Source organism: Musa acuminata, chromosome BXJ1-4 (genome assembly GCF_036884655.1).
Source record: "Musa acuminata AAA Group cultivar baxijiao chromosome BXJ1-4, Cavendish_Baxijiao_AAA, whole genome shotgun sequence".
Classification (NCBI taxonomy): Eukaryota; Viridiplantae; Streptophyta; class Magnoliopsida; order Zingiberales; family Musaceae; genus Musa; species Musa acuminata.
The window spans coordinates 25452959-25524185 of NC_088330.1; the positions used below are offsets into that span (position 1 = coordinate 25452959).

A 71227-nucleotide genomic window follows, 5' to 3' on the forward strand; every position below is an offset into this window, starting at 1 on the left:
GAAGAAAGTGAACCTAAAATGCCGCGTGGGCCGTTCCTTCCTGGGAAAGGAGGACTCCGTGGTACCATCCATCCATCATCATGCGGATTACCAAAACACGCGACAGAACACTTAATCGCCAAGGAATCCTCAGTTTGTGTCGAAACACACATATCTTATCGCCCGTGTCTCGTAGTTTCCGCAGAACGGATTATGTGAAATCATCCAGAATGAGATCCTACGATCGATGCAAGTCAAATGGCATGGCGATAAGAAGTTTGGGGGGATGGGTAGGTCCACACGGCGACAAGAAGAAGAAGAAGAAGAAGAAGAAGAAGAAGCCTGTTTTCTCGTATGTGCATGCGAAAATAAACGGTTGCTTTCCTGTGCCAAACAACGAGCCGCCTCTTCACCTACATTTTGACGAAACCCTGTGCGTTTAGGTCGGCAGTCACTTCCCTCTGACAGGGACTAGGAAACGCCTCAGCCCTCCGCCGTCGCAAAACCATATGCTTTATTTATTAATGCAAATAGAGCTCGATGCTTATTGTTCTAACAAACAAATTTTAATTAATCAAAGCATTCTTCCCTCCCTTTCTATGACCGGTGACATATTAATGTCAAAACTAGTAGGTACATCAGCTGACTCCTTGGCACCAGAAATGTCTAACCCAATCAGCAGGGGATTCTTCCAGCATTAAGAGGATGAGTAGAAATTGCATGGGTCAATTAGTAACCATATTTTAAAGATCGATACACTCACTCCATCTGAAAACTTCAGAAAAGAAAATATTTTCCATGTGGGAGGCCACTAAATTAAGGTCAGCTTTCTCACTAAATTACTTGGATTAGCCTGTCTTCTCGTTTCCCTCCCTGTCCTTTATATGTTCTCACTGGTTCATGACGCTCTCACCATTCTCTTTCTCTTATCCATGGACGCGAGTAACACCTTCTGCCGTTCGACTTCCTCTCCTTTCCCTTCTACCTCCCCTCTGCCCAAACCGCCGATCCATCATCCCGTCGTCCACAGCCCTTGTGCAGCTTGCAAGATCCTCCGCCGGCGATGCTCCGGTGGCTGCGTGCTCGCGCCTTATTTTCCTCCCACCGAACCTCTCGAGTTCACCACCGCACATCGAGTGTTCGGCGCCAGCAACATCATCAAATTCTTGCAAGTAATTAATCCTCTTCGTTAGCTTTTCGTGCATTCCGCCTCTTGAGCTAGATAGCATGTCCAACTCTAGCCGTACACGCCCATTCCAATCCGGTTAATGATTCGATCGATTGTATCATGACACTACAGGAGCTTCCGGAGATCCAGAGAGCAGATGCTGCGAGCAGCCTGGTGTACGAGGCCAACGCGCGCGCCAGGGATCCCGTGTACGGGAGCGCTGGAATCATCTACCAGCTCCAGAGACAAGCGGAGGGGCTGCAGTCCCAACTGGCACGGGTGCGGGCCGAGCTGGCGGCCATGCAGGCACAGCATGAAAACCTCATATCCATCCTCTCCGTGAAACCGTGGCCATTTCCCGCTGGCTTCGAGGAACACTACAGTCCTTACATGTATCGTGGTGGTTTTTCTTCCTTAGACGAGTACAGCCAGGCCTCCATGTGGGAGGAATCCCTGTGGGCATGAAGGGCGGGGGAGGCCTTGTGATTTCCTTGCTGCTTCTGCGTAGACTTTGGTGTGATTCCTTTCTCCAAGGAAGAAGAATTCCGTCCTTTCTCGAAAGACGACTCTGGTGTCTCATCTTGGTCTTTGACTTTCTTCTGTACCTTTCATGCCGGCAAGGGGATGATAAAATTCATCTCGTCTCTTCTTCTCGAAAAGAGTACGCGGTGATTGTGTGAATTAATCACGGTTGGATCTCTAAAACATTTTGTGAAAAATGCAGATGACGAGACCAACTTCGGTTCATTGCTACCCACTCCATTGAAAATTTAAAAGTATGCATGTCCGACAAACTCCATACTATCTTACTATTCGTATCCAACGAATCTTCGCTGATGGTTAGGATAATCTTTATCTTAGTATTCTTGAAAAATAAATTTAGTGTATAAGATGAGGAAAGTAATTTTAAGATGATAATTTTATAAATATTTCAACTCTTCCTACAAATTTATTTATAGTAATATCATACTATTCTTAGATTATTTCATAAATATTATTATTAAACGCTTTGAGAATTTTCCTTGATGATGGGGATCTAAACCGGTTAACAAGACATTGAGAGCCTACGCTACCTCTCTCCCATGGTCGTCGATTGGAGCGTGATCCTGAAAAGGTCACGTGAGTCAATCATCGATACACGACAACTATGCTCCTTCTCCTGATTTTCCCTTCGATTGGATCGTCTATCGTTAGCGACCCATCGCTCTCAACCATGATTTCGGAAAGACTTGCATGCTTGATCGCAAGAAACATTAATCATAGACGATGTGGCCCAGCTTTCCTCTTTGGGCGCCTAACACCAAGTCTCATCGACATAAATAAGCCCCCTGATGATGTGGGGGGTTCCGGGGGGACGAGTGATCGATCATCCTCCATCGATCGATTAAGTATATAAGGCAAGGTCATTACTGTGACCATTACTTTACTAATTTTACCATCGGAAGGGTTGGGTCGGAAATATCCCTTAACGCTGATCGCTTGTGCAAGGACTTTGGTGGGAGCATAGATGTACCTTGCAGCAACACTTATCCTGCTCCAAGTGAACAAGAAGCATCTTGGGTCAATGCTAACTAAATCCTCTTCCTACTCTTCCACCATCCCCACATACCCTCTCGAAGACCTCCGGGACGATTTTATGTCTTTGGGATTAGACCAAATCGGAATATCCCCATCGATCGACGACATCCGCACATTAACACTTTTCTTATCTTTTATGATAAAAAAAGATAATCACAAATTTTCTTCTTGTTATTTATGATAAAAAAAGAATCGTAGATTTCATTCTCATCATTTATAACGAGAAAACAATCGCAAACTTCATTCGTACTATTTTACCTTTTAACATATAGAAAGACGGAAAGAACTTCTTTTGACTATTCGCATCTACACTTTTATACCTTGAATTATGAAAGGATAAAGTTAAAATTATTTTTTCGATCTCCATCTTTATACAGGTAACACATAAGAAACTCAATGTTTTCAGCTTAAATAGTCCTACGTTTATAACGTTGGATTGATTAAAACGTTAATAATATTTTTTTCTCTGACTTCAAACCTCGTGAGAAATGGCAAAGAGCCTTCTCTCGATTTTTAGTGTTTAAGAAATGGCAAACGCGGTGGAATAGCACGTAAAGAGCTGCTATTCCAACCCACGACCGTGACTTCAATAACAGACCCCGAGGGATTCTGACCATTGCTTGAGATATTGACGGCTGCGATCGTCTGCCCCCCAGACCCCGTAGAAAACCAGCTGTGGTCAACGCCAAACCTCCATTTCTAGTGTAATTTATCCTCAAATATCTCCCCTTTATACCGCCCCTGCAGCGTTTGTTTTGTTCACCGACAGACCCACAAACCATCATCACGGATCCGACGTCTGTTTCTTTCTCTAAATTGTTCCTCTGTCACAACATACCTCACAAAGACCCCTCAACTCCGTCTTCCACCTCGCCCAGAGACTCCCACCACCACCATCTTGACCACCCGCGCCGGAGCCATCGTTCACCATCCCCTGATCCGTCGCCGCCTCCTCCTCCATCGTCCGCGCGATCGACAGCCGTCGACTCCCCGTCGGAACGTATAATTTTTGTTGCCATGGCCGGATCCCTCCGTCTTCCTTTTTTCCGGTTCCACTTCCTCCTCCTCCTCCTTGCTTTGATCTATCCTTCCAAGGCGGAGATCAAGACCCTAGATATTTCCAGCGACTCCCGCCAGATCATCCTCTTCGAGAAGTTCGGGTTCAACCAGCGCGGCACCGTCTCAATTTCTCTCTCGGGCGTCTCCTCTTCCTCATCCTCCGCGGCCGCCCCTACAGTCGACCCTTCCCTCCTTGGATTCTTCCTCATCTCCGATGAGAGCCTCATCCAGGCCGCCTACTACTCGCAGCAGAACCCTAACCCTAGCTCGTACCCCGACTGTGTCCTCATGAGCCCATACGTCCACGTCCTCTTCAACTTCAGAGATCTCTCCCCTCCGCTGCCCGCCGGCGCTTATAACCACTCTTTCAATGTCACCCAGCCAGATGAGTACAGCCTCTACTTCGCAAATTGCGCCTCTGATGCCGCCGCAGTCTCCATGTCGGTCCGCACCGAGATGTACAACGCCCGCTCTGACGGCTCGCCCGACTACCTTTCCGTGGGCCAGTCCCCCGTGCCCTCTCTCTACACCTTTTTCGCGGTCGCCTATGCCGTCTTCCTCGGCCTGTGGATCTACCTCACCCTGTTCCAGGACCGGCTCTCCGCACACCGGATCCACCATCTGATGTCCGGGCTTCTGCTCACCAAGGCCCTCTACCTCGTCTTCGCCGCCGAAGACCAGCACTACATCCGGAAGACCGGCACCCCGCACGGGTGGGACGTCCCCTTCTACCTCTTCCAGTTCCTGAAAGGCGTTCTCCTGTTCACTGTTATCGTCCTCATTGGCACCGGGTGGTCCTTCCTCAAGCCCTTCCTCCAAGAGCGTGAGAAGAAGGTGCTGATGATCGTGATCCCGCTCCAGATAATAGCTAACATTGCTTCCGTCGTGATCGGCGAGACTGGGCCATTCATTAAGGACTGGGTCACATGGAATCAGGTGTTCCTCCTCATCGACATCATCTGCTGCTGCGCCGTCCTGTTTCCGATCATCTGGTCCATCAGATCTCTGCGGGAGACATCGAAGACCGATGGGAAGGCTGCGAGGAACCTCAAGAAGCTCACACTTTTCCGACAGTTTTACATCATTGTGATTGGATATCTGTACTTCACGAGGATTGTTGTGTATGCATTGAAGACGATAGCATCGTACAAGTACCGCTGGGTGAGTGTGGCAGCTGAGGAGACTGTGAGCCTTTTGTTCTATATATTCATGTTCAATATGTTTCGGCCGGCAGAGAGGAACCAGTACTTTGTGCTCGATGAAGAAGAAGAAGAAGCTGCAGAATTGGCACTCCGTGAGGAAGAGTTTGAGCTTTGATGGACATTGAGAAGGAGGTGAACTTATGTGGGAACTTCCTGGTGCGATCTTCACAGTGATTTCATATTCTTGCTATAGGATTAAAAAAAGGTTATAATGTATTGTACTCTATTTTGGTTTGATTGGCACTTTGATAATCTCTGAACGCTCTCTTTTGCTTTGACTTGATCTGTCATGGAGCTTAAGTATAAAGTCTTCTATGTTTGAGGCTTTATAGTATGCATTGCATGGACAAATCAAGAATATTTAGATGGAATTTTAAATTTCTAATCGCATGTGTGTTCTTTTCTATCATATAGTTATTTCTTTAAATAGAAATATTTAGAGGAACAATATAAAATAACTCTTGTTTTTTAAGATAGTCTATATTGTAGTGCTTGGTTAATTTACTTGACGAGGGCTATGGGATAGATTGATTAAGGTAAGTGAACTGTAAGAATATAGAGTTTGTTGATGCAGAGGGTAGGAGTTCTTATGACACATCTTAGTCTTTGGACAATTTAGATCACTTTAAAATATTCAGATTCCTAATTTAGATATCTTTTCTATTGAATCTAAGGTGCAAGGATCCATCTTGGTCTTCTGACATGGGGCTTAGTTGCTCCCTCTCTTTTGAATATTATACACATGATTATGTTTTGATGCTTTGGAATAAAAGTGGTTGTTAAAGATTTGTTGAAGCCCACAATATCTCTTTCAATGGTTACTCTTTTCTTATGCATCATGGATAATCTGTTTAGTACTGATGGGGATTGTGGTGAAGGAGGATGGTAAAATCCTTACAGGAGAATTGATGGGTGAAAATTTGAGCTCAAACAATGATATGACTAGAATAAGATTATTGAAACTCTTCTGTGTACTTGCTTTTCCATTTATTAATGCCTTTCATACTGAAGTTCAATTGACGTTTTTTTCTGTTGATTCATTGGCATAATGGTTTGTTGATTTTGCAATCTTTTTTCTTTATATCCTAAATATATATGTAGTGATCCTTATTGTCCACAGGGCATGTATATATAACCGAACAAGAAAATTTTTGTTCTTTAACCTTTGTTACGAGGGAACTTTTAAAATTCTTTACTAGAGGGAAATTTCCAAGCTAAAGGACCAAGATTAGCCAAACTTTTTGTTGAGCAAGTGATTGTCAAAAAAAAAAGGAAATGAGATTGTGGAACGCAATTTATTTATTTATTTGTTGGTCTCTTCTGATGCATAGAAGTTTTGGTATGATTTTCCTTCTCTTTGTTGTGAATCTGTTGATAAATTTTCATTTTTTATCGTAAACAACTCTCTTCAAAGCTTAGCAGAATGTCCTCGGAGAAAAAAAAATGCAAAGGTTATGAACTAACTAGTAGACACTGAGAGAAGAAGGCATAAAAGTCCATGAATTGTATGTGCACTTGATAGTAATGTCATCCTTCTAATTTCATATTCTTCTTCTTTTTCGGTACTAAATGTTGCGGAACCAAGCAGAAGACATTAACAAAGCAGAGTAGGATAACAATTACTGTTGGTCAACAAAGTTGTACTTCATTTAAATTTATCGAAGATGAGTCCGATGATCTTCGTTCGATACTAATCTATTGGTTCGCTCAGATTCTAAGTATGCTTTTTCCGGCATTCTTAGGTGTGTTTTTTATTTTCTAATTTTTTGTTGAAGAATTGATTTAAAAATTCTTAGAAGTTAGGCCTTTCAATCTACCAGCTAGCTTGACACATTTCGTGGGGAAAACCCTTTTTGCCTTAATCTTCTTATTTTCTCACCAGAAATTTGGGTACTTTATATTAGAGAGTTGTGTTGGACACAGATTCAAATATGAAACTTTTATGGTACTCTCTTGATGTAGTCTGTAGTCTTGTATTTTGTGTTGTTACCTATATCAATGGGGCAAAGTGTCAGCAGACTCTTAAATTATTTCCTTCTATTAAAGTCGACATTAGCTCCTTGTGCTTAATGGATGTGCAGACACTTTATATTTCAGCGGATAAGGTAACCTATTCTGAACTTGGTGATTGGTCTTATTATTGGCTTGTTTTAACTCTGCAATCTTTTCGTATAATGATAATAAGATAATCTTTAGGATCAGTCGCATGCTGTTGTATCCAGAAACAGTTTGGGTGTCACACCGGTTGCCTGCGATATCATCCACCGGTTTCATAGGATTTCTGTTGGTTTAAATTTTGACAGGTTGCCTACCCACTTCTTTCATTAGCAAGTCATTGAAATTAGTGTAGTGTTCCGATCAAGTGTAATATGCCTGTGCATCAAAGTAGTTCTATTTCACTCAAATATGTCAGAATGTATTTGTTGCTATAGTTCTTTTCTTTGTTGATCCTATGATCCACATTTCTTTGTTTGGTTTGTTCTTTTAATAGTAGTTTGATCTATCCTAGCACCGATTGCTTTCCGTTGCATTTGAATCCTTTTTTATTCATTTTTCTTAATCAAATCTGGAACTAACTCATGGCTTTCAGAATGGATGCATGATATATACACCTAGCCTTGATATGTATGCATCTCATCTGGTTCGCAGACTTGTGTATTCATATGATATGTCGATGCCTTGGCAGCACGGTCTATAAATGTTGTTCTTTGAGATACTCGGACGGGGGGAAGAGAGATTGCCGACACAAGTTGAAATATCTTGCACATGGTGTTTTTGTGGCTATTTTCTGGTTCTGTGAATTAAAATGTTCTGGCAGATGATGCAAAGGTGCACCTTACCTTGGGTCTAATAGCCAAAGCTTTTATTGACTCAACCTTAAATTTTGGTCTTAATAGCCATTCGAAGTCATCAAGTCAGGGATTGAACAGCCCAGATATCGTTAACATTAGATAGATAGATCTCTCTTTTTGTCTTTTGCGTCGCTTCCATTTGCTTTTAAATATTCTCGTTATATTTCTCTTTGTTCCTTGTTTTTTTTTTTTTTTTGTATTAATCTGTCTATACCCGTAACACCAATTTTTAATTCGTAAGGCTGTGTGCACACACGGAGAAACGCCTGCATCTAAAGGAGTTTGCGACTGCTCCAGGTGATCCGCTATTATGGACCCCCGACATGCGACATCCATCCGGATGTGTATTTATTTCAATGTACAAGTAGATGAGTGGGCGTGCAACGACATGTACTCTGATCTACCCCAGCGAAAATTGGCCTCGGTCCAGCTCCCACTGCCGCGTGGTCAACCTTTTGTGCACGTCATTCTTGATCCTGGTTCATCGGGCCCCACACCACCGAGCCTTCGTCCTCCCAAAATCACGATAAAGCCCGGCCCTCGGACACCCCGAGATGCACCCCCCGCCAAGCCATGTTTCATTCCTCCTCCTCCTCCTCCTCTGCCTCCTTCGTGGACCTCGACCTTTTGCCTCAGAGCTGCTGCCCCGCCGCGTCGCATGCCAGCGACGCCGCCACCACCCGTGGCCACTTCGACGGGAATTCCCCCACCCACCCTCCTCTCCTCTCCCCATCTCCTCCCTACTCCTCCTCCGCCCCGTCTAATTACTGTCTCTCCAGAAGTAGCAGCTCTCGCTCGCTTCCTCTCCACCACCACCACGGCTTCGTTCACTCCCACCCGCTGCCCTTCCTCTCTTCTCTCCAGAATCACCACCGGCAGCAGCAGCCACCTTTGACGCTGCTCACCTCGTCGTCCCCGCCCCCCACCTCACGCAACTTCATCGACTCGGATGCAGGTCCAGTGAGGCACGTCTTGAGCACCGGGAACATCCAGGTGAGCGAACAAAATCTGTGCGTTACTCGAACAAAACACGAACTTTGATCCTCCTTCGCGAGTTTGATCAAAACAGGGGATGGGCGGTGTCCTGGCTTCAGGGGAGAAGTACAACCAGGAAGGACGCGAAATTGTCGGGAGAGTGGGGCGGTACAGCGGCCAGGAGAGGAAGGAGAGGATCGAAAGGTACCGGAGCAAGCGAAACCAGAGGAATTTCCACAAGAAGATCACCGTGAGCACCGTTCCGTTCCATTTCTTCGTTATATATTATTTTTCACGTTACTCGATTACGACAACGTAATTTGTGAGGAAAATCGAATTTGTGACACTCACTTGTTTCCTTGCAGTACGCATGCAGGAAGACGTTTGCCGACAGCCGGCCGCGAGTCAAGGGTAGGTTCGCGAGGAACGGCGATCGGGAAGCGGAGACGGAACCAGAGGCCTCGCAGAGCAGCTATGTGGGCAATGACAGTTGCGAGCAGGCCCAGGGCTGCAGCGGAGTGGGCGATGACAGTGACTGGTCGAGGGAAATGCAGGCGGAGCTGGCGGCGGACGAGGAGGCCAAGTTCTTCACTGACGAGGACCTGTGGGCCGTCTTTTCGGTGAATCTTCTCGAGTGAGGGACAGAGAAAGACAGAAATAGAAGACAATTGATGGTGGGGTTTGATCGCCACATAGTGGGAGCCGCAAGTACAAGTAATATATGTTGTAGGTGTGTGTTGCGTCCGGGTGCGGCAGCAGCTCACGGTTTGAATCATAGTGTCGTTTCTGACCTTCCTTTCTCTCCTTCTCGGTTACTTCCTCGGAGTTCATGGCCTTCCCAACCAAGTCGACGTTATTTTAATGGACGTCTTTCCGTCGCAATGGGTTTTGTTGGATTTAATATTCACAGCCAAAAGAGAAGGAAGAATAGCGCAGGCAACAGAGGATTTGCTACGAAAAGGTCTGCTTTGCTTGCTTCATTGATGATGATAAAACCTTGCATTATAGATCGTATTAACAACAAACTGAAACATGCAAACTTCATTCCTTCTTTGCTTTGACCATTTGTAAGAAAATCGAATGAAAGATGAAGTATTTGTCTATCTAAGTTATATAGATAACAAAAAACAAATTACAGATAGCCTATCTTACCAAATGGCTCAAATTAAATTGGCTACAAAATATATTTGCAAGAAAAAAAAAGGAATTAGGTTGCAATTCTAGACCCAATTTCATCGTATTAACATAATTCAATCCACTGGAAGCGTGAGGAGTTTTGATCGATCGACGATAAAAACAAATATTTCCGGTTCTCTTTATCTCATTACGAGAAAATACGATGGAGCAAAAGGTAAAACTTTTCATCAATTCAAAATGATACGAGCGTGTCGAAAGAGAAGTGTTGTTTGTTTTTTGTTTTTGTTTGTAGGTACCGTTGTTCATCTTTAATGAAAGATCGAAGAAGAACAAAGTTGATAGGGGATTTATCGAACTATTAATAATGTCTAGCGCTGATGAGGAACTTTTTTTTTTGTTGTTAAATAGAAAGTCACTTAAAATTCCGTAATAGCTTGCTTATCACATCATCTTATTATAATTTTATTCTCATATGAGTGGATACTTAGGCATCTTCCTCAGCCACCTTGGACACCATATTATCAACTGCATGTTCCAATTAATTAAGTAAAAAATTATGATAAAAATCCCTCGATAAAGTTTATATTAGATCCAAATAAAAATCATCGAGGAACAATGTGTACGAAATAAAAATTTAAGAAAAAAAGGTGGAAGGGCACATTGACCAAAGACTAAATAATTATAGGCTGTCTAATAAAATAATAATAATAATAATCATAATTATGAGAAGTGAGTCTATGTAATCATCGAAAATATGTAAGTCGAAATATTACCCGAGGTCAAGGTGAAGATGACGAGATGACGAGCATACGAAGAAAGGAGACGATAGAGATTTTCATCATTTTCAAAGTCGATAATTATAATAAAAATATTAAGACAAAGGAATTCTTGACTACATCGAGGATCCCCATATGCTCATCATATTGATGACTTTGCAATGAAGGTATCTATCTGTATATTTTGTTAATCATAAGAGTAATATTTTTAATAAATTTTAAATATTAAAAATATGATGAATAAACAAATTGAGAGATATGTTTGGGTATTTGGTACCGACAATATCATACACTTTTACAACGATGAATTTAATAATTATTGTGCAAAGAAATGACATGAATAACTTCACACTCCACAACAGAATAGGGTAACATAGAGAATGAATCGTACCATGGGACGTTGCATGATCTCAAACATTGAACTTCTAAAGTCATTTTGGGCCAAGGCAACATCATCTGCATGCTACTTAACAAATAGATCGTCATCATCTGCTATTGAGTTTAAGACCCTAGATGAAAAGTGGAGTGGATCCCCTACCTCTTATTCACATTTAAGATTTTTTTAATTATAAAGTATATATAAGGGTAAATGATGGTAAAGTAGAACCTAGGTAAAAAATGATGCATTTTTTTAGATTATCCATTAGGAGTAAAAAGTTTTAAAATATGATGCTTATTTTTTATGAATATGTGCTTTTGTGAAAGGATAAGTAAGAGGTTGTAAAAGATATAGATTCGATTGTATACTGAGTTTTGATTCTAAAATCATCAATTATCCTTGAAGAACTTGCCACCACTCATACATCTTTGGAAAATAAAAAAGAGGAAGAACCATAATAAGATGAGGAGGAGAAACCCTATAGCATTGCTCTGGAGCAACCACACAACATCTAAATCCAAAGTACACGAATGTCATCATCTAAGCACTCGCTATTGCTAAGGAGTCGCAAAGTGTAAAAAACTAACTTTTTCGTAGTCTAGACTCAAAGAAGTGGTATTAAGTAATGATAGAGTAGTTTCAATCGATATTGAAAAAATATACTTGGGAATTGGCGAAGCCTCTATAGGAAAATCTAGGGGCGACATCACAAACATAGTAGAAGAATATAAAATAAAAATTTCAGATTTACACAAAAAGATTCATCATAGTGCGAAGATTGGTATGCAAAAACCTATACGCATATAAGAAAAATGTGTTACCTAGGAAGATCGTATATCCTTGAAAACCTATAGATTTATGGGAGAGAACGAATGAGGTCAATTGTCCTCCTCTTTAGTAGTAATCCCGAATCTCCACACTAATTAGCTAAGGAGGAGAAGGGGAGAGGAGAATAGGAAGAGACAACTAAGAAGACCCAACTTATGGCTCTTTGGTTCCCTCCTATTTATAGATGTCCCCTATCAACTTAACATAATAGATCTTGCTCTATCGGATATTGGATCTCTATCCAACTACCCAAGCCTTTTAGATTAGTGGGTCTTTACCCAATAATCACTCATTGGCTCTTATTGGATCTCGTCCATATGATCCAATAATTCATGGGCTTATTGAATATCTAATAATATAGGGGCTTTAACAGATATCTCATATTCGAACCTCGTCGCAACACCTACCATATGTGTGTGACCATCTAGGCCCAATATCGAGCTGGCTGTGAGTCATATATGTTAGAACTCGTTTTGGCTCAATGAACTATTACTTCAATAATAATTCACTCAACTCATTGACTTACGAACATATTATGTCACTATGCTGCAGTCTCCAAACGATACAGGAGAATCTAATTTATTGGACCTGTTTATCCTTAATTACCATGTACATATAGTCCCTCATTCATCCAATATCCTAGATACTATATACCGGGTATGATGCTATTCGGCCAATACGGTTTTTGCTCGAGTCTCTTTCTCTCTCAATCCAAATGATCTTGGCCAAAGATTTGTCTGAGTAAAAACACATAGATATTCCTTTCATGATACCGAGATTAGATGATCCTTCATCGATACTTAAATAGTCCTCATAAGGTTGGCTATCACTCTTAATGACTGATTGTGCTAGATCTAAAACTTCCAGACCTATAAGTTTGATATCAAAGAGTGGAGTACTCATACAAGACATCCTTGGTGTCTAAGTCTAAGGACCAGATATACTATTATGACAACGGAATCGTTGCCTAATAATAAGATATCATTAGTTATCTAGCATTCTGTGAGCGAATTAATCAGTAAACTCATTCTATAATGAGTAACTATGAGATTAGTCAGCTCCATCGTATAGATGAGTGTACAATACACAAATTTATCCGATTATCTCGATATCGAAAATATACTAATAATAAAAAATAAAAATACGTACTATGTCATACATGTTATTATTAACGTGATTGACTTTTATGGCACCTATAAACTTTCCCAAGTTGATTGAGTGCAAGTAAATCTTGAAGATAAAAGGAAAGGAGCAACTATTATACTAGCTTGTTGACCATAGTCAAAGGTGATAAGAGAAGATGAGAGGAGAAAGCTATGAAGCGAGGAAGTCGTGAAAGAGAGAACTCACACTTCTCTGGCCTAAATCTGACCAATAACTGCTTCCTCCTCGTCTCCGACGTCCGGTCGTCGATCTCCGTCGTCGGTCGGCCAGTGTGATCGTGGCAGCTACCGTAGAGAAGAGGTAGTTGAGTGGTCAACCCTGGTAAACTCGGATCAATAGGTCAACTTTGATCGGTAGGCGTGATTCTGTAATTTCACGTATTGTTATTTTTAGGTAAATTTATAGATTTTTTCTGGGGCAGTGGTCGTCACGACTTTTAAGAGTCCAATTTTTTCTGGTCAACTCCCATCTCACTGTATGATTCAAATTTTTTAATAAGATTTTTTTTATCATTCGATTTTTTGACGACTCGATCTATATCATTCCACGTGCATGGCAGGTGTGGCAAATATATAATCGGCAGGCGGCTGGGCGGGATTGATCCGAAGGGCGACGACTGTAGTTTCTCTGGCGCAAACCATGGCGGCCCAGGGTTTCGTCTCAACCATCGAGCACAAGGCGTACGCCCGCATCGGACTCCTGGGGAACCCTAGCGATGTCTACTACGGTCGCACTATCTCCCTCTCGATCGGCAATTTCTGCGCCAACGTCCGCCTCGAGCCGTCCGCCGACCTCGTCATCCGCCCGCACCTCACTCATGATCTCGTTTCCTTTTCCTCGATCCACCATCTTGTACTCCTTCTCTTCCTCATCTCGTGTTTTCGGTCTTATTATATCTATAGATCTGTATTCGCGTCCTCTTTGTTTGCCAATCATTAAGATCCTCTTTCTTCAACTATGCGGTCAGTATTGGCGAATCTTTTTCACCAATAACCAAATTTGTCAACGAAAACGGAAAATGGAAGTATGGATTATTAACGAACCTTTTTTTTTTCATTCGCTCAAACTTAAAAAGTATAGATAAATTCAATGAACTTTTTTTTGACTGTTGTGGCATCTGACTTCTATAACCTTTACATGTTATATTTCATAGCACGTGCAATGTCTCTGGAGGATTCGGTTGCTCGGAGCCTCTGTGATGATGTTGGAAGTTGTAGAGGATGCTTCGGGTGCTTTTTTTCCTTGTGTTTCTTGGAATCGCTTGCCACAAGATTCTTACCGGGGGCTTTTTGTCCTTTTCATGCAAGATTCTTTCTATAGTTAAATCTTGGTTTATGTCAATTTCCAGAGACCAGCCTTTTCTAGGCCATGTATAAAGATTTGGATAATGGGGATGATGAGGATCGTTACCATCAATCAAGTTTCTTAATTCTTGGTTTACGCCACTGCTAATTGAATTTAACAAAGGATAATTTTTTGTTAAAATAAACTGTATTTTTTCTCAAGTTTGTCGAGTAAGAACTCTCCTTTTGCATCATATCATTGTGAAGATATTGTTTCTAATTTTCACCTGGATACAGACTCGTGATGGTATGTTCATTTCAGGTATGTCGTTTACAAAGTGAAGGTTACTATGGAGGGATGAGATTGCTGATGGCTATCTGTAAGGTTTTCTACAACTATTGCTCTGACAATAAAATTGAGCTAAAAGGAGGAAACTTCACTCTGTCTTATGAAACAAACATCCCTCGTCAGGTGAAGTTTTGGGGCCAATTTACATTTTGTAGGCCGTTCATACATATGGAATTGCTTAGTTTATATGGCTTTGTATTTTGGTAATCTATTGAACTTTTCAAGGAATTGGAGCATCTAACACTTTTTCTTCTTACACTTGAATGTAGAATTTTTAATATACATGTTGATCATCTCGTATCCTGCATCATCCCAGTTATTGGCAAAACTCTCCATCAATAGAACAATCAATGCGATGGGGTGTATGCTTAATTCTTAAGGACTGACCAATGCAACTCTTGTGTACAAGAATTGTTGTTTCGGGTACCGGACTCGTTTTGGAGATCTGTTGGACCGGTATGTACCGGTGTACCGACATATGGTATGCTAGTACATACTAGTGTTTCAGAGTGGAAGAAAAAATGGAGAAAAGGAAGGGGCGATGGGGGAAGAAGGAAGAAAGAAGAAGAGGAAGCGGTAGAGGAGGAAGAAGAAGAAGCGATGGACAAGGAGAAAGAAGAAGGAAGAAGAGGAAGAGGAGAAGAGGTGGGAGCGTACTTAGGAAGAAGAAGGAATGCAGTGGCAATGTCGAGTTAACAGCGGTGAAGCAGTCACGAAGCAGCGGCAGCAGCAAAGAACGTGAGAAGAGGGCTCATGTTTGCAAGCCCTAATTTCTATTTTAAGTTATTTTCTTATTTTAATGTCGAGTTGGATGGGCCCCGTTGCTTTTTTTATTTTTTAATTACTTTCACCGAACTAGATCGGGCTGCCCAAAACAGGGGTGATACATGTACCGACCCATGCCTGTACCAGTACATACCACCCATTTTGTACCGTTTTGAGATGTACAACAATCATTGCTTAGGTATACATACAACCAAGGTTTGAAATACTGTATCGACGTTTCGACATTCGTTCGGTACGATACGATATAGTATACCGAGCGGTATACTGTTCGGTATATCGCTCAGTATATATATATATATATATATATATATATATATATATATATATATATACATAAATAAATAAATAAATAAATATATATATATACATACATATATATGTAGTTTTGAATAATACCGCCCGTATCGGGCGGTACGTATCGGTCCGTCAGTTGACTAGTACATGGACGGTCCGTTACCGGATGGTGTATATATATATATATATATATATACACACACACATGGTTCATCTTACCGGTCCATATCGGTGTACCAATTAATTGTTGGTACGGTACATATCGAGCTGTACCGAGTCATACCGAGTGTACCGATACATAGTACATGGAGATGTACTGATGTATCGCCCATACTGGTCCCTTGTCGGATCAGTACATACCGTCGTACTGAGCGGTATGCTGTGGTATGACGAACCTTGATTTTACATTATATATTTGATATTCTGTGAACTAGTATACTTTCAGGCATTATCAGCTCATGATTATTAAACTCCTGGTTCATAAGCAACCTACAAGGTTTGGCATTGTTCCTATCAATGATCAAAATTCTAGTCATACTGATATATGGTCCGGCTCGTTTTTACTGGTCCAACCTCTAGGCAGTAAGCTGCATTACTGCCTACAGTGGTACCAGGTTTTATTGATTTGACTGGTTTTATCATTGGGTGGTTAGTGGAATCAGCTATACTGCCTGGTTTGTTATATACCTGCTGAATAAGCGGTTTTGGTTCAAAAACATAATTTACCTCTTGATTTCAGAAAAACCGCCCAGAAATCAGGTGATATTCTGACCTCTTGTATGATTCAGCTTTGAAACAGCTTAACCCAATCAGTTAACATCAAAAAGCAAGCATGATAGCAAGTTGCAGCCTGCCTGATATCTACAATTGTTGTGTTCATTGATCATTGAGCAACATGATGTTTTGAAAGGAAGACAAAAAGAAGATAAGAAGATGAGAAAGAGTAGGATCAAGAAAAAGTAGCTGATAGCAATCTGTAGTATGTTACATTATTTCTTCTTCATTTAAATTATATTGTTTTTTAACCAACCAGTAGAGGATGGTGTACTGGTTGGTACCACATGACCATGGTCTTGGTTCATATCACCTAATAAATTCATTTTTTTATGCAACAAAATAAACTTAGAATGAACCAAGATTAAAAATTAGGATTCTTTGAGTGCAAGACTGCCTTGTATAAACTAGTTCCAGATGGCTATGGCCTGACAATTATATGATGGTTTCCACCAGATTCATTTCCTGACATGTGTTATGTTTGATTCATGTTTGGAACCTAGGTGGTTTAATACATGATTTAGATTACTAGCTCGGTAGAAATTGGTATTATAAATTATAATATTCACCTATTGGCTTAGGTGAAGATCAATGTTATGTTTGCCACTCTTCACAAAAGTTGAACCAATGTCTTTAGCACCGGACCCTAATTTTCTCCTTTAACTTTATTGTGGCTTGAATGAATTGTTGGAAGCAAGGTTCGCAATACCGTACCGTATCGGTATTTCGACCTGGGCTCAGTACCGATATGGTACGGTATACCGAGCGGTACACCCAGGTGTGCCGAGTACTGTAGCACTGCTACAGTGCACCCGGACCAGTAACAGGCAGTCCGCGTACCGACAACCTATCGGACCGGTACATACCGCCCGTACCGGGCGGTATGGTTCGGTACAGCAGACCCTGGTTGGAAGTCTGAAAAAGGTAAACTTTGAACAACTATTAAAAATTAGTAAGGAGTTTGCACAAACTAGATGAGTAAACATGTCCTACTCAATTTAGATTCAATGTTAAAGGGCAAAATACCTCGTGCTATGACCTGGGAAAATGTTAAAACCACTATGACTTTTGAAAGTTGAAAACCTTGTAGGAAGAATTGCCAGTTCTTTCTGGGAGCTTCTTGTTCTCAAGTCACTTATCTGATAGAGGATATGCACTTTAGTTTCTTATGATGACTATTTGGAATTTATGGTAATAAGGATCAAACTCTGCAGTCTGGATCTTAAAATTATAGTCTGGATCACAGTGCAAACTGATCCATCCTACATATGATGTGCTGTATACTCTTACTGGAAGGTAGACCTTGGTGAAAGAATTTGAACTAAGAATTCTTTTGAAGATTGTTTCAGTATTGCTACTTAGAATATGGAAAGGGGTGATTTTATTCACTTGAAGACATTATGCAAATAGAAAAATGTCTGACTTGCAGCTTTAGTTGGATATATTATTAGTAAGCCTTATAGCACCCTACTTCCATAAAAAAATGCACTATTATCTTTCTAGTAGTAACAGAATTAATGATCATCAGCTGACAAAAAAAATTTAACCGTCAGCTAGATTTTATGCTTTGATGTTTTTTCGGACTGGGTTCTAATCTTAAGTTTTGTTTTCTTTACAGACTGGGCTTTCTGGTTCAAGTGCAATAGTTTGTGCTGCCCTTAACTGCCTCCTTGACTTCTTCAAAGTTAGACATCTTGTAAAAGTTGACATCAGACCTGAGTTGATTCTTAGTGCGGAAAAGGAACTTGGAATAGTTGCTGGTCTTCAAGATCGGGTTGTGCAGGTCTATGGAGGCCTTGTCTACATGGTATAGTAAATTTATGAACTTTTGTTAGATAAAAATCGTTTAAAAATTTAATGTATGTAAAGAATGGTTCCCTATTATCATGTACACATATTGTGACACCAATTTCTCTATACTTTTTGCCTATCTGCCCTAATATGTGCACTTTTTTGGATCTCTGCTTGTCTTTGCGTATTCGATTGACAAATGAACTTTATTCTCACAATTAAATTGGCAGGACTTCAACAAGGAACATATGGATAAACTGGGACATGGTTTGTACGTTCCCATGGATATTGGTCTTCTTCCTCCTCTCCATGTAATATATGCTGAGAATCCAAGTGACTCTGGGAAGGTTTGTTCAGTATAATATGTTTTGAATCCCACACTAAGCTAATTGTAGTTTATCTTGATATCTGCTGCTAGTAGATCTTAAGTGAGTGGAGCAGCTCTCCGTTAGATGAGATCTTTACAAAAATAAAAGTAAAAAATGCATAATTAATTTCAGTTTTTGACTTGTTACCTTATCCATTATATGCATATACTGAAGGAGCCATCATATTTTGCAATTTTGCATCTCTATCAAAATAAGATGATATAGATGTATAGTGGAATTTTTTGTTTAGTGTGTTATGATATTTAAATCTATGATTAATGAACAGAAAATTATTGGCCCCAGTAGAACAAATAAAATTCATAATTTTGTTCTTTGTCACCATCTTTACCTTGTCAGTCTTTCTTTTTTCATATAACTAAAATGACCTCAAATAATTTCAACTCAGAAGTGAACTTGTCAACTTTGCCTTGTCGAAAAGTTGAACACAAGGCAGAAGAAACATCACACTCAAAGTAAACCACTTTAGGTGAGAGAACCCTCCAAATGAGAAGCCATAGAAGTTTAAAAATGAAAGAATGTTGTCTACAGTAAATAATTGTTCCTTTTATAGCATGATGTGGTATTTTGGCGGTACAACTGCAATGCTAAATGTTGCTGAATGTACATTCAGCAACATTATAACAAGATTAGTGAATATGCCAGTTATACACAGCTGAATTTCACTTCCAAATCTCTATTATACCAATCAATACTTCGGTTTCTATCAGTTCAACGATTTGTTGTTATGCAGATCAGATAATTTTGTCCAGTCTGATCCAAAACCAAGCTAATTATCTCGTAATCTCATCACATCAGATTTATCAAGTAGTAACTTGATTGGTACCCAACTATATAGAGCAATAAGCCTATTACCCACTACTGCTACCTCCATACCCCTTTCATTCTTTTTCTTCTCTTTTTTTTTACTGTTCTTCAACCACTCCATTTTGCCTTCTCCTTCGCTGTTGGGCCACCATCTTCTTTGCTTTGCTGCTTCTCCTCCTTCAATACTCATTCCTTCACTATGTCGCTATCTCTCCCCTGGTACACATTATTGCTCCACCTCTGCTACACATTTGCATTGCCATGTCACCATTTCTTTTGCCGCATGGCGCAACTCCTGCCTCCTTTTCCTCCTCTTCTTACTTTTCTCTCTCCCTCTCTCTGCTAATCCAATTAGTTTCAACCAGTACCGACACTTTCTAAACTATACAGCAGTACCAAATCAATCCAGCCAAATGTCATAAGAAGTTTAGTTTGGTGGAATGACTTGCTTGATTACAATATGTATGTCAGTTTGATTTTCTGGTACCAAAATTTTGTTGGTTGCATTTTTTTCTATTATTGGCTAGTCTTGGATCTTCAGCATGTTTTTTGCTATATTATTCTTACATTCGCTGTCTTTTCTGCCTTCTTTTAGGTAATATTATTTTAAAACTGTGATATTACAATCTCCTCATCTGAGCCTTATATGAAGTAGCGTTCAAGAGTTTTCAAGTTGCAGCTGCCATATCATGTTAAATAAGCTAACAACTAGCAATTTAATTTTTTATTTGTTGCAACGTAATCATGGAACTGTAATTATAATTGGTGATATAGGTGCATAGCACTGTTCGCCAAAAGTGGCTAGATGGTGACAAGTTCATAAGATCTTCAATGGAAGAAGTAGGAGAGCTAGCCCTAGAGGGTCGTGAAGTTTTACTCCAAAAGAATTTCAAAGAACTTGCAATGTTGATGAATCGCAACTTTGATCTTCGAAGGTATGTGACTATGATAAGGACTTTATTATTGGTTTGTTTGCTTAATGGATCTATATTGTCTTGCAAATCTTTCCTCTAAATTTTCTGACTGGCAACTATGTACTGAGTGCACATTGTATGCCTAAGAATGTAAGGGACAAAATTTCCTCAAAACGAACAAAATTGTAAGAAACAATGAATGGTAAAAATGATCAATTATCCCTAAACTAAATAGGAACAACTGAAAGTTCTCATTCAAGTCAAATTTACTACTTAAGGTAGCAACCAATATATATTTTCTAGGATTAAAGCTCCTAACTTTGCTACTTTAATATATGGGGAAATAGAATCATCCACACAATATATATCGTAGTACTAAGCTACTAACCTGATATAGGGATTATAACACATGGACGGTTGTCAACATTTCATCTTCATCTGGTCAGCACCTAGTCACCTTCATGCAGCTAACATGTCTCTACCATCTGGCCCACATCCCGACCCAATTCAACCAACAAGTCATATAAGGCCAAAGACACCTTTGCATTATCGAGGGGTTCGACTCAACTTCACACAATTGGCCACACAACACCTACGGAAAGCTGACTCAGTAAGTCATTACCCCGCATTCCTCAGGTTTGACGAATTACTTCATGATCCCATTCATGACTGGATGATGCGCTTACCCATTCTTGGCATTAATCATGATCTCAGACTCAATAATTGTATTCCACACTATAAAAAAGCCTCCCCCCAAGTGTATCATCGGTCATCTGAGAGATTATGATACAAATTATGCCTTATTGATTCGGTATTTAATTGAATCCAAACTAACATAAGCATCGGAGGGTTTTTGTTGGACACGTCCCCCACCATAGTTTTGCAAGTTTCAACCCGAACATTCTCATCCAAAATCATCGCAACAAGACAGTCTCAGAAGTGGACTTCTATTGGCATCAAATCTCCATCCACATCGGACAATCAAAATCTGACTTAAAACTAATTTAATTACATAAATTAGAGAAAATGAACAAGGATGCCTTCAGGGCTGACCATGTTATAGATATGTTATTAACACCTCCAGTACTACTAAAACACTCTTTTGCTTGTTTGTTATAATAATTATGAGAATGAATCCAAACTTTCCCGGTTAAATAACTGGTCATTCCATCATCGTTAGGATCAATTGTTGTGTCACTCATCATTATTAGTGTTATACCTCTTAGGTACTACCTAGAATAATCTATCAATTTGTGTGAAGAAAATTAAATAGAAAACCCATTTGAGCTAATGGTATTTTTGTTAAACACTGTTCCAAGTTTTCTTTCAGTCTTAGTTGAACTTAACTCCTTAACGGAGCTCTGGGGTTGGATACCCTAATAAGTGGAAGGGTGGCTGCTTCAGCATTGTCAGTCTTAATCAAACATAGACTGTGGCTACGTTGTGCTTAAATGGCAATTGTCAACTCTCCTGTCTTTGGCTTTTTGTGCTCTCGAAGGATTTCAAGGTTGATCGCACTTTTGTTTCTTTACAAATTGGACATTGGTTGCTGGATCTCTTCTACGAACATCCCTAAGATCTGCTAGACTTATCCTACATTCAGGGGAATTCTCATTTTGAGTCCTCATATATTTCCTTCCAATCTTCATCAATTTTTCAAACATGCATCTCAAGCCTTGAAATAGCCTTCTTTGGCAGTACACTTGGCTATGCACTCCATAACAGGTCTCGCTCACTTCAGATCCCATTTGGTTCCAAATTATCGTGTCAATTTTGTAGTTGTAAGCTTGAGACAAGCTGGGAAGGTTATTTTTCATGGTTTGAGTAGGCTGCTCCAATTGGACCTTCACTAGTCCATCATTCTTCTCACCGTTAATGAGCATGACTTTAATGTTTCAGAGTTTCTTTGTAAACCACTTCTAACTTAGGACAAAATCAATACAATGACATCAATGCAGTAGAGGGTGAGAGAGATGGTCCTCACAGGAACTAATGAAAATGTTGATACATCTTGTAGCATACTCAATTACCATAAATATATTAAACCTGTTTAAGTAATGGGCATTCTTAAAATTGATTTTTCTTGAAAGTTTTTTATTTTGTTGCATATTTCCGGGACAGCTATTATTGTCTAGTCATCCCTGCATCACACTCTCTCACTTCATGTATCGGCCTGTTGAACTCTGGATGCTTACTTGCAGACATGTACTATTATACTTTGCAGTGATTCACCTTTACTGTTCCATAAGGAGTTATCCAGAGGGGAATATAATAAAGAAAATTAGAAATATATGTTATGTAGATCCACATTAGTTAGGATTGGACTATCTCAATGTTCTTTGTTTATGAAAGATGGTTATTAGGGGTTGTACATCTTTTCGTTCAATGCTGCTAATGGAATACGACCTTGCCTTTATCTTTGTGATCTGACCCAGGCAAATGTTCGGAGACGATGTTCTAGGTTCTCTCAACATCAAGATGGTTGAGGTAGCTCGGAGTGTCGGGGCTGCATGTAAATTTACAGGTAGTGGAGGAGCCGTGGTGGCTTTCTGCCCTGAAGGACCTGCTCAAATAAAAAATCTGGAGGCGGCTTGCACGAAGGCTGGGCTTAAGATGCAACAGGTTGTAGTTGTACCTTCTGTTCTTCAAGATGAAGATTTGAAAAACTGGTCCCAGTGATTGATTGGAGCCCCGAAGCTGCAACCATTGGAGGAGTCTTGCACGATGGCTGGGTTTAAGATGCAACAGGTTGTAGTTGTGCCTTGTTTTCTTCAACATGAAGATTTGCAAACTTGGTCCCAGTGATTGGAGCCTGGAAACTGCAGTCTTTTCAAGTCGTGTTATGAAGAGATAAATATGAAGTAGGATACAACTATGAAGAGATGGGATATGCGTATTGTTTCGTTTTCGTTTCATAATTGATGCCTACCAGAGGAGAAAAGCTATTCGCGAGCTATGTTCTGTCAGGTTGCATATCAACAGGTCACTTTAATCCTCGATTTATTTTCTTCGTCCAAGCGTAAATTGCCTATTGATCTCTCTTCATCATTGTAAATTAATCTGACAATATGATTACCCATGATGAAATTTGAGCACTTAACCGTACACATAGGTAGACTAGTGTTCTTTATTACTTAATGAAGTTCTACTTTCTGAAAGAAATGTAAAGAGAACTCAAGCATGGCCTCAGACATGAGGCCATCACTGCCACTCATACTGGACTGACTCCTTTTAGACGATCAGACTCGCTTAGACGATAACAGCTACAGGATTCACCAGCTTGGTCTCTTCTGCCTCGCAGTGTTGCTTCAGGAGCTCCGAGAACCGCAGTGCCAGGCTCCTTTTCGCTCCAGGGGAGACGCCATGCTCACCGATGATGGACTCCAAAATCCCCTGGCTGAGAGGTTGGTTCTGTATCATGGCGATCCCTGCCTCCGGCATCGACCCGTCCTTGGAGAATGCGATCTGCAGCATGATCGTAAGAAGAGAATGAGATGTAGGACATACGAAGGGAATGAGAGATGTGCGGGCAGAGAGAGAGAGAGAGAGAGAGAGAGAGAGAGAACCTACAAGGAGAGAGTCAGAAGGGGCATGAGTGAAGAGAATGGAGGAGCCGGGAGGGAAGGTCTCGGCCCTGAAAGCCTCTTTGAACTGCTCCAAGGCCGCGCCATCTGCTTCGGCGTAGACTCCGGCCGCCTTCCACTGTGCAGTGCAGTTCTCTGACACCTTCTCCGCGTACTGCTGCCCGGTCAGTGGCTTCAGCAGCGTCACTCTCGTGAATTTCTCAAATGGACCTGTCTCCATGGATTTCAGAACCAACGCGAGAATTCTATACTAAATATTTATGCTAATATCTCATGTGCTTCACAAGAATAACGACTCTAATGCCCGTACGATCCGCTTCCTTCTGCGATATATATATATATATATATATATAAAGTCGTCTGACCTCCGAAGATGTCTCGGAAAAATTCGACGGCGCCATCGAGCTCGTCGGCACTCTTCCCCTTCCACTTGCTGGCAAGCGACTGCACCGCAGCATCCTCGAGGTAGACGCCGATGGCCGTGAAGGCGACGAACCTGCCTTCGATCTCCAGGCCCCGAACACCTGCGTGACACCGGTTCACGTCAGCAGCCAAGACGGGGAGAGCAAGTACTGCCGAGGGTGGAGCAGACCTGCGCCACCGAGGAAGTGGGCCTTCGTGGAACCGGGTGGCGTGACCACCGGAGGGAAGACGACGCCTTCGACCTCGAGCATGGGCAACGGAGACCCTGTTCCACCGCTCATTTTATGCTTCGGCCTCTTCTTCGCCGTCGAAGTGATTCGAGATGGAAGGAGGATCCCGACTATATAGACAGAGCACTGACTGGCGCAGATTAAGATAAATAAACACCCACAGCTTTAGCTCACAATAACCATTGTGCCACCGATGACCGGAGATTCCTCTAACCGGCCGCACGTCACACCTTACAAGAACTTCCAGAGTGTTTGGCTTCGTCGATCACGTTTGCACCGACAATATTTAAAACCTGATCACGCTGCAGCCAACAATATTATACACCGCTAGGTCCGAGCCGACACCCGAACCTGCCGTTCTTCGTAGGGTCTAGAGATCGGTCGCGATACCTAACGCTACTTGGAGATTGCCATAGAAAAACATTATAATTTGTCAGACATCGCGTGTGGCGTGTTTGTGATTCGTGGTGCAGAACAGGGCAGAGAAGGGGTTTGGTGGGAAGGCAATTAGGTGGTGGTCACGAGTCACGAGGATGACCGACGGGTCCGAGAGGACAAGTGGAAGCGACCGCAAGCGTTGCTGGGATGGAGAAGGAGACGGGCCTTAAAAGAAGGAAATATTAGGCGGACTCTTTCTCGGGAGTTAATGCAGATGGATCCTGAAATCCTGGGCCTTTTTTTTTTTTTTCATTTTTAACCCATTAAGAAAAATCATGCAGCAGTTAGGTAGGTGAGTGACCCATTAATTACTACCCCGATTGCGATTGCGTCTTGTTTACATTCTTGGGAATGATTTTGGAAATTGGACCACCTCATAAAAGCGACACCGTCGAGCTTACAGCTTACTCGTTTCAACATAGTAATACGCTTTTCTTCTTCTACAATTCTACACCGTCCGTATTCAGATCGTGCAGGAAGTCTCGACAGCAATCGACTGTCCGTCAAACAAAGCAAATGTTCATTCGGCACCGCAACTCTTGTTCTATTTGGGGGATGTTACTTTTTGTGTAAGGTTGTGATAATTCATCATAACAATGTGAAAGCTGCCTGATTGCTCCAAGGATTCCTTGGTTTAGGGTTTAGGTTAAGCCAAAGTAGTTGCATCGTGAGGAATGAAATGTTGAAGGAGACAGTGGAATACGCCAACGTTATCTGTTCGACCTCCGAAGTTGACCGATCTTATGTTTCTGAATAGGTACGAGAGCTGTTCTTCTTATACAAGAAGCTCACACGGTCAACCACTGCGCGAAGGAAAAACTCGTCATCGATATATGAAGAGAATTGCTTGTTTTCTTACTTGTTATACAAATTGGTGACCCTATTCTCATTGACCATCATCCCCTGAAGTAGATATTGGAGCAAATGAATAACACAAACGAAGTAGATCTTGAAGTTATTATGATCTCATCACAATTCAATTCGAAGCAAGTTCATAAAAACACTTCGGGGACCGGGCGTTCGAAAAGGAGTCGTCGATCATCAGGTGCTTTTCGGCAAGGACAGTAGTTAATCTCGCATGCATCGGAAGTTCCCTTAACCCACCTTAGTCGGTAACCCAAGAGGAGCTCAAAACAGCTCCCAGTCGGTGAATGAATGAATGTACGGGAACTTTGACTTCTTTATTGCTAGAACTTTGGGTAGAAAAGGCTGAACTGAAACTGAAAGACGAGACAAAAAAAAAAAATGCAATCGATATGAATATTCGGCAAAAGAGAAGGTTCATAAATTTGATGTTGCTTCAGGCTTGCTTCTCCACTTTCAGTTTCACAGGAAAGATAGCAGAGCTTGAGAGCAGCCACTGGTCACCTCATCACCGAGAATACCACTGAAACTTAATGCATCGTAAATGGTAGAGTGCTCCCTTGAGGCAATCGATGGCTTGATCCGAAGTAGTCCTTCGGAACATGACCAGTTATCATCAACAAGCACCGAAGCCCTCCCCGAGCAGACGTTTACCCGTGAGAGTTTTATTTTTCTTTGCTTTCCTTTTTGCCTCCGGTGCTACTGAAAGTTATGATCGGAGGAGCCGTTAAACCCTTCTTCGGTATCGGGGTCGGAAGCACCGAAATTGATCTTTCTTTCTGGCATCTCATGATTGTGCTTTCCCTCGTACGTGGTGACATAATAACCGGAATCATCCGAAGCCCTCTCCACATACTTGCGCACATTGCATTTGGTGCTGGTGCATCTGTAGTAACTTCTGCGAGTACCAGTTCTTTATTCCAGAGCAGGTTCTCACAAATTAAACTTTTTTTTTTCTTTTCTTGTGATTGTAATAAGCAGATTTAAGTTTGTGATCATCAGAGCTCAGTGAGACGGATAAAAAGCGTTTTTCCTCGAAAAGTAAAGAAACAGAGAGATCGAAAAAGAAGTACGATGTTACCTACCTTGGATAAGTATTTCCCTTCACGAGTTTCTGTCCGTACTTTCTCCAGCGGAAGCCATCGCCAGGGATATCACACTCCATGGCGGTCAGCGTAATTGGATCAGCCTCTGCACCATCTTCCGTAACGCTGTTTGCTCCGCTATATGGATCCTCGTTCTTCCTAAAGATGCACAAGAGTTCATCAGGTGGACGACCTATCGGAGTCAATAATCTTCAGTATCTCCGAACCCAAAACATGTTTCAACTATTTCTTATTATACCAAAGATAAGTGGCGAAGGTGAAATTTTAGTCACCGATTTGCATTTTTCCTCTCCTCAGTTTATCTTTCTAAGCTTTACTGGAGCCTACACACCCTTGCGAGTATTATTCCAACAGTTGTAGTTTAGGGCTCATTGGAAATTTTCTCACCATACCAACATCTAAGACTTGTGATCGAGGCATTTTCACCATAATTTCGAACAAGTGGTGGGTTTTATTAAATTCATTTCATCAATTTTCTCATCTAGTGGGTGGATGTGTCATCGATTGTTGACATGAGTCGAAGATGTGAAAGTGGATAAATCATACATATTATGTGGACAAATCAAGATCAGAAACTATCGTCATCATAGCGAGCAAAAAAGAGGCATTGTAATATGGCACTATCACAACGAGTTTGATCAGTTTCGAATACAAGAAGATTCATGGAGTGCGTACCTTCTCTTGCAGTCAAGCTTGTCGGAGGCCATGCTAGCTGCTCTGCTTCTGCTTCCCACCTTCCCAATCTGAGTGCTAGCGTCGGTGTTGTTATCGCTGCTATCGTAGGTGGTGGCGATAAAAGACTCGTGGGAGAAGTGCACCCGCCCGGCATAGGTGGGAATCCCAGCCAAGCTGGGTTCGTTTTGCTCATCCACGCTCGTAGCAGAGACCTTCACCTCTGACACGGAACTACCCCACGATGGATTACTGCCAGCCTCTCGTCCGGCCTCCTCGGAGACGAAGGCCTGGCCTTGCGAGCCCGAGGAGAGTTTCCTGGGAGGCAGAGGCTTGGGATGGTTGTGTTCCCCGTTGTAGACAATCTCGGCTATCTGCCCTTCCAACGATCTCTCCACTTTCTTCTTCACAGGGCACGCAGGGTGCGTGCATTTGTAGTAACTTCTCGGGGATTCGCTCCCTTTTACTTGCTTTTGCCCGTACTTTCGCCAATTGTATCCATCGTACGAAGGTCGATCTCCGCAGCCCGTTGGCTGCTGCTGATTTTTCAGATCAGACCGTGAACAACTCTGTCGACGGCTGGCGACGTAATCTGGTTTTGCTTGCTCCACAACTACAGCTGGTTGTTGATAGTTTCTTGTTGGCTTTTGACGAATGGCATCGGGATTTTCCTGATCCAAATCAGTGAAGTACCGTTTACATCCATCCATTTTAACTAGTCAGGGGGAGGTGAATCGAAACGTATAGAGGAATCCAACTGACCAGATTCGCCAAGAGTGCAGCGGTGGCCCTCGACACAACCTTCGCGGTAGGTTTGTAGAGGATGTTTAGCGGAGAATCCGCTTGCAGAGTCGTCATGCACAACTTTTCCGATAAACGAGAGGCGGCTGATTCTGATACATCATCCTGCAGAGCGAGGTTTGTCACCAAGAACCAGAAGGTGTAAATACAGATTCCAAAATCCATGAATCGAAAAGAAAAGGCGCTCTTGAACTCACGGCGGGCGAGACAGCTTTAGCTGCGCGATCGTTCGATGTTGGATCAAATTTCATAGCCTTCGGTTTGATGGCAAAAGAAGATGAAGGAGAACTCATGGCGGACGCCGACCACGGGAAAGAAGCTGAAAATTCGGAAAGGTTCTGACGCTACAGGTCTCGCGATATCATTCTTCTTCTCATCTCGCATTTCCCACCTGCATCAAACTGGAAATATCCAGCATCTTCTAGCTTCAGGAATCCAGTAGGAGCCAGGAGCCGAGCAAGAGACCTCGACGGTTCGAGATCACAAGCAACTAAAATTATAGATCGAGAAAGCGCTATTCAGAATTCAATGTGTTAATACAGTCTAATCGAGGATTCGGAGAAACGCTGGTCCTTCCAAGTCCAGAAGCGGGATTTCTGTTTGCAAGTTCCTTCCTGCAGATTCACAGGATATCTTACCCTCAAACTTCTCATGCTTTCTATTTTTCGAAAGAAAATTTTCTATCAACGTTTCGTAAAATCTTCTTGTTTTGGGTCGAAACTGAAAAAGCCATTTCATGATGTCTCCCGCAAGCGTAATGAATCCTAAACCATGCTATTCAAGTATTAAGGTATGAATGTTAGGATCGTTCGTGCAACCCAAGCTTGAAACCAAATCTACAAGCTTGAGATTGTAGATTAAGTTGGCAACTTGAACTTGGGACGTTCAGATAATGTATGATTCTAATAATTGCACATATCTGCTGCACAGAAAGCATATATCAGACTCCACTCAGGCCGAAGATAGAAAGCTCCAACATTTCTGAACTCTAAGTTTTTCACATCAACGCCGCATGAACACGCACAGAGAGAAGAAGGCGGGGGAAAAAATTAAAGACAAATGAGTAAATAAAAGCCGTTGGAAGAAGACGCCATAAGGAAAGAGGAGTCTAACAGAGGAAAAGAATCCAACATACCAAAGTCACGTTACGTACCGATCGAAGAGAGTCCCGGAGACCTTTTCTTAAGGAAGCGTAACCAAAACCCCCTCGCAGCTTTAAGATGAGAACAGGGAGCGAGGAGGACGAACTCCAGATAGGCATCCACAGCGGCGAGAAATCATAATCTGATGAACACTTGCGTCATTCACGTGCCATCAACCACAAAACAAAAGTTGCAATGCTCGAGTATACACGTCGAGAAAGGAGAAGAGATAAAAGCGTCTAGCTTTAGTTAACTTGTGTCAAGACACAAAGGAAGGAGAAAAGAGAAAGGGACTCGTGAATGGATGCTTAAGCGGAGAGGAGACTGGTAGTGGTGCTGAGAAAGGAAGGCTGCTGGAGAAAAAGCTACCGAAAGGGCCAAAACAACCACCAGTTGAAATGCATGAAACCATAATGAAGAACGTTAGGTTTGAAAGAAGACAAGTTGTAGTATGAAACCATTGGGCTTGGATCCACTATTTCGTGACATATGACGTCGGCTAGAATTAATGTAGTCTTCTCTAAATTCAGATGGTCACGTACTTACTTGGTCCAGAGTTTAGGGCTGAACATCAAAAAGAAGACTGGGAGAGAAGATAGATAGGGAATAGGAAAGCAAGTAAAAAGAGTTCGGCAGGTCCTCTCTCTTCCGGCAGCAGAACTTAAAAAAGGATAAAAATTGAAGCAAGTAAAGGAAGATCACCGTAGATCGATGTTCTAAAGAATCCTCTTCCACGGAAGAGAGATCGACCATGTCTTCTCTTTCTGCTTTATTTCCCTACAAACGGATTAAGGTCGGCGGGTGGGTGGAACAGTCCGTTATGCTCCGGCCTCAGCTTTATTACCGCACAACACATCCAGCATAAGGAAGTAATTACCTCGTCAGTTGCACTCTTACAGAAATTAATGTGTTGGAAGTTCTCACAACGGCATAAACCGCGTGCTCTTCTTTCGCTCTTGCTGAAGGTTTCTTTCTGGGAGACGTGATTAGGGCTTCACTTTTGGGGCAGAGAACACGAGGACCAGCTCTAAAGCGAGGGATTCCGGAGAAGTAGATAAGAACGATGATGGGAATGGCCCCCTCCCCCAGGAATTGACGAATGAGTTAGGTGGGAAAGTTTGGTGGGAGAGGCGGTGACAGAAAAAGGAACGACCGGGGACGTCAGAAGCCTGCACGTCCACAGCGCCTTGGAAGATGATGATGAAAGCCAAAACCGAGCGAAAGACCTCCGGTTCGCCATCAGACACAGGAAAAAGGGAAATCTATGGCATGCTGTTTTCGGACGTGCGTGAGACAGCCGCGGGGGGTGGTATGGTTCGGAAGATAGGCCGCATGCAACGTGCCACCGAATCCAAGTTCCCATGGCCTCGTGTGATGAATTGTCGCGACCAAATCGTGGAAGGGGTGCGCGCGTGCGAGGAGTCGGAATCGAGCATTTTGTCAAAGCATAATTAGATCCTCAAAGTTAATCTTCTCAAGATAATAATTACCGATGAGGTTTTTCCTTCCTCGTTCAGAACTTTCTACAAGAAAATCGATATCAAATAATGCCCTCCTTCCATCAGAGTTGCTTCACGATAACGGTGATTTCATGTAGGGTTCATTCCTTTGTAAAATGACTAAGATATCCTTATTGTCAGAAAAAAAAAAAGTGGCTTCACGTAGAGATCCAATAAGGATGATGAATCGATTCTTACAATGTTTCTAAATGGACTTTCAATGTTTTTGGTTACTGAGTTGTAACATTACAATGATGTTAAAGAATATGGTAACTAAAGTTCAATTAGTTCAAATTCCTATCAATCTTATTGTAAATTTTAAGGTTTCATAAAATGATAAACATAAAGGATGACATTAATTTTGAACTTAGCCTTAAATTTAGGGGGGGGAGCGATGTGGTGTGTGTGTATGTGTATATTAGAAATTCTTATAATATTTATGTTTATTTATTATTAAATAGTGATGAAAATAATTATTAGACATTACCTGACTACAATATTTTTATTTTTAAATTGACTTATAGTATTTTTGGTTACTTCAAAAAAAAATATTGTAACTCTTTTCAATAACATGTAACTAGTTCAAATCATCAACCTTAATTATCAATGTCATTGTAGAAGCAAAATACCTTCTTTTTTTTTTTTAGTGTTAGAGAGGTTTGTGACATATTGATGTAGGATAAATAACAACATACATATTTTTTATAATATAGGATAAAATAGAAAAATATAATGATAAAATAATAAAAAATAAAAGAGATAATTATCCGACTCAATTAACAATCACTCATACATAATTTATGAAAAAGAACTCAATTTATTGATTCAATTTATATTTAAGAGAAAAATTATAGTTATATCAAATCATATGTTTATTATTTTTTCAAAAACATAATATTCTTGATTTGATTTGACTAATTCAGACTTTTGCCAATCATTCAAATATTCAAGATTTGAAATACTCGATCATAATCATAATTTGCTTACTTTTCTTTTTTTTTTTGAGTAATCTAGGAAACTAAATTAAAATTATTCCAAATATTATCAAGTGTCAACTTATAATATGCACAAAATAACTTATAATCTAATTAAAGTTATTAAATAAGAAATAATTTAAATTGGTTCCACATCATATATTTTAAATTAAACCATGTCAAATCCTTATATTTTTCATACTTAAGTTTATATATTTTGGATAACCTTATAATATTTATGTTTATCGATTATGAATATAGAAAAGACAACATTTCTCCTTATGGATGTAGAATGCCTTTTGCTGGCCATACGAAACGAAACTGAATTCTAGAAAAACTTTGATTATAGACTCAAACCAAGTAAGAGAATCAAATGTTAGGTTAGATGTTGATTGACATGTCAAAGAATGAACTTTGTGCCATGAGTTCGGGCATCGAACTGGAAAGATCGGGTATTGTGTCAAAAAGATCAGATGCTACGAAAGGTCAACATGCCAATGGATCAGACAATACACCAAATGAAAGTATAATACGCTAAAGGTTAATACAAAATGTCAAACGAGTAGATAACATGTCGAACAACATGCTAAAGGCTTTTAGATTATAATTAGAGTTGTTAAGTCTGGATCAAAGTCATTTATAATCTAATTGATTTGATTTTGGAGCATAATCTATGCCAACTTGATTAGAAGTATATTGGTTCTGAATCAGGACTGAATTGGACATGTTGAAAGGCTAATTCAGTAACCTAGAATTGAGTTAGGTGGTGGTACCACCTCGGCAGATGGTGGTACCATTAGAGCCTGGATTCTTAGGCTGTTAGGCGATGGTATCGCCAAATTGTCAAGCAGTGGTACCATCCTAGCAAGCGATGGTACCGCCAGAGCCCAGGTTCCTAGGCTTTGTCAAGCAGTGATACCACCTGCTGTAAGTAGTAGTACCATTAGTACCTCAAAATTCTGATTATTTAATTTTTTGGCTTCATTTTTGAAATTATTTGGGATCTATAAATACTCTACTCATGCTTGGTCGATGAAGCAAGAAAAGAGTAAGAATTCTTAAGGATAGAAGTGTTGTAAACTCTTTTGAAAAGTATTGAGTCCCTTCTTTCTTGAGTTTAGAAGTCATTCTAAGAGAGGTGTGAGATTTTATTGTAAAAGAGAGGCATAAAAGTTCTTTCTTAAAAAGATAAAGAGTTGTAATAAGGGTGGTTGATCTTCACCCAATGAAAATAAGATCGGTAATGAAAACTAGTGGCATCGAGGGAAGAGGAATCAAGAGTAGACACAGGTCGGGACGACCGAACTACTATAAATCTAGTTTGTACTTCTCTTTATTAGGAACAAGTCGGCACTAAGAGGGGGGGGGGGGGGAGTGAATTAGTGTAGCGGTAAATTACGTTGGTTTCACTCTTTCGTACATTAAAAATCGAACTCGGAAAGATAGCTTGAAATCTCGTTCGTAAATGAAGTGAATGCAGTAGGCAAGTAAAGATTCAATTTGCAATAATATAAATTACTCAAATATAAAAACGTAAACCAGAGAAGAACATGCCAATTTTATAGTGGTTCGGTCGTCGTGACCTACATCCACTCCTCCGATTCCTCTTCCATCGAGACCACCGGCATCCACTATCGATCTTTCTTTAATAGGCGAAGATCAACCTCCTTACACCCCTCTTCTCCTTTTACTGGGTTTAGGAGATAACCCTACAAGCATACACACTCATCTCTAAACAGAATTCTAACACTTAGACTGGAGGAGGATTCTCACAAGAGATTTCTACAACGTTTTTCCCTTTTTAAATTCTCTATGGTTATGTTGTTAACCAGGGATGAGAGGGGTATTTATAGGCTTCAAGTTGATTCAAACTTGGAGCCTAAAAAGGTCTCATCCTAGGTTTCCTGGGTACTGGCGGTACCACCGTCGTTCTTGGGTGGTACTATCGTCGTAGGATCTGGTACTGGGCAGTACCACCGTTGGCAGGATTATTGCCAGTGGTACCATCGCCCAGCCTAGGCGGTACCACCACCTAGAAATCTTGGGGTGTTGTTCCCTAAGCTGTCACGGACTTAGCTGGATTTGTCTAAGTCGTGCGGCACCCTTACGTATCCGTCCGCAAAGGTCAGCCTCCCCGAAGCCTCCCATTGTCCCTTAGGACCAACAAAAGAGAGACCGGGTTAGAGAGAACACCTCAATCGGGATCCACAAGCAAACATCTCTGAAAAACACTTCATAGATAATACAAATTACAAACAGACTTTACAAGCTATGAACAGTTGCACAACAAAGGGTAAAATGATCACCGAAAATCTCTCGCACGTGTCCACATGACACAACCTTTATTTACAAGCCTAAAGAGGCCACCAACTTAACTAAAATGGGACTATTACGCCTTCGACCGCCCCTCTACATGCTGTACAAGGCATGAATATGCCAAAAGACACGGACATACATAAGCATTACATCAAACATCCTGTTTAGAAGTTTGTCTGTGACATTCTCCCTCACTTATTCCTTTGACGTCCTCGTTGAAGCCCTTGTCGACACTGTAACTCCTCGTCTTTACTGAGTCTTCAATCTTCTGCTCCAACTACAACGGTTGGAGCAACGGTTTTAAGAGATTTACCAAATGATTTTAAACCATTGATGACATCTGTAAAACGGGTGTACATGTTAGCAACGGTTTCACTTGGTTTCATATGAAACAATTCGAAATCATGTATTAAAAGATTTGTTAGGATCGGAGCGGCACTAAGAGGGGGGGGGGGGGTTTGAATTAGTGCAGCGGATTAAAACTTCGATTTTAACAAAATCTTTCGTACGATAAGAACGGAACTTGAAAAGTTTAACTTGAAAGCGTATTCTTAAAGTTGCGCAGCAAGGGTAATAAGGAACTAAAGCAGTAAGAAGATTTGCAGTAATGTAAATGACAATAATAAAATGCAAACAAGAGATTACGCCGATTTTTAGAGTGGTTCGGTCAAATGACCTACTCCACTTTCGATGCCCCTCTTCGATGAGGCTCCCACCTTCCACTAGCAAATCTCTTGAAATGGAAGGGTAAACACCCCTCTTACAACCTTTTACAAGCAGTTCAACCTCTTACAAATTTTCAATAGGAAAGAAGGAGGAGAACTCTCTAGCAAATTGAAAACAAGACTTGCTAAGACTTTCTAAGACTTTTCTCTCAATCAAAATGCTTCTCAAAAGTTGTTCTCTCAGCTGAGATTTGAGGGGTATTTATAGGCCTCAAGAGGATTCAAATTTGGGCTTGAAAATTTGAATTCTCTTAGGGTTCCCGGTGCTGGAGGTGCCACCGCCCAGCGAGGCGGTGCCACCGCTTGACACTCCGATTTCACTGGTTTGGCTTAATTTAAGCCCAAACCATATCTGACTTTGGGCCCAGTTGGCCCCTAACCAGGATATAGGATTATCTCTTAATCCTAATCCTAATTACAAGTGAACTACATAACAAAAACACATCCTAAGCAAGCTTTCAACCGCGAACGTCGAGTCTTGTTTCGGCGAGCTTTCCGACGAACTTCTTCCGACGGACTCCCATCAAGCTCCCGATCTTGTGATGACTTTAACGAGTAGCCGAGCCTTCTCGGTGATCTCCGTGAACCTCCGACGATCTCTTCGGCGAACTTCCGATAGGTTCCCGATTTCTTCTCGGTTGGTTCCGGCAGCATCTCCGACGATTCTTCGGACTCTTAAACGTCCATCGATCTTGACTCCGGTATTCTTGCTTTATGTTTTCTGGTTATCGTAGTTAATCCTGCACACTTAACTCAATAATATGTATTAGATTAATTAACTCATCAATTGATTTCATCATCAAAATCCAAGATTCAACAAGATTAATCTTCGAAACTTTTAATCTACTAGTGCCTTCGTGTGGTTTCAAGAATATGCCAAATATCGAAAGCCATTTCGCATAAAGAAACCCGATTGAATTCGTTTTGTCTAAGGCACAAAATAGAGCATTCATAGCTCTAGCATTTAGAGAAATCGTCTTCTTCTCCAAATCATTCTAATCATTCATTGGAAGAGAAGACCTTTAAAATCTATTTTCGACCATATTCCATAAATTTAAATCAATCGAAAGCAAAAAAACTCTCATTCATGTTTTCCAATAAGTGTACTCCGTCCCATTGAAAAAGGAGGATGAATTAGAGAAAGTCTCTCTTGAAAGTCAAAATGAGTCATTTCTTTTGGGTGCTAAACCAAATAAGAAATATGAGGCTCTAATACTAACTGTTAGGAACAAGTCGGCACTAGAGGGGGGGGTGAATTAGTGCAGCGGTAAATTACGTCAATTTTATAAAACTCTTTCGTACGTTAAAAATCGAACTCGGAAAGATAGCTTGAAATCTTATTTGTATATGAAGTGAATGCTAGTCATAGGTGCCCAGCAAGCCAATCACGTGAGTGATGACACGTGTGACTTGATACAGAATCCTTTTGCTTATTATATTTTGACATATATCACTTTATAACTATTATATATATATATATATATATATATATATATATATATATATATATATATATATATATATATATATATATATATATATATATATATATATATATATATATATATATATATATATATATATATATATAGTGATATCCTTGGATTTGTGCAATGTGAATCGGATCGTGATGAGATCACAATAATGAGAACGATTCACTTTTAAACATAGATCCTAAATAATCCCGGTCACAGGTTACTCGAGAGGGACATCGTGATAACCGGACAGACTGGTGTACTGTATACCCGTCCATATGATGGATGCAGCTGGTCTCATAGCTTCTCGTGTAGGGATACTAGGGATATAGTATAGGTGCTCATTGGAGAATGAGTTCACTGATTGATCCGCTTACGGAATGCTGGATGGTTGATGATGCCTTATTGTCAGACAACGATTCCGTAGTCCTAGTGGTGTATCTGGTCCTTAGACTTGAGACACCAAGGATGTCTTGTATGAGTGCTCCACTCTTTGATACCAGACTTATAGGTTTGGTTGTCCCAGATCTAGTACAGCTGGTCATTGGGAGTGATAGTCGACCTTATGAGGGCTATTGAGTGTCAATAGAGGATCATCCACTCTCGACGTCATGAGAGGAATATCCCATGTGTTCTTGCTCAGACAAATCCCTGACCAGGGTCATTTGGGTTGAGAGAAAAAGAGTTCTCCGGGAGAATCCGATTAGAGCGAGACTCGAGTAGAAACCGTATGGGTCTGACAGCACCATGCTCGATATACGGTCTCTGGGATATTAGATGGATGAGGGACTATAGGTACATGATAATTGAGAACAAACAGGTCCAATGGATTGGATTCTCCTATATTGTCTGGGGACTACGACGTAGTGGCCTAGTACGTCCGTAGTCAATGAGTCGAGTGAATTATTACAGAGATAATAATTCACTGAGTTAGAAGGAGTTCTGACAGGTATGACTCACGGCCAGCTCGATATTGGGCCTAGAGGGTCACACACATATGGTAGGCATTGCGATGAGTAGAGGTTCGGATATGAGATATCCGATGGAGCCCTTGTCTTATTGGATATCTAATAAGCCCTTGAATTATTGGATCCCATGGACGAGATCCAATAAGAGCCCATGAGAGATTATTGGATAAAGATCCACTAATCTAAAAGGCTTGAGTTATTGGATGCAGATCCAATACCCACTAGGGGAGGATCCATTAGGGTTTGATAGGGGACCTCTATAAATAGGAGGGATTTAGAGCCTCATAGGCTAGAGCCTTTGCTTGCCTCTCCTATTCTCCTTCCCCTCTCCACCTCAGAGCAGGCTTGGAGTTTTGAGGAGCGTCATCGCAGCCCTGCTGTGTGGATCACCGCTAGAGAGGAGGATGCTTAACCTCCTTCACCATCTCCTAAAGATCTACAAAGAAACAGGGATATACGATCTCCCTAGGTAACACAATCTACTCTATACGTAGTTTTTTTTTAGTTTCGCGGATTTTGCGCACCAATCTTCGCACGACGACGAACATCTCTTTGGGAATCGGGGATTTTATTTTCTTGTTCTTCCGGTGAGCATGTGATGCCGCCCCCCAAGATTTCCCAACAGTGAATGCAGTAGGTAAGTAAAGATTCAGTTTGCAGTAATATAAATTGCTCAAATATAAAAATGCAAACCAGAGAAGAACATGCCAATTTTATATTGGTTCGGTCGTTGTGACCTACATCCACTCCTCCGATTTCTCTTCCGTCGAGGCCACCGACATCTACTATCGATCTTCTTTAATAGGTAAAGATCAATCTCCTTCTTATAACTCTCTTCTCCTTTTATCGGGTTTAGGAGACAACCCTTACAAGCACACACACTCCTCTCTAAACAGAATTCTAACACTTAGACTAGAGGAGGATTCTCACAAGAGATTTCTACAGCGTTTTTCCCTTTTTAAATTCTCTGTGCTTGTGTTGTTAACCAGGGATGAGAGGGGTATTTATAGGCTTCAAGTTGATTCAAACTTGGAGCCTAAAAATGTCTCATCCCAGGTTTCCTGGGTACTGGCGGTACCACCGCCGTTCCTGGGTGGTACTACTGTCGCAGGATCTGGTACTGGGTGGTACCACTGCTAGCATCATTGTTGCTGGCGGTACCACCACCCAGCCTAGGTGGTACCACAGCCCAAGAATCCTGGGGTGTTATTCCCCAAGCGATGCCACCCTGGTTTTGCACAGCATGTAGAGGGATGGTCGAAGGCTTAATAGTTCTATTTTAGTTGGGTTGGTGGCCGCTTTAGGCTTGTAAATTAAGGTTATGTCATGTGGACACTTGTGAGAGATTTTCGATCTATAATGGACCATTTTGACCCTTTATTGTGCAACTATTTAGAGCTTGTAAAGTCTGTTTGTAACTCGCATTGTTTATGAAGTGTTTTCAGAAATGTTTGCTTGTGGATCTCAAGTGAGGTGTTCTCTCTAACTCGTTTTCTCTTTTGTAGGTCCTAAGAGACCATAGGAGGCTTTGGGGAGGCTGACCTTTGTGGATGGATACGCAAGGGTGCCGCACGACTTAGGTAAAACCAAGCTAAGTCCGTGACAAATAGTATCAGAGCGGGACAAGCACTCATAAAAATACTTGGCATGCAAATATGGGGGACCTAGCGGGGCTGCATTGAGGGTAGCTAGCATGCGCGATCGTTTAGGGGAAAAACGGGCATGGAGATATAGGGAAAAGGAGTCGCTTGGAGGAGCGGGCAATTGAGATTGGCATTCAAAGGAATGACCAACCCTTCGCGCTAGAGGCACCACGAGAACAAGCAAGCTTTGAAGAATACGGAGCGCACAAAAGTTGGGATGGCTGAGTTCGAGCTACGGCTCGACGTTGACAACCATACTTGATGGTGCTCAAGGCAAGCGAGGCACTTGGTAAAAGATGAGACCATACAAGGTGGAATGAGTTGCTCAACGACTGAAAGAGTTATGCAAAGCTCACAGAGGTGAGGGGAATTGCTAATTCGAAGAATTTGGTACTCATGCATGGGCTTGTATGTAGACGATGGAATATTCGCGGCCATCTTAAGGTGATCGAAACTCGGCGCCATGGAGCATTGAAACTTTCTCTTCGGCATGTGAAGGATACGTCCATAGGAGGCTGAAGTGTGTAGTGAGTTCAGCATATTGCTAGGCCTTGAGTAGTGCAGCAGGGGCTGTATTGACGTGGAGTCGTAATTTAGCAAGTGCATTTGTAGGAGGCAGAACAATGCACAGTTTGTTCAGCAAATCGGAGTAGTCCAAGGGGATGGTGGTCTCCCAAACGAAGAGAGATGTTACTCTAATGGGATAGATATCTAGGAGAGATAGATCTCGGTTTCTCCAAAGGGAGAATCATGTGTAACAGACCGTACATGTTGAGGAGGAGTACCTCAACAAACAATAACCCCACGAAGCTCAATGGACCGAGCAAGCGACGAGGAGTCATCGCATGATCTCGCTTGAGAGGATGCATTGGTGGATGCATTGCGAGATTGAGTGGGGGAGTGACCCAAAACAACAAAAATGAAGGCACACTTGGAGTCGATATGGAGATTAGACTCAAGGGAGGACTGACTCGTGGAATTGTGGGCACGAGGGCCATCATCAATTCAATGCAAAAACGAGGAGCGGAGCAACTTGGGTGTAACTTGGCGCAGTACCCAAGCCGCATGAAGTGAGCTGGCATAGAAGATGGAACATGGAGCGGAGGCGTAGAGCTTTCCTTGGACAAAGGTCAAGGACATGAACTCTTGCAGAGGTAAGAGCATGATCATGTTGTTCCATGGGTCCTTCATTCTGATAGAGCGAACTCATCTTGCATGGTGCCAAAGACGTAGGGAGCTTCTGGGCACATGCACCTTATCTCGAAGAAGCATTTGATAGAGGAACTAAGGCGACTCAACTTGCAGAGGCAAAGTTGGATTCATAAGGTCTTGGCATGGGACAAGAGGATATAGAGGCGGGTACTCTTGAAGAATATGCCATAGTGTTGCCATTTAAGTTGCCATGAAGGAAGCGATGCACAGTAGAGATTATGCTGGTAGGGGCAGAGGCCCAGGATCGGATCCAGACAATGGTGCACTAATTGCAGTGAAGTCGATGGACTTTTGGAGCTACTAGGCAACGGACTATCCTAGAGCGGTGCTTCATCTTTGTGTGACCCAAGAGCGGGTGGATGAGGTCAATTGCCAAAGGAGCGAACAAAATTGAAGGTGGAAGAGACCCTGCAATGTATTGGCAGAGGCCACATATGGAGGGATCACCATTCGAGTTCATCCCACAAGGATCAGAATACAATGGAGATGTCACTAGGAGGCGACATGGTGCAGCGGATCGTGGTGGAACAGTTCGTGATAATGCGATACACACAACACAGTCCCATGAGGGACTAGATCATACGGAGGTACGATCAGGAGCTACTGAAAGCTCCACTTCGGTGAACAACATAACGGCAAGAAGGGTTATGGATTCAAGGAGTGAAGGCCATGGTACCGTAGAGGCGGGTCTTCCGTGTGTGCATCGAATTTTTGCATCGGATGAAAGCCTTGGTTATCAGCATATGAGAGCTGTGTTCCACCAAGGGAAAAGTTCGAATGCAAGTACCAGTGAGTCCCATGAGGGACTAGATCATACGGAGGTATGATTGAGAGCTACTGAAAGCTCTACTTCGGTGAATAACACGATGGCAAGAAGGGCTATGAATTCAAGGAGTGAAGGCCATGGTACCGCAAAGGCGGGTCTTCCGTGCATGTATCGAATTTTACATCGGATGAAAGCCTTGCTCATCAGCATATGAGGGCTATGTTCCACCAAGGGAAAAGTTTGAATGCAAGTACTAGTGAGTCCCATGGGAGGGACTTAATCATGCAGAGGTATGATCGAAGTAGCTAGAGAGTTGGACTGTTCTAGAGCCCATATTCGCTTAAGGGATCCTGATAAGTCAAAGGACAAGGTCGAGTAAGCGAATATTGCTACCAAGGAAGTTAAGGAGAACAGAATCGGTGCAAATCCTACAACGTAATGGCAGAGGCCATGCATGGGAGTTGTAGTCTATCTTTCCATCGACAAAAAGGAGTTGCTTGGAGAACACAGAGGTGTTGAAGTAGGGGGTCGAAAGTAGCGAGGAAGCGACGACGAGTCCAGAGGGACTTAGCTACCCAAAATCAAACATCAGTTATAATGGAGGTGGACTCAGAGGAGTGCCATAGAGACATATCTATTGATCATGAAGAAAAGGGATGTAGATGCGAGGTGATGGATAGTAGGGCCATAAGCATGGTAGTGCCATGGTATCGTAGAGGTGGGACTTCCGTGAAAGTCATTGATCCCTTGCTCTCATGGAGGGAGAGCGCTTGGTCGTGAAAGGGGCCGAGGAGGTGGAGGATGCAGAGGTAAACTCCAAGTACCGTGACAATGTTGAAGGGCATAGGCCAAAGAACTTCGTAAGACTGGTGTCAATGAGCTTCTCATCAAGATAGACGAAAGTGAAGGATTTCGGGTCATGCAAGAGTGCATGACCAAGGAACAAAGCAGGAAATACGCGGTGCTGTACCTTTGCTACTCAGTGGAGTAGGCGACAGGGTTGATGGAGAAGATGGTACAATCCCAGAGGCGACCAAATCTATTAGAGAATTACTCCAAGTTGAGGTGAAAACTTCCTGCATTCCAGAAGTTCGATGGCATTGAGAAGGTGAATCACAGTAACTAACTCAACGCAAGGAGTGCAAACACTTCAAGTGCTTCAGAAGTGTAAGCAAAGAGCAGGCAAAGGCCAGTAATCAGCTCGATGCATGGAGTACAACCTCGAGGAGGCAAGTGAAGTTAAGTAACCTTTGCCTTCTCAACTCTTAAGAGAATGGGCGAAATCGAGTATCCCAATTCTCTTATCTATCCAGCAGAGGAGCTCTGCACAGGTTCAAAGATCATTCGAAGATAATAGAAGACAATAGTTGTCAAATCCCCAACGGTGATTAGTGCTACTGAGAGTAGATTGTCCGCTTCATTTCCCAACGAAATGCTAATCGAAAGCGGAAGTGATGCGAATCTACTTGGAAGTGATAACTAAGTGAAAGAAGAGTCAATGGGCAAATTTTGTGGAGGAAGGACCCAAAACTTCAGAAGTTTGCGAGGCGACGCTCGTTAAAACTCCAACAAGTATCCATCCAGTTCAAGCAGTATGAGGCATTTGAGAGACTGACGCATAGTAAGGATGGGCTTTTCTTGCATCTGGAGGATCCGTAGGAACCAACAGAGATCAACACAACTCAGCTAACCCCACACTAGAGTCAAAATCATTGACGAGTTAAAGCAGCATGACAGATCAAAAGTTCGACTACTCAAAAATAATAGCGGAGAGTAGCTGGGAGCCAGGAGGTGCATTGCAGCTGTAGTAGAAGATTGAAGACTTAGCAAAGGCAAAGAGTTATAGTGTCGGCAAAGGCTTCGACGAGGACGTTGAAGGAATAAGTAGGGGAGAATGTCACGGATAAACTTCTAAATAGGATGTTTGATGTAATGCTTATGTATATCCATGTCTTTTGGTATGTTCATACTTTGCACAGCATGTAGAGCGATGACCGAAGGCTTAATAATCTCATTTTAGTTGGGTTGGTGGCTGCTTTAGGCTTATAAATAAAGGTTGTGTCATGTGAACACTTGTGAGAGATTTTCAGTTTGTAATGGACCATTTTGACCCTTTGTTGTGCAACTGTTCAGAGCTTGTAAAGTTTGTTTGTAACTCGCATTATCTATGAAGTGTTTTCGGAAATGTTTGCTTGTGGATCCTAAGTGAGGCGTTCTCTCTAACCCATTTTTCTCTTTTGTAGGTCTTAAGGGACCATGAGAGGCTTTAGGGAGGCTGACCTTTGCGGACGGATACGCAAGGGTGCCGCACGACTTAGGCAAAACCAAGCTAAGTCCGTGACAGAACGTCCGGACTTCCGACGAACTTTCGAACTCCCAACGAAATCGCATTCTTGACTCCGGGACTTCATTTTGCTTTATATCTTGCTATCGTAGTTAATCCTGCATACATAAAAATACACTTCGATCTAGATAATTATTACTAAGCATAAATCATGTTGTCCGGCATATCATTGGTCCATCAACGCTTCGTCCGATTCTTCGACGCATCGTCCTCTCTTGCGGCCTATTGCCTAATCGACCAGTTGACCTCCGCAACTCCGATATCCTTGGTGCAATATCCACTCTTCTTGGCCCAATGCCCGAATCCATGGCCCGAAGCCTTCTGTCGATACGTCAACCGTTCCTCCGGCTCGACGTCCAATCTTCTGACACATTTTCCTCTGGCCCAATATGATTCTTCCTGATTTAATTGTCTCTCCTTGATCGAAGCATCTTGCGTCACTCAAAACGCAGATTAAATCATAAACACTTATCAATTAGATTCATCATCAAAATATGAGATTCAACACTATTTATATTTTGCCTTGCTATTACTAACTATCCTTACTTGTATTCTAAGTTAAACATATTTTTGATATATATTTTTTGATCATTGTTTAAATTAAAATTTTATTTTGAAAGCACTAATTCCCTCTCTCCCAACCCTCTTAGCGCTTTTACAATCCTTACAAATATAACTATTAAAAAAAATTGTGACCCAATGTTGATTAATTTGAATATCAATCAACCATAGCTATCAATTTTATTTTAGGGTCTCAGATTTCATAAATGATTTGTTTGAGAGTTTAAGCCATTTTGAATGAAATTAATTTTTTGTACATTTGAACATAAAGTGTAATAAATCCTTCTTTTTTTCCCTATAGCCTTAAATTAGATTTATATATATTTGGAAAGCCTTATAATATTTATTTCCATCCATTATGGAAGAATGATAAACAAAAAAATTAAACATTACCTAGTCATAATGTTTTTAGATGAACTTATAATATTTTAGTTAATCGAACCAAAATACTATAACTCTATCAACAAAATATTGTTACTAAATTTCAATCAGTTTAAATCATAATTATTATTTTGATTATAAATTTTAAGGTCTTATAAAATGATTTACATGAGAGTTTTAAATAATTCTAGATAATAATCAAGAAGATCTTGATATGTTGGACCAATTTGGATGAAAAATCGATTTAAATCCAACTAGATATCAGTGAATTTTTTCTATAGAATAATATTGAACACTTTTTCAGAAAAAAATTAATCTTTTTGGATTTTTCCTAAAAATACTCCTTTTTCAGATTTTTCCTAGCAATGTCTTAAATTTTACGTAATTCATTTTTTTCTCACTTTTCGTTTTTCTAACCCCAGTTATGGTGTTTTTTTATTGGCTTATTGTATTTTCATAAATCATAGTAACTTAGCAGAAAATGACTGTAAATTCCTATGAATCTCAAGTATTTTTAAATTTTTTCATGAGAATACATAAGTAAAATTTATAAATATATTTTTTAATATTTTTAAAATATATTTTCCTCTGTTATAGTGTTTTGTAATAAAGTTATGATATTTTTTAAAATGTATCAAAAACATTGTAATCATGTCAAAAATACTGTGACTAATATAAAAGTCAAATTATTTGAGTATTTATTTTATGGACAATAATTTTTAAAATAAATATTTTTAAATATTTAAATAATTCCACTTTTATGTGAGTTATAATGTTTTTGACATATTTTCAAAAATAGTAACTCTATTATAAAAAACTGTAGTACTACAGAACAATGAACTGAAAAGTATTAAAAAATATTTATGAACTTTGTTTATGTATCCTTATAAAAAATATCATAAAAATACTTATGATTCCTATGAAATCAACTTAAGAAAATAACTTAGTTATATCGTTTTTCAACAATATCAAAAAAATAAACATGGTACTTAAACTGAGACTAGAAAAAGAAAGAAACAGATAATAAAAAGTAGGTTGGTGACTGATTGTCAAATCAACAATATACCGGAGATTAGAAAAAAAAATACACTATTCGAAAAATATGAAAAAGGAATATCTTTTGAAAAAAAATCTAAAAGCAAAATGCTAAGAATATTTTGATTCTTTTGGAAGATAGAAAGACGTTCTTCGAGAGCGATGCTCTTTCTTACCCGTCTACGCAATGATACGCCACCTGAACCGTTACTCGAGGGCAGAGACAAAGCTCGTGTCGCTCCGGTTCGCGGGCCCACGTCGGTTCGGTCATAAGGTACATCCAGTGGCCGTAGACGGGTAGCAATTAGCAAAAGTATTTTTCCTTTGGTCTCCTGCCCCATTCATCTTCCACTTACTTTCCTGTCTAGCCTCGATCAGCATCCGGCGGCGGCGGCGGCAGCGGCAGCGGCAGCAAGAGCACGATCGAAAATGGCACGATTAGATCCGCACTCGTATACGGAATCCTCTCAGCCGCTGGCGAAACATGTGGCACTGACCCTCTACTTCGACTTCGCGGCCCGCACCATTCATGGCTCTGCTCTGCTCACGCTCCCGGCGGCCCACACCGGCCCCCTCCTCCTCGATACCCGCTCCCTCGTCATCCACTCCGTCCTCGACCCTCACACCAACGCCCCCATCCCCTTCTCTTTCCCTTCTGATCCGACACCAGACCCAGTCCTCGGCCAGCCGCTGTCCCTCTCTCTCTCCGCCCAGTCCGCCGCCCTCGTCGTCTTCTCCACCTCCCCCTCCTCGTCCGCCCTCCAGTGGCTATCCCCTGCCCAAACCGCCTCCAAAGCTCACCCTTTTGTCTACACCCAGTGCCAGTCCATCCACGCCCGTTCCCTCTTCCCCTGCCAGGACACCCCCGCCGCACGCCTCGTCTTCTCCGCACGCCTCAACCTTCCTCACCCTCTCACCGCCGTCATGGCCGCCGCCCGCGCTGCCGCCCCCCGTGATCCCGTCCCCGGTGAGGCTGGCTCCGCCTGCCCCGATGCCCTGTGGTGCGCCCCCGGCCGTTCCGTAGAGGAGTTCATCATGGATCGCCCCATCCCGGCCTACCTCTTCGCCTTTGCCGCTGGGGACATTGCGGCCCGCGACGTTGGCCTCCGCACCCGTGTCCACGCCGAGGGCGGGGCAGCGCTGCTCGACGCTGCTGCCAGAGAGTTCGCAGGCGCCGAGGAGATGATTCGTGCCGGGGAGGCACTTTTTGGGCCATATGAGTGGGGCCGCTTTGATCTTCTCGTGCTTCCTCCAAGCTTCCCGTACGGCGGCATGGAGAATCCCATGATGGTCTTCCTCACGCCCACCGTCATCAAGGGGGACGCCTCCGGGGCCCAGGTGGTTGCCCACGAGCTCGCCCATAGCTGGACTGGCAACCTCATCACCAACAAGACCAACGAGCACTTCTGGCTCAACGAGGTTAACTAACAACATGTCTCTCTCCAAGTTTTGATTCTATGTTTCTGATTCTTCGATCGATTCATGTATTGACTCATCAATGATAGAATTTTGTTACGTGTTTTCAATATTTCTACTGATTATTCAATTTATTATGTACTTACTCATCAAAGATTGAATTTTTGTATGTTTGCAATTTATTTTTCAACTGATTCTTTAATTGAATGTCGTGTTAAAGACAAAGCATTGTCTTTCTGTTTGTTTTCAATTCTTCAGATTTTTTTCATTGTCTCATTAGTTGACACATCAGAGATTGGAACTTTTACTATTTCCAATATTTCCCTTCCATCGGTTCATGTCTTAACGCATTAAACATCGATTTTTATGAACGTTTCCAACTTTTTCTCCTGATTCTGCCCTTGATTCACATATGGACACATCAAATACTATACCTCTTTTAATGTTCTCATAGGGATTTACGACATATGCTGAGAGGAGGATCGTGGAAGTGGTGCAGGGAGAGGAGACGGCGGCTCTGAACATGGGAATTGGATGGAGGGGACTAAATGATGAGATGGAGAGGTTTAAAGACAATATGGAGTTCACAAAGCTGAAGCCTAACCTGGAAGGGATTGACCCTGATGAAATATACTCCCAAGTGCCATATGAGAAAGGTTTCCAGTTCCTCTGGCGAATCGAACGACAGGTTAAAGTCTAAATGTTATACTTGATCTAGATTTCGGGCTCAGTAACCTGCACAGATCTCCTAATATCCAAACCTTTACTTCTGGTCGACCTTGACTTTTATAGGTTGGGCGTCCTACATTTGATGAATTTCTGAAGAAATATATAGCTAAATTTAAGTTCCAATCCATCGATACAGAGACATTTCTTGAATTTCTGAAGGCAAATTTACCTGGGATAGAAAATCAGATCGATCTTAAACAGTGGGTGGAGGGTACAGGGATCCCCCCAGATGCTATGGAGCCACTGTCTTCAATATACTCGAAAATTGTGTCACTGTCCAATGAATTTAAACTTGGAAAGATTCCAAAAGAGCAGGAGGTGGCAAACTGGAGTGGGCAGGAGTGGGAACTTTATATTGAGAATCTGCCCAAATCTGTTGAACCATCTCAGGTATCATTGTTAAGTGTATTGTCCTTTCTTGAGTTACTTTTCATTTGAGTGAGCAAATAACAGCAGTAAGCACCACCAAGATGTACTGTGGTGGAGCAGAGCAACCTGCTTCAACATCTCTATTAAGTTTGTTCTCTATAAATGCATCGATATAAATGTTTGATACTTCAGTATCCTTCTGAATCTAATACATACACTAATCATCTAGCTATCATTCTTATAGCTGCAGGAGAATTATTAGTGCAATACGTCACATCTGATATTGCAATGACCTATTTCACCTGCTAAACAACCTATTCTGATTTGTGCTCTGTAAGTTTCTTTGTTGAAGTCATTTAGAAGTTCTGAGTTGTTGAGTCCCGTTCATCTACCGAGAGATCAATGCTAAGGAACCAAGGTACTTGAAAGAAAAGGCCCGTTGGATGGCCTAGTTACTCTACTCACTAGAGCTCTTAGGTTTCTGCTTATTTACATTCATCAGCACCTTTTTCTTCATCATTTCTCTGCAATGTTGAAAGGTGCACTCTAAATGGCTGCATGTTCAGAGACAGTTGTTTAAGCTCCTACTTGTGCTATCTATTTTACTTGGACTTTTGGCTCTGCAAATATTTTAATTTATCTCATTGCCTTTTTCACAGACTTTGACTTGTTCATGTCTCAACAGTGCCTATCCTATTTGCAGCCACTATCACGATAGATTCAACAATAGAACCGTTATATATGTGCACATGATCCATGGTTTAAAATTTTGGTGTTGGACCCTTTGTGTCAGCATACCAACCCAATCAACATCAAGAAGTGGGGAGGACGAGAATAAAAAGGCGGAGAGGAGGAGGATTAGCGATCTTAGGTAGGGTGGGTTGAATGGCCGTTGATGGGCTATTACAAACTTGGGCACAAAGTTTAGGGTTGTGATGTTTGAGGCTGTTGATTTAGTGACTGAGAAAGAGGGTTTGTTGGGATGGGTTTAAAACTTATTAATGAGGGGCTTTTATACAAAAAACCCTGCACTGGACCTGAACCGCTCAAAATGTTCTGGTTGTGACTTGGTTTTTTGTCGAAGCTGGATTTACCACCCACTTCGTACCAATCTCTCCATCTTTTACTTGCAGATTTATTGTAAGGAATGCCATTTATTCATATTCATGTTTACTTTTTAAATAAAATGATGAATATGTCATTATCCATAATTTAGTAGAAAACTTTGAGGAGTTTCGGGAGTGCAGCAATTTAATGTATTTGTAGTAGCACAAAGATCGAACCCATTAAAAATTAAACTTGGGAAAATAAATATAATATTTGTTAAAGATTCCTTTTGTACTTCATTAACTATCTAAGAAAATGGCTCAGTGTATAAGGATCTTATCAATGCAAGATTTGGAGAAGATGGTTTCAAAAGATATTTAACTTCATTAGAAATTGAAATATTAAATATGAAAATGTAAAATACATATAACGTAGAAAACTCAAGATAATGGAGAATAGTTGATAAAAATATACAATGATATGATTATTATGGGATATAAATAGTAATTATAATTTTCATATAAAAAGATTCATATCTTATATCTCTATAGCTTTAAAGATTGCAGTGGGTTATGATGTAGGCATGGATTGCATTACCGATGCGTATCGCCCGGTATAGACGGTACATACTGATCCGAGAGGTTTTCAGTATGCAGACCACCCTCTACCGGGTGGTACCAGTTTTTTGACCTCGTATTAGGTGATATAGGTTCTGTATCGGGTGGTAATAGTTGAAATCCGATTGCTACCAACCTGTACTAGTGGGTAGCGATCGAAATTCGATCGCTATCGACCTATACTGATTGGTAACGGTCGGATTTCGATTGTTACTGATCAAGGGCTGAGATTGCCCTATTTTAAATGGTCAATTTGACTGTTTGAGGCAACCTAAAAGGTTTTTAAACTCTTTCCTCCCCCTCTTTTAACTCATTGATCAAATATCTTGTATCTAGACACACTCATCTAGTGTAATGCATTGTGCTTTGTCGTGTGTGTGTGTTGGCACACATGGATGTTTGCGTAGTGTTTGAAATTATTTGCAAGCAGTCTTTTGCAGGGGTATATTCTGTTCAGTTAGGTTGTTTGGAACCAGGATTTTGAACCAAACTGCTCTTCAGTTTTTAAGAAATCTAACCTAAAACCAAACTGAATAAGGCCATTGAACTGGACTGGGTTCTTGGTTTGGGTCAGTCCAGTTTCTTGAATTCAGTATTAGAATAAAGGGAAAAAAAATGAAAGCTCGGCTGTTACCTTATAACCGAATGAGGCCACTGAACTGATCCAGGTTTCTTGGTTTGGGTCAGTTGAGTTTCTCAAATTCAGTATTAGTAGGGAAAACACAAGAGCTTGGCTGTCAGTTCTCTCTCTGCTGGATGGGGAACAGTCCAAAGATATGATGCAATCCGGCAATAGATGTAAAACTTAGCTCCATAGTTGGTCAATGTATGGGTGCGATCATGCACTTTCAAAACTATCTATCACATTGGAAAGGCTGTTTATGATCTCTGAATGGTCTTGAAATATTTAACAGACATGGATACTGTTACTGACACGAACCCTTTGCTGGTTCCAGACTGCCAATTGTTTGCGTTTGAATCTTTTTCTCTCCTAATTCATTGATTCTCAATTTTTATGCTGAAATTCTGAAATTTAGGGGTCATTTGCTTGATTCAGCTTGAAGATCTTTTTTTTTTCCTTAAATTACATTTCTTTTTATCATCTACTTCTTTTTATATAAAAATGCAAAAGTTTGACTCTTTGAGATATTATACTAAAATAATTCAGACCTCTGCAAAGGTTGAATGCTGAGACAGAATCTCCATTTTTTTGTTTACATCTACTTCTTTTTATATAAAAACACAAAAGTTTGACTCTTTGAGATTTTATACTAAAATAATTCAGATGTCTGCAAAGTTTGAATGCTGAGACAGAATCTTCATTCTCCATAGTGTCAGCTTTTAGCCACTAAAAGTATATTTTTAATACCTATGGTAAACCATATGATAATTTATCTGTAAGAAAATTATAAAATGCATAAAGTTAGGTCATACACCACAAATACTCAATTGAAAAAAAAATCCTTTCATGCTATACAAGTTTTACATTTATAGTGGCTAGTATCACAATACTGTAATTCTGAAGAACCATGTAAAATATTTCTTCCACGATATTTGATCTTGATATACTTGTGCTGTTTTTAACCAAACTAGCTATAGTTGCCAAATTTAGTTTTAGTATTAGCCATTATGATCAAGGATTGCAGTTTCGGGAAATGGACCTGTGTCGGTCCACCAGTATGCGACAGGGTATGTTTCGACATACTTTGTGTGAGGACACTAGAACTTCTGTGGTACCATTGGGGAGCGAGTGGGGAACAGGAAGAAGGAAGAAGAGGAGGAAGTCGGGTGCCTATGTGTGAAGACGTTCTTGTGAGCATGAGGAGTTGTCCCAAAACTTAGTTAAAAGAAACATACATATATAGAACATGATCGGACTGCCTGGTTTTGGCTGGTTCGTGTACAGGTTGGTGGTTCGATCAGTAAATACCATCCAAACCATACTGAACTGCTAGGTTCAGCAAACCTTGATCATGATGATAATAGGATGCCAAGTAGGTGGGGGACTAGTTTTGAGTGTTGCGATCATAGTCATATATTCTTATTGTGTGACAACCGTTGATTTGACAAACTGAGGTCAATCAGCAACATCATATTATGGCCCATGAAATTTGTGCTGGTAGGAAAATTGTGACCACGAGCAATTCCTGACTTGGTGTCAGATAATTTCTCTGTCACCATCAAGATCATTAACTGCCTTCCCCTGCTCTGATCATTGTTATATATATATGTGTGTGGATGTGTGTGTGTGTGCGCGTGTACAGACACAAATGTTTTGTATGTGCATGTTGGGAACATGTGACTCCCAACAGCTTACACCAAATGATTTATTTAAGATGAGTGTCATCGTCATGTTTTGATTCCCAACTAATGCCCAAATGATTTGTTTACTGCTTCAGAAGCTTTTGTACATGCTGATAGCTTTTCTGGCTTGCAACGAACATATCTTGTATTTGTATTGGCTAATAAGTCATTTACTAATCTCGTTTTTGCAACAATTGCTTTTCCTGATGAGCTAATTGGTTATTATCAACTTCCATGCCATCATTGTTTAATAATTCCTTGGATCCCGTCAATCTTTGGGGAGAGTTAATGTTTGCAATCTTATCTTTTGCAAGCAAAATTAATGTTTTTGTGATCTGAACCTTCATCACCCTAGATAGTAAAAACACAATATCGTCGTGACATCTAAGGTTCATACTTAGGATCTTCCCTTTTCTATGTTCTTTGAATCTGTTTTGGATCTTTAGGTAACTCACGTATCGTCATATTGATATATCTTTAATTTTTCTTTTTAGTGGCAAAAGAATCATGGGTTTTATATGTGAAATAAAGAAATGAAATTCTGATCTAGTTGTTATAAGAAATTCCTGCCCCTTCATTGCTCCAGATTGCTGCTTTGGATGCACATTACCGGCTGTCGGAATCCAGGGACTATGAGGTTAAAGTTGCATTCCTTCAATTGGCTATCTCATCTGGGTGCAAGGAGTACTTTGCAGAGGTTGAGAGGACATTAAAGCAAGTGGGAAGGATGAAGTATCTGCGTCCTCTGTACACTGCACTAGTGCAAGGCAGTGCAGAGGAAGCGAAGATGTCAGCCAGAAGAATTTTTGCCGAGGCTCGTGACACTTATCATCCCATTGCTCAAGGTGTCGTGGAGTCCATCCTGGCTAAGCACAGCTAACAAGAATTTGAAATGGTCTTGTTGGGAGGCCCAATCATTTTAGTGAATACTGCTTCCCTACGGTTGCGCAAAACACTACTACCGTGAAATGCCCTGTTAATCCTCAACCATGTATTTGCTTTTGTTGAAGCTCCATGGTTCTTTCTTCTTAAGCAATGAGACACTTGTGAGGTGGGGATGATCTTTGAACTTGAAATACTGGCTTGAGCCAAACTTATGGATCTCTGACAACTATTAGATCATTTAGCTCATCTTTACTCGTCAACCTGCTGCAAGTATGGTTTTGTGGTGATCGTGGTGCTTAAATGCTATTAGTTGGATCTTTCTGCTCGACACAAACTAGGTCATTAACTTGATGGCATTATGATCTTAGGTGAGAGATCTCCTTTAAAAACACTGTAATCCTAGATGATGATACTCGCCACAACTGCAAATACGAGGGACACTATTTAGTATATTATTATTTATGCAAATTATATTTCAAAACAGAAATTGTCTCCATAGTATATAAAAAAAATATAATTGAAATATAGTTCTAATATGCCTCCTTGTTATAATTTTAATGTTATAAAATTATTTTTTAATCTTATACAGTGATTTTTATATTTTATTTTTGTAAGTATAGAAATCATAATATAATTTTTAAAAATATAGAGATGAAAATTTTAAAAATAATTAATTACATAATGATTTGAGTACCGAACCATTACGCTTGGCAGACTCGTTTCCTTTTTCCGAATTCCTTTGTCTATAGCCCAATCCCAAGATCGATCTTCTCTGCTCTCCTTTCCTCCTTTCTCTCTCAATCGAAGGGTCGGACGAGAGTCTCTCCCTCTCGTTCATGGCAGCGACGAGCCATGCTAGCCTTCTACTGCAAAAGTAGCTCCGGGGTATGGATTCGATCTTTCTGCTGTTGCTATTTTCATGTGTAGTATTTCTTGCCCGATTCCCCAAGGCTTATGGTTTGTTGGCTTTCTCTTGGATCAGATCTCATGAAGAACCCGGTGGACGGGTTCTGTGCATGTCTGGTCAATGACAGCAACGTCTTCGAGTTGAACGTCACGATTATTGTGTTAGCATAAAATTTGTAATCATGCTATCTGTAATGCGAAAAAACTTTTATGCCAAGATTAAAATCAAATAAATTAGATCTAATAATATTATGATGCGTACCTTTCTTGTTGTTCAGAAGAAGGAGAACTAGATTCTTCTCCTCTCTTCCTACGGATCTAAAATATCAATCTGCAATGATCTACAAGGAAAACTAGATCTTTCTCCTCTAAGCAAAGGGTCTAGGATAAGTTATTAGGAGAGTTCCTCCCATCAAGATTATCTCCTAAGAAATCCTAATTTAACATAAACTTCTTTTCTATTAGCCAATAACCATAATCAGAATCCAATCATATCTATAATATATCTTACCTAATTAAATAAGGCCACATAATCTAACATTCTCCCACTTGGCCCAATAATTGATAAAATAAAAAAGACTTAAAATAAAAAATAAATAAATAAAATTTATTTAAAATAATTTGACTCAATTGGATTTTGAAATTTTTGGAAAAACTATATACACGCTCGTGAATTTTAGAAAATAGGCCAATAAGTCCAATAATAATAATAATACTACATTAAGTCTGACTAACAATATGAGTCATAGCGGTTATATGCCATCAGTGTTATATTTCCTTCTATGTACCACAATACTGTTAACCTTTCCTAATGCAGTCCAAAATGACCTCTATAATTTATCTTGTCAAGACATTTCTGGCACCACATTCAACCATAATATGTACATACATAATTATGAACAGGATAGCAGAAACAAATAACTTTAAGTACGTAAGTAAGAATGTCAATTATAGTATCCACTCAAACATGCATCACCATATCCTTTATGGATTGCTCACAAACCCAATCATAAGAACATGTTCTTTTAAAATACTTTAGACTGTAAGTCTTAAGTGAATAGATCAGCAATCAATACAGTGGAACTCAAGTAATTAATTGATATTAGATGTTTCTAGAATCATCTTCTCTAACCATCAAGTACTTTATACCATAATGCATATAGATGCAATAGTACTTGTCATTCTTAGAGAAGAAAACTATTGCAATGTTATAAAATATCTTCAATGACTTGGTAATTGAGTCTGACTACACCAAGTTCTAAGATAAAAATTTTGCAGTAAAAAATTTGATTAATGGCCTCAAAGCATGCCACAAAATCAACTTCTAATAATAATAATAATTATAAATTACTTCTCTAATTGATATATATATTAACCATAAGGTGGACTTCCTATTATTGAGGCAATTTATACAATCAGTATCTGAAAAATATCATTATTTCAAGTTGATATAATTATATATATATGAGCATATAATCCTTTGTCCTTTCCAGATATCTTATTACTTTATCTGTAGTCCTTTAGTGTTTTTACTTCTGGGTAACTCCAATATATATCCAATATTTTAACTGTAAAAACTAACATCTTTTCTAACACAGGTTTGAGCATAGACTTCCAACTGCGCATATACAAAGAATATCTTCTTTATCTGATTCTTTTCAAGTCATTTTAAAGCATTTACTATTGATTAAAACTTTACTTTTATGATTGACTAAACAAAGCTGTATATCAAAATCTTTTCAAGGCTCGGTTGATATATCCTTTCTAAGATAATCTTCATAATCATTGAGGTCTATCCTTGAATTACTCAATGTTAATAATATAAGATGTCTTAATATCAATCATCTTAAAATTTTTAGTGACAAATTTCATGATTTAGTATAATAAATCAATATCATTATTGGTAAGGTAAAATATTATCCATATATAAGACTAATATAATAAACTTGCTTCCACTGATATAAATACTGATTAGTAGTATTTACCTTAAATCTGAAATAATAATATCAAGAACCTTTATATATCATTATCTTGAAGCTTGTTTAAGGTCATAAATGAATTCTTGAATTTGCATACCAATCTTTATGTTTCTATCATTTTCTTTATAAATCATTTAAAATAACCTATATAAAGCTAATTTTTTAAAAAATATTTTCATATCATTATGATATAACTCAAACTCATAATGAATCACTAATGTCATGATGATTCTTAATGAGTTCATTAAAAATCTCGTTATGATCGATACATTCTTTATGAGTAAAACTTTTAACTAGAAGTCTGACCATTATATCGTTCGACATTATCCTTTGAATCACATTTATATAATAGACTCTTTTACTATTATTGAACAATTCGATAAATTTATCAAACATCATTCTGGTTATTAATTTTTACTATTTTTTTATTATATCATATTATTTTTCAGAATCATTACTTTTCATGACCCGTGACAACAATAAGGGATTCATTCTGATTCCTATATCATAATATAATTCTTGTAGATATGTAATATAATAACCATAAATGACATGATTCCTTCCCCTTTGAGATATTCTCAAAGTTATCAATTATGGTTGTTCTACAAGACCATTAATAATGATATCAATATAATGTGGGAGTTTAGTAATGTTATTTTGTTATTTATTTTTATCAAATCATTTAATGATTTGAGTAACAACAATCTCTCGAATAATAAAGGAGTATTAACTTGTATCTCCTCTATATCAATATTAAATTTCGAGATTTTCACTTCCACTAATTTGTTATTTTATAGGAATCTTACATTACTATATTTAATTATCCTCATACAATGATTAGAGCAATAAAATATATACCCCTTTAAACTTTTCTGAATAAATAATAAAATATTTAGAAATAATTATTAAATCTAATTTTCTTTTATGTGATTTGAAGATCCTTATCTCCATAGGACAATTTTAAATATGTAAATATCTTAACTTAGGTTTTCTATCCTTTCATAACTTAAAGAAGTCATGTAATTTACTTGCTAGGAACACTATTCAAGATATACATAGTTATCCTTGGAGCTTCTTCTCACATTAATTTGGGTACAAAAGAATAATTTATCATTACTCTTAACCATATCCATAAGGTATGATGATATCTTTCAGCAATCATATTCTGCTGTAACACATCTGGTAAATCATATACCTTATTTTTCTAAGAATCTAGCAAAAGAATTATAATTGGGTTCATCATAAATACCATAAAATTTATTACCCTTGTCAGATATGATAATCTTGACTTTTCTATCTAATTGTCTATCAACTTTATTTATATACACTTCAAGAGTGTAAATGGTCATAGACTTTACATGAATTAGATATATATATAATCATATCTCAACAGATTATTTATATGGTGATAAAATGTTTCTCTTTAATGAGACAAAAGTATAGAGTGATAAATATAACCTCAAGAGTTTATAAAACTACATTTCATTTCAATATTTAATTGTAAGATCATTGTAAACTTATGATTCATATTAATTCTGTATAGACTATTATACAGAATTCAAAAGTTAATTTTATTGAATCACAGTAAGTTTATAACCACCAAAAGAGAAATAATATTTTAATAATTCTAGGTAAAAAACTCAAATTTCCAGAATTATAAGAAGCATGAATCCTCAAGATTTATCAAATTGAATCATCTTTAGATATAATCGATAAATACAAACTAATATCGCTTTCACTTTAAGATGATTCCCTATAATGATAAATATCTCATTCTCTTTTGGTTTTTTCCCTTTTCATTTTTCTTTTTATTTTAATGAATATCTATTATTGGTAATATATGATGAAGCATTAAATTAATCCATCAATAATATCTGTAATATTTGATTTGAACCATATAAAGGTTATATTTATACCTTTTTTATTTCAAATCAAATCTTATAGTATATTTCTTCTTCAAAGGTTATATTTATAACTTTATTTGCTATAAAAGTAATACTTTATTGTGAAGATATTCTTTTATGAGTTTATATAGTAATTATAGACTCAGGTGGATTTACGCTCCATCCTTATTTTAGTGTTACCTACTCCTTGAGTAATACTCAAAATATTATGAGTCTTGAGCTTACAATTTTATCATTTATTTTGAGGATATAATCTTAAATTCCTCAAAAACTATCATAGTAAAGTGTCAACTAATGACTTATTAGAAAATTTAAATTGATCCTTAGATATTGTCATGCACTAGTTGTAAACTGTACTGAAGTCTAAGTATTATAAAATTGAGTCTTTCATACATTTCTTGATCAGTCACCTCAATTATTTATTTCACAGAACTTTTAGTAATTAAGATTATATTCTGTTTAATTAATCTGATCAAGGTCTCACTCACTCAATACAGCTTGTATATGCTCAAGCCATTTATTTCAGAAAATATAAGGATATTTATAGAAATACAATAAAGGAAGTACCACTATAAAAATATAACATTAATGCTTTGAGTTTCCAAAATATGATGAACTATTGATATTATCTATATTTCACCTTTGGGTGAAATATTAATATATCTAGTGTTCACTCAAAATCACTTATGGAGGATCGATACCATCCTTGTGGAATAGTGTTGTTACATTTGGGTATACAACCCTACACTACAAGAATATCCAAAACAGTATCATCCTACCATATCACATAATTATTTAAAATAGATTCTCCTTTAAGATTATCTAAATCTCATAATTATATGTGTCATCGTGAATATTATTTTATTTAATGTCATTTAAGATGAATTCCATAATGTATTTTATAGATTATTAGTCCAGGTCACTTTGGTGACTACATGACCAATATAAAAAGATAAAATACAATCTAAAATATCCTATAAATGACATGAACTTTATTGTAATTTATATCTCATAAACCTATAATCCCAAGCTACTTTGGTAGCTACTAGTCAGATAAAACTTATGAATATAAATTACAAATAATATTCACTAAATTTTTTTATCCTGATTCATACTGCCATTGTGAATATTATTTTTATTTAATATCATTTAGGACTAATTTCATAATATATTTTATAAATTATCGGTCTAGGTCACTTTGGTGGCTGTAGGACTAATATAAAAATATAAAATACAATCTAAAATGTCCTATAAATGATAAGACCTTTATTGTAATTCATATCATAATCGAATAAGGCAATCGTCGCCTTCCGCGGTCACCGTATTCACAAGCGTTGTAGGATGCTCGTGGTGCCCACCACCGCTCGCAAGCAGATCGCTATCCGCACACGATAGTGATGCACGGTTGCGGGGTGATACACGACCCTTCGTCGACAACGATCAACAGAGATGATCGTCTCAATAACATCGATGGTAGTAAATAGTAAATTCATCGATCAAACATAAAATTATACATTGCTCATAATCAGTAATAGTGCAAATCATATAGAAAAAATAGATCAATAATATCCAACGAATCATTCGGGCATCGTAAACAAAAATAATAGATCTAATATATTTGATATCAAGAACCTGACTCTGATACCAATTGTTAGCATAAAATCTGTAATCATGTTATCTGTAATGTGAAGAAACTTTTATACCAATATTGAAATCAAATAAATTGGATCTAACAATATTACGATGCATACCTTTCTTGTTGTTCAGAAGAATAAACCTTATATAATCTACAAATGCTTCATCTTCGGATCTGAAATATCAATCTGCAAGGAGAACTAGATCCTTCTCCTCTCTTTCTATCTTTTCATAGGATCATCTAGATTAATGGATTAGGGGAGAGGGAGATTGTGAGAAAAAAACTTTAATCTCTCATTTGCTGAGATGCTACTCAGATGCACATTTAGCCCCTAGAGGACTTTTTTTTTATTGGCCAATAATCATATTCAGAATCCAATCATATCTATAATATATCTTACTGAATTAAATAGGACTACATAATCTAACATATTCGGCCACCGGATACGCTTTAGTGAGTCGTGAATTGATTTTTAGTGACCACATAATCTAACATATCCCGTTTGGAGTGGCGATGGGTTAATTTGTGATTTATCATCTCGATGATTGGAGTAGGGATTTCTTTCTTAAAGCTACGTTTTTTTGTTTAATATTGAGGCTTAAATGGGCTAATCTTGTATAGAGAGGGTTTATCCTTTTGTGCTATTATGCTAAGCTGATTTATATCAAATAATTCATTTGCTGACAGGTTCATGGCTGTCGCAAATCGGACTTTTTCCTTCATACGATTCTGCTGTTTTAGATTTGTGATTCTGTTCACAAGCATGGCATAGGAAAATTTCCATCTCTTGGGACTTGAGCTTCTATGATAATCCAAAGGAAGTGTAACCGACAGTTTCCTAGATGATTTCTTGGTTTTTTCGTTTCAGTTTCTTTTTTAATCGTATGGTTTTGTTCTTGTTTCCAAGTTCTTTAATTATTTTTTCTGAATTTGGTACGCTCTCATGCGATCATTCTTCTGTCACTAATATGTTCCACATGATTGGTAATAATTGATTGCAGAACCTTACAAGATCCTGCGATGATTATTGAAAATGCTCTGTGATACATGCAAGCATTTTTTTATTGCGCTTAGTGCTATATAACCTGTTTTGCTGTTCTGAGAGGGAGGGCATCTCAGATTTTGTTCTGCAACTCCTACCATATCATCTGGTCCATTAAACTATAAATGAAATGTGGACATGTATTAAAGTTCAGACTTGTAAAGCTTTATTCATAAACTTTCTTTGCGTAAATTTCATTGCAGTGATGGTGGCTATTTTAATGCAATTATGAGCTTTCCCTCCAACTATCCGAACAGCATTCCTACACTTTGATTTACATCAGAGATGTAGCATCCAAATGGTAAGATACTAATTTATGTTTAATAAAATTCTAGCATTTTTTTTAACAGCAAAATTGAAGAACATTGTATCGTTAACATGAAAAACAGTTTATCCTGATGGGCGTGTTTGCATATCTATTCTTCATCCGCCTGGCGATGACCCAGATGGTTACGAGGTTGCAAGTGAGCGCTGGACACCTGTGTACACGGGACTATATTTTGTGATTCAGATTCAGAACTGTGTTTTCTGGTACTTTTGCTAAGTTGTTGGTCTGTGTGTTTATTTTTTATTTATAATTGAGGAGAACTTACTATTTGTTACACTTCAGATTGTGGTGTTTACCAAACAGATTATCCTGGGTAGATATAATTGTTGTGCCTCGAAAATCTTATCACTTATGCCTATTCCTTTCAAATATACACACAATGTGGAAAGAAAATTAGAAAACATAATTTGTCACTTAAGAATCCTTACCATAGATCTAATGAAGGATTGAAATACCGTACCATATCGATATTTCGAGGTTGACTCGATACGGTACGGTACCGTGAACCGAGTAGTACGCTAGGGCATACCGAGCGATATACCTAATTTAGGTATAAAACCTTCCAAAAATACCTGAAAATAAAAAAAAAAGTTAGGATAAGGTTTTTAAGTTAGAAATAAATATAGTAATAACATAAGTTTAACAAAATTAATATAAATTATGTAAGAATAGTATCATATTTCTTTTTCGGACTTTGAGGAATAGTCTTGTGCAAGGTTCGTATTTCAGTTTATTACGGATGGATTGCCCGTATGTAAATATTGAAATATCTACAGAAAAATCATTTGAATTGTTAGACTATTTTGTTATAATATAAACTCTAAAATTTAAATAAATTAAATAATCACATATGTAGATATACCTGATTGCTGATTCTATCATCAAAACGGATGATGGGTCTTCACGGGTGGTGGATCGGGGTCCTCAATCCTATACATCTGCATATCAATATGATATGTTTGTTGGACCCAATCATGAAATTGATCCCATGACATAGTTTATTGATACACTGTATGTCATTGATGCATCAATGTGGCGATGATCATAGGCTGATCGTCATGAATCACATTTGTCCGAGATAGCACCTGAGGCATATATTGGTAAATGTCAGAGCTTCTACTTTTGCTAATGATCTGCTGCTCTGTATCATACTGTTGCTTAGAGAAGGATGACCAACTATCATCGTACTGTTGTTGCCCGTATGATTCTCCATAATACGATGGTTGTGAATACGATGAGCTTCTTTCTGTGTCTACATCATGTAGGCTTTATCGCATCTGCTCAAATTCATCCACTATCTTCCTCTTCCCCTTCCGCGCATAAACTTGACTAGTACTTTGTCGAGTTCCCTGAATCTTGGGTGGCATGTGTAAAATATTGCTCCTCAGTCCATGCACCGCCCTCAAGTTGTGTAGATGAGACCAACGACTGCCCGACATCACCGCCATCATCCGTCAAGGCACTGCTGTCCGTGTTGCTGTCATGTCTCTAGACTGAGCGAGTTGTTGATTGTGATTGTGAAGGTGTCTCGTCGTCCGACTCTATTCTTTCCAACAATGCGACTGATGCTACTGCCTTCCCCTTTGCCTTTGTACGCTGGGTAGACGATTGTAACCGCTGGGTATTTGTAATTCCTCGAGCAGTTTGACTCGATGTTGTTTGACTCCTACCACATTATGATCGAGAGGGATTTTCCACCTGTTGGGGTTGTATTTCTTCTTCTATTGCCTTGGTGATAAAATGCGAAGGACGCTGAGGGTCTCCGGCCTCATCAAGTAGAGAATCCTTTTGGTTCTCCGCTGCTTCAACTCAATCTAACATCGGCTTTGAATCTTCGTTGTAGAATTGGAGGTCGGTGGGATCAATATTTGGTTCCTTTGGCTCCGTATCTAGCTCAACATATCGTAATCTTAGCCGCATGTTATAATTGATATATACTAGTTTTTCTAACCGTCTGTAGGAGAGTTTGTTGTGGACCTTTATGCGAATCAATGTAAACGTTAACTAATTACGTTCGCAACCACTAGATGTTGTCGTCTGTGAAAGTACACAAATGATAACCTTCCTTAAATGTGGTGCATCCCCTCCAAATTGTAACCACCACTCGACTGTAAAAAGATATAAATAAGATTTTATCAGTATAACAAATAATTAATATTAAATATAATTGATAATTAATATTTGTAACTTTTCCTCACCAGGATCCATAGTGTAACGACACGATACAACTACAACATCGGAGAATAAACCAACTGTTTCTTGAAATAATCGACCCTCCATAGAGCATCGGCTATATTAGTAGTGTTTGGCAAGAGCCGATATATAACATTTCGTAGTGCCGTTAATAAATTATTTTTCATTTCGAGAGCATACCGATATTGAATTACTGAGTTTAGATAATACGCTGCAAGATAATTTTGTTAGTATGATTTTTTATTATCTAAAAAATAATAAATTAAATTATTCCAAATATAAATTTACCTATATTATGGATATCTTGATCCATATGAACTTCGGTCCGACGATCAATGATCTGTACATATTAGTCGGCCTTAAAATCATCTTTGAATGCTTTCTTGACCTCCTCTCTTGCTGAAATCAACATATATTTAAGATACAGTATCTGTGGATACTTGTTCATATCGACCTTACGGAGAACAATATAAAGTGATTCCACACCTTTTATAATTTCTACTATGGTCTCCCAAAATATAGAGGAAAGAGTGAACTTTTTTATCTTCTTTTCATCGTTCAATCTCGAATATCTAGAATCAGACCACTCTTGTGAGGTGACAATTGTCTTCAAGCCATGCCTTTTTTGCTGTAATGGATTTAATGCAATAAAATTGGTAGAAAACCGAGTGATTCAAGGTCAGAGGATCTCACCATTTACATACTTTTGCATTAAAGCGTAGACCCAATGATGATTATATATAAACTTTGTAATTGATTATGCTCGAGCTACACAACTTTTGACCGCATCTAGCTCACCAATATCCTTCAGCATTAGATCTATGTAATGAGCTACACATGGAGTCCAAAACAAAGTTTTTCTTTTTTCCATCAATTGCAAACCAACCTTCTTGAAATTCGCTCCATTATCAGTTATTATTTGGACAACATACTATGGTCCGATCTCCTCTACGATAGTGTCCATCAAGCTCTCAATATAGTTTGCATCTTGGATCTTTTCAGAAGCATTAACTAACTTATGAAACACTACTCTTCTATTGCAATAAATAAGAAAGTTGATGATACTCATTCTTCTTAGTCCTATCCAATTGTCACACATCAGTGTCACCCCATATTCATCCCATTGCCTCTTGAAGGATTTGATCCAATCCTTTAGTTCTGCCACCTCCTCATCTAAGTACACACCGTAAATCTCCCTCGGTGTTGGAGGTTGGATCTCCATGCCATACTTTTGAATAGAAGAGATCATGCTCTGATAATATGGACCTTGTGTTGTGTTGGTTGGAATCCTGTGGAAGTTGAACCATTTTGAAATTGCCTTCCCAATATCCCGCTTCTTTTCTTTTGTGTATGCATCATCGATCCATGTCTGTTTCGTTGTTTGTGGGGGATAGGCTTGCGGATCAATATCAACAATATATGATGTGGACCTCCTACCAAGGCCTCTCATAAAACCACAGAGTCCACCATATCTCATGCTGCTACTTTGGCCTAACTAAGGAGTAGTTGGCTGTCTCATGTTGGCCGACCTCTGGATTCCACTACCACTACCATGCTCCAATTGTGAGTCAGGTCGTCAATGCCTTATTGCTTCATTGACCGTATATTGATGCTCCAATGATGCACAAATCCCAACTGTGAGATCTGGGTTGACTTGATCGCCGCAACCCTCATACTGATCATAAATTGGTTCCTGCGTAGCCCTATAATAATCTTCCTAGACTCTTGCCTTCTTTTTTATTGTATCTTCCTTTGCTTGTTGTAACTTGCTTTGAAATAATTTACGGATCTCCGTCGGAACCTTCTTGCATTTTATAACATCAGGATACCTATCGGCCAAATGCATATTCACCCGAGTTATTCCTCCACCCTTGCAAATATAGTCACAATAAATACATTACCAATGATGGTTCCAATCTATCTTTCGAGCATGAACCCATGCATCATCATGTGGCTGTTCCTTTGGTGCCATGATCCTACCAAATTTAAATCAAATAAGCTATAAAGTATAAACATATTGAATTGACAAAATATCAATAAAAAATCACTAATCGTAGCATTAAATAATTTTATTAAAATATAACTAATCATATTTTATCATCATAAATATGTTACATACGTAAAAGAAACATTAAATACATAATTTTGGATCCAATATGGATCAAATTATGATAAAATAATCATTAGATATACTAATGACATGATTAAAATATTTAATTATCCACTAATTATTTTTTTAATACTATAAATATGTCAAACACCGTATTAAAGACATTAAATTGATATAAAATCGATTAAATTTTGATTAAATCATGACTAATCATAGTATTAAATAACTTTAATAAAACCTAATTAAACCTATTTTACCATCATAAACATGTCAAACATATAAAAGAAGTATTAAATACATAATTTTGATCCAATATAGTTCAAATTACGATGAAACCATCATTAGATACATTAATTACATGATTAACATAGTTAATTACCCACTAATTATTATTATTTTTAATACTATAAACATGACAAACACCTTAATGGGTATTAAACACATTAAATTAACATAAAATCGATTAAATTTTGATTAAATCATCATTAAAATAACTAATCACTACATTCAATAACTTTAATAAAACTTAATAAAACTTATTTTACTATCATAAATATCTTTCAATATTTAATATGCATGAAATATAAATATTTGACCTATTAAGTATCTAATTTTGAATTAATCAATATTAAATATACTAATCATAACATTAAAGAGCTTAATTATTCTCTAACTAAAGAAAGAGAATGCATACATTTTGATTAGAAAGTTTTTTATCTTAATCTTCCCAAATTAGCTTCGATTCAATTCATAAATCGTTATTTTATAGAGTTTATGAGAGCACAAATATGAGAAAAAAAGAGTTTGAGATAGTTTAAGAGAGTATGAGAATGAAATGGAGTGAAATATGGGAGAAGAATGGTTTAAAAACATATGAGAAAGGGCTCCAATGGTTAATTTGACCGTTGGAGCATTGTTACCAAGTTGTAATGGTCGATTTCGATCGTTACTAAGCTGTAATGGTCGATTTCGACTATTACCGAATAGTAACAATTGAAATTGATCGTTACTGAACTGTGCCGGGTGGTAACAATCAAAATTTTAACTGTTATCGGCTGATATAATCCGTATTGTTCAATACGAGATGCTTTCAAGCGTTCCGCCCGGAAACGGGCGGTCCGTGTACCGATAAGCTATCGGACTGATACGTACCGTCTTTACTGAGCGGTATATTTCAAAATTGTATACTCTGCATCTAATGCCCATAGTTAAAATTTATTCATGCACCTTATTTCAGATAATAGCATGACAATTATAAACATTAGCTGATGTGCTATGACTGGCTTTCAGATAATACCAATAATTTCTCTATGTCCATGATTTACATTTTTAAAAACAGTGTTTGATTGTGTGATTTATGATAGTTTGATGTGACATGAGTGTTATATATTAAAGGGAATGAGATAGCAAGTTAATTTTGAGATTTTGAGGTGCCTTCAGTTGAATGGATACTGGCCATAGGATTAATCTATAGATTTTCTTACTTAATTTTGGTATATTTTTATTATTTAGGCTCTCATATGCAATTGTATATGCTCCTACAAACTGCTGTGCTTTAGTTTAGTTTCGGGAAACCTTATCAAACTTATATGTATTAACCTGTATGATATGCTACACCAATTAGAAAAATATTAAAATAATCTAGAATTGTCAGTTTCAGCTATATGTAGTACATCAGCATGCTAGTGCACCATCAAACCTGAACAGTATGGTGACTATGATCATATATCATGAAATTTAAAAGCATGATGATGATCCAATTACTTGTTCACTGCTTTCCCTTTTAAGACCTTGCTAGTCATTACCAACTTTGTGGTCTTTTTTTTTTTTGCTGCAATCTGATAGTTGTGACCTAAGGGAAAGGTTAAGAAAAAACAGGTAACAAAGAAGAAGGAATAACAAGGCCTTAGGTCATAAAGAACCTCAATATTATTAAGGTACTAGAGATCACCATGAGGGTGGGCTTAAAACAATAGTAAGGTTGCTCCCTTAAGACTTGGGAAATCAGAATCCAAGTCTCAAACACATCCTCTCTATGAATTTAGATAGAGCACTGCATACATTGACTCTCCCAGATCTGGCAGTCCAAAATATGTTTCCAATCTGACATAACATAATTGTGATCTCACCAAATCATTGACATGATAGGACTTAACTAATCCTAACAAGAATCTAATTAAAATTTGACCCAGATAGACTCAAAATATTATAGAACTGGATCCAACTTGACCTATTGTAACTCTAAGACATCATATAATTAAATACTAATCTAACGACAGCCGAACCTTAATTAAGAATCTAGACCAATGTACAGAATCCATGGATGGACACATCATTTTAGCTGATTCTTCATAAAGAATGGAAGATACGAAGAAACATGTTAAATTATAGGTGGTTTATATATTCCGTTAATTTTCAATGTAAAATATAGATCCATACTATGATAGTTATTGTTTGTAATTTTTATGGTTTACTCTAAGAAACTAAACATGCATTTGTTCTAGTAGATTTTGTAAGTTGACCCGTGTTATTCATATACTTTTTACTAGAGGTAGCTGTCGCTAAAACAAAGCATATATAAATACAGTGGCACTTGATATGCTATACTGGACTGTGAATATTAGATTATAAGTCCAAATATGTAATGTATTTTTCTATGACAACGAACAATAAAGGTGTTTCTTTTATTGTCGTTTGTAAAAGTTAAGATCATTATTTTATTGATGGAAATTAATTATTGTGATAAAAAATCACAATAATTTAGCCGAGGGTCTTTGGAACCTTTTGTTGTGTTCTTATCACTTTTTCTTTATTTCTAGCTATAGTTTCGAGTTAATTTTTCATTACTAGTCTTGCATACCTTTTGTATACACGTACATATTTTGGTAGATTTGCTTTCATTTTGTTCGCAAGCGATAAACAAACCTCATGTTGTGCATGTTGTTGTTTGCTTAGAAGAGAGATCTCATTCGTGAGATATGAGATATTATTTTCTAACCGTATATCACTAAAGACTCATGAAGAAAGAGCGAATATGGATAGGATACCATATACCTCAGCGATAGAGTTTATCATGTATGCTATGCTATGTACCAGGCCTGATATAGCGTATGCTCTAAGTGTCACGAGCAGGTATTAGGCGAATCCAGGCTTGGAGCACTGGAAATCAATAAAGTGTATCCTTAAGTACTTGAGAAGGACTAAGGATCTTTTACTGGTATATAGAGATAGTAGCCTTAGGGTTAAAGGCTATACAGACTCGAGTTTTTAGTCCGATGTCAATGACAACAAGTCGAATTTGTTAGGAACAAGTCGACACTAAAAGAGGGGGTGATTTTGACAATGGTATCTATGTACTTGGACAGGGACAAGCCAAGCATCCTCTTGGATTTATCTCTATAGATTCGAATCCCTGAGATATATGATGCTCCCTGATAGGACCTTAGAAGGGTTGGGTCCTACTCAACCAAGAAGCAGCTAATAAAAACCCTTTGAGATTGTAATAAACCCCACATAGTTGCCTCTATCCTATAAAGAGAAGTTGCTAGGGTTTATATTTGGGCCTTTGGACTTTCTAACCACCACGCCCCGCCCCCCACTAGGCCGGTCGACTAGGGTTGAGAGCAAAAGGGGTAACTCACTTAGGAAGCAACCCCTAGGGCTAGGGTTTGGAGCTAATAAGCATGTAGCCTCCATCTCTTTGAGAACAAAATCTATCTGCAATTACAGCCATATGGTCGACTTCTAGGAGGGTGGAACCCCTATAGCATTCCATGGATTGATCCCCCTCAAAGATCAATTTACATAGAATTCCTCTGGGGTTCTATCATTTGGTATTAGAGTAGTGATCTTGCTGCTTTTGCTGCCACCCCTATTGCCCACCACCAGCCAAGCAATTTCCACAATTGCTCTTGACATCGCCATCTCCACCATCATCTTCTACGGTAGATCAAATCAATCTACTACCGTCACCTCCAATTGCATCAGAGATTTAGTATTCCTCTATCACCAATACCTTTTGCTATTGTAATTTTTCATTCAAAATACCAAGAAAAAGTCTTTTTATCTATCCCGTGCTACAAATTCCTTTCACAGTAAAAGTTATCATCTTTGTGAACGAAGGATTGCTGTAGAAAATTTCAATCGCATGTTGTTGCCTTTAACCGATCTATTTGCTATCATTTTTTAATGAAATTTTTTATACGCTTCATATATCATTTTTGCTTCCATTTGAGATTGATTTATTGAGGAATTCATCTCTAAAACATTCTTGTGTTGTTGTAAATTTTCGTCGCAAACCACCGGAATTTTTCGATGAGAATTCTGCTATCGCAACTTGCACTGATTTCCTTGTTGTTATATTATCGAAATCTTCTTGATCAAAATTGTCATTATTGTTGTTATCTAAACCGAGATTTTGCTTTCAAATTCCCTCCTCATATCTCTCAATTTTTGCTGAAAATTTTGTCATTAAATCGTTGTTTCTTCGACGACAATTCTACTCTTACAAAACAGCCACAAACAAGCCAAAACCACAACCTACATACACCAATCCACCAACCCTTTCGACCACCACTTTTCTTAACCGATACATGCCTTTAACCCAACAACAAAAGAGAGATCTTAACATTACAAATTTGGAGGCATATACTATGGCATCTGAGGAGGCAATCAATGCTAAATTCGAAGCCTTCGAGACGCAAATAAAGGACAAATTCAGACTCTCTTTACCGAACTCAATTTGGGCCGACCACCGAGCCTAAAGAAATCACATCAAGGAGAGAGCTCTGATCGAAGAGATGACTTCCAGGAGATGGGAGGCTCTATGACCGATCCCTACTATCCACGCATAAGGGTGGACTTCCCTAGATGGGAAGGAGACCCGATTGGTTGAATCTCGTGTGTAGAGCGATATTTTCGATACCACAAAACCGCGGACACATCTATGGTAGAAATTATGGCTATACATCTTGAAGAGGATGTCATACAATGATTTGACTGGTTTGAACACACTCATGGAGTCCTCTCATGGCGATAATTCAAAGAAGGAATGTTGATCCGCTTCGGACCAACCGTTTACGAGAACATTGACGGACAACTAGCAAAGATCCGACAAATCTCCACCATTCAGGAGTACCAAACCAGGTTTGAAAGGTTATCTAATCAAACTCATGATTGGTATGAAAAACAGCTATTGGGGACCTTTATTGAGGGCTTAAAGTCAGAGATTCGGGGAGAAGTTAAAGCGTGACAACCATACACGCTTATAGCAGCCATCTCTTTCGCATGACTTCAAGAGGAGCGATTGAAACATAAAGCCCAGAGGACTAGGGTCGCTCCCTGACTAGCAATACTAAAGCCCTCAGCCCCCCCTACTGTCAGCCGAGCCTCTGCACCAAAAATGTTGACAAGAGAAGAGCTTCGGGAGGGGTTATGTTGGCATTGCGACGAGTCGTGGAGTTGCGAGCATCGCTGTAAAAAAGGGAGAATTCTTGTGATTGAACCAGTAGAAGAAGAGGTCATTAAACATCCAAAAGAGAGCCTTGAACATGAAGAAGAAGATGCGGAAGAAAAGCCACAACTGACTGACTTTATGGTACACGCCCTAGCCGGCTACTCAAACCCGCAAATGTTGAAAGCTGGAGGCCTTCTCAAACAACAACCGATCAATGTTCTCATCGACACAAGCAGCACTAATAACTTCCTAAACAGTAAGGTTCCTGCTCAGATGACACTCCACATCGAAGGTTGCAGCAAGTTCGACGTAAAGGTCGCCGATGGCAGAATCCTAAAGTGCGACCAAAGATGCCCGTAGGTGGAACTATTACTGCAAGACCAAGAAATTGTCACAGACTTCTTCCTCCTACCATTTGATGATTATGAGGCCATGCTTGGCATAGAATGACTGACGACGCTAGGTGACGTCTCTTGGAACTTTTTCAAATTAATTATGAAATTATATTGCAAAGGCAAACATATCATCCTAGGCGAGAAGCGCAAAAGCAACATAACTACCATTTCGACCCAACAAATGGAGAAAGTTTTACACAAGATAAATGGTGGCTTTTTGATGCATCTTTAGCAGCAACTAGAGGGGAATAAAATAGAAATTAAAGGTCAAA

The 71227-nt window shown here is 39.2% G+C and overlaps 7 protein-coding genes across 13 annotated transcripts; 5 read left to right on the forward strand and 2 right to left on the reverse strand.

The window, feature by feature from the left end:
• The first annotated feature begins 836 nt into the window (after positions 1 to 836).
• On the forward strand, positions 837 to 1777 carry LOC103981838 (LOB domain-containing protein 1-like). The gene is made up of 2 exons (XM_009398589.3): positions 837 to 1151; positions 1280 to 1777. The coding sequence occupies exons 1-2, from the start codon at positions 864 to 866 to the stop codon at positions 1610 to 1612; spliced, it is 621 nt and encodes a 206-aa protein (XP_009396864.2). The 5' UTR covers positions 837 to 863; the 3' UTR covers positions 1613 to 1777.
• Positions 1778 to 3532: 1755 nt separating this feature from the next.
• On the forward strand, positions 3533 to 5315 carry LOC103981837 (protein CANDIDATE G-PROTEIN COUPLED RECEPTOR 7). Its single transcript, XM_009398588.3, has one exon. It carries the CDS (start codon positions 3743 to 3745, stop codon positions 5099 to 5101), a length of 1359 nt encoding a protein of 452 aa, XP_009396863.1. The 5' UTR covers positions 3533 to 3742; the 3' UTR covers positions 5102 to 5315.
• Positions 5316 to 8290: 2975 nt separating this feature from the next.
• On the forward strand, positions 8291 to 9590 carry LOC135672478 (uncharacterized). Its single transcript, XM_065180955.1, has 3 exons — positions 8291 to 8831; positions 8908 to 9063; positions 9179 to 9590. The coding sequence occupies exons 1-3, from the start codon at positions 8412 to 8414 to the stop codon at positions 9449 to 9451; spliced, it is 849 nt and encodes a 282-aa protein (XP_065037027.1). The 5' UTR covers positions 8291 to 8411; the 3' UTR covers positions 9452 to 9590.
• Positions 9591 to 13666: 4076 nt separating this feature from the next.
• LOC135651091 (glucuronokinase 1-like) lies at positions 13667 to 23437 on the forward strand. The gene is made up of 6 exons (XM_065170886.1): positions 13667 to 13949; positions 14703 to 14852; positions 18202 to 18390; positions 18605 to 18721; positions 20342 to 20502; positions 22917 to 23437. Exons 1-6 carry the CDS (start codon positions 13737 to 13739, stop codon positions 23158 to 23160), a joined length of 1074 nt encoding a protein of 357 aa, XP_065026958.1. The 5' UTR covers positions 13667 to 13736; the 3' UTR covers positions 23161 to 23437.
• A 147-nt stretch (positions 23438 to 23584) lies between these two features.
• On the reverse strand, positions 23585 to 24915 carry LOC135651100 (chalcone--flavanone isomerase-like). Its single transcript, XM_065170898.1, has 4 exons — positions 24658 to 24915; positions 24431 to 24589; positions 24052 to 24275; positions 23585 to 23946 (listed from the first exon to the last, which is right to left on the reverse strand). The coding sequence occupies exons 1-4, from the start codon at positions 24767 to 24769 to the stop codon at positions 23731 to 23733; spliced, it is 711 nt and encodes a 236-aa protein (XP_065026970.1). The 5' UTR covers positions 24770 to 24915; the 3' UTR covers positions 23585 to 23730.
• Positions 24916 to 26318: 1403 nt separating this feature from the next.
• On the reverse strand, positions 26319 to 30784 carry LOC135586634 (WRKY transcription factor SUSIBA2-like). Of its 6 annotated transcripts, none has more exons than XM_065170910.1 (7): positions 30619 to 30784; positions 29753 to 29883; positions 28797 to 29000; positions 28561 to 28704; positions 27802 to 28469; positions 27106 to 27264; positions 26319 to 26918 (listed from the first exon to the last, which is right to left on the reverse strand). In XM_065170910.1, the coding sequence occupies exons 3-7, from the start codon at positions 28890 to 28892 to the stop codon at positions 26720 to 26722; spliced, it is 1266 nt and encodes a 421-aa protein (XP_065026982.1). In that variant the 5' UTR covers positions 28893 to 29000; positions 29753 to 29883; positions 30619 to 30784; the 3' UTR covers positions 26319 to 26719. The 6 variants fall into 6 exon arrangements, with proteins under 6 accessions (XP_065026982.1, XP_065027002.1, XP_065026976.1 ...); XM_065170930.1 differs by having other exon boundaries at positions 29735 to 29883; XM_065170904.1 differs by lacking the exon at positions 30619 to 30784 and adding an exon at positions 30444 to 30580.
• A 15159-nt stretch (positions 30785 to 45943) lies between these two features.
• LOC135651121 (leucine aminopeptidase-like) lies at positions 45944 to 53267 on the forward strand. 2 transcript variants are annotated; one of them, XM_065170943.1, is made up of 4 exons: positions 45944 to 47059; positions 47511 to 47744; positions 47849 to 48175; positions 52709 to 53267. In XM_065170943.1, the coding sequence occupies exons 1-4, from the start codon at positions 46070 to 46072 to the stop codon at positions 53000 to 53002; spliced, it is 1845 nt and encodes a 614-aa protein (XP_065027015.1). In that variant the 5' UTR covers positions 45944 to 46069; the 3' UTR covers positions 53003 to 53267. The 2 variants fall into 2 exon arrangements, with proteins under 2 accessions (XP_065027015.1, XP_065027022.1); XM_065170950.1 differs by having other exon boundaries at positions 47556 to 47744.
• Positions 53268 to 71227: the final 17960 nt, after the last annotated feature.

Coding starts and splice junctions, on each gene's coding strand:
- LOC103981838 (XM_009398589.3), top strand. CDS start 864: ATGTTCTCACTGGTTCATGACGCTCTCACCATTCTCTTTCTCTTATCC. Junction 1,152..1,279: donor ACATCATCAAATTCTTGCAA/GTAATTAATCCT, acceptor ATGACACTACAG/GAGCTTCCGGAGATCCAGAG.
- LOC103981837 (XM_009398588.3), top strand. CDS start 3,743: ATGGCCGGATCCCTCCGTCTTCCTTTTTTCCGGTTCCACTTCCTCCTC.
- LOC135672478 (XM_065180955.1), top strand. CDS start 8,412: ATGTTTCATTCCTCCTCCTCCTCCTCCTCTGCCTCCTTCGTGGACCTC. Junction 8,832..8,907: donor TGAGCACCGGGAACATCCAG/GTGAGCGAACAA, acceptor TGATCAAAACAG/GGGATGGGCGGTGTCCTGGC. Junction 9,064..9,178: donor ATTTCCACAAGAAGATCACC/GTGAGCACCGTT, acceptor GTTTCCTTGCAG/TACGCATGCAGGAAGACGTT.
- LOC135651091 (XM_065170886.1), top strand. CDS start 13,737: ATGGCGGCCCAGGGTTTCGTCTCAACCATCGAGCACAAGGCGTACGCC. Junction 13,950..14,702: donor TTTCCTCGATCCACCATCTT/GTACTCCTTCTC, acceptor TGTTCATTTCAG/GTATGTCGTTTACAAAGTGA. Junction 18,722..20,341: donor ATCCAAGTGACTCTGGGAAG/GTTTGTTCAGTA, acceptor TTGGTGATATAG/GTGCATAGCACTGTTCGCCA.
- LOC135651100 (XM_065170898.1), bottom strand. CDS start 24,769: ATGAGCGGTGGAACAGGGTCTCCGTTGCCCATGCTCGAGGTCGAAGGC. Junction 24,276..24,430: donor TTTCCGAGACATCTTCGGAG/GTCAGACGACTT, acceptor CCATGGAGACAG/GTCCATTTGAGAAATTCACG. Junction 23,947..24,051: donor CCCCTTCTGACTCTCTCCTT/GTAGGTTCTCTC, acceptor ATCATGCTGCAG/ATCGCATTCTCCAAGGACGG.
- LOC135586634 (XM_065170910.1), bottom strand. CDS start 28,892: ATGAGTTCTCCTTCATCTTCTTTTGCCATCAAACCGAAGGCTATGAAA. Junction 28,470..28,560: donor CTGCACTCTTGGCGAATCTG/GTCAGTTGGATT, acceptor GATTTGGATCAG/GAAAATCCCGATGCCATTCG. Junction 27,265..27,801: donor AAGCTTGACTGCAAGAGAAG/GTACGCACTCCA, acceptor GTGCATCTTTAG/GAAGAACGAGGATCCATATA.
- LOC135651121 (XM_065170943.1), top strand. CDS start 46,070: ATGGCACGATTAGATCCGCACTCGTATACGGAATCCTCTCAGCCGCTG. Junction 47,060..47,510: donor AGCACTTCTGGCTCAACGAG/GTTAACTAACAA, acceptor ATGTTCTCATAG/GGATTTACGACATATGCTGA. Junction 47,745..47,848: donor TCTGGCGAATCGAACGACAG/GTTAAAGTCTAA, acceptor TGACTTTTATAG/GTTGGGCGTCCTACATTTGA.